Genomic DNA, 72,089 nt, shown 5'->3' with positions numbered 1-72,089 from the left:
TACCTCCTCATTAGCTATGTGATCTACCCATCTAACCTTCAGCATTCTTCTGTAGCACCATATTTCGAAAGCTTCTATTCTCTTCTTGTCCAAACTACTTATCGTCCATGTTTCACTTCCATACATGGCTACACTCCATACAAATACTTTCAGAAACGACTTCCTGACACCTAAATCTATACTCGATGTTAACAAATATCTCTTCTTCAGAAACGCTTTCCTTGGCATTGCCGGTCTACATTTTATATCCTCCCTCCTTCGACCATCATCAGTTATTTTGCTCCCCAAATAGTAAAACTCATATACTACTTTAAGCATCTCATTTCCTCATCTAATTCCCGCAGCACCACCCGATTTAATTAGACTACATTCCATTATTCTCGTTTTGCTTTTGTTGATGTACATCTTATATCATCCTGTCAAGACACTGTCCATTCTGTTCAGCTGCTCTTCCAGGTCCTTTGCTGTCTCTGACAGAATTACAAAGTCATCGGTGAACCTCAAAGTTTTTATTTCTTCTCCATGGATTTTAATTCCAACTCCGAATTTTTCTTTTGTTTCCTTTACTGCTTGCTCAATATACAGATTGAATAACATCAGGGATATGCTACAACCCTGTCTCACTCCCTTCCCAACCACTGCTTCCCTTTCATGCCTCTTGACTCTTATAAGCGCCATCTGGTTTATGTACAAATTGTAAACAGCCTTTCGCTCCCTGTATTTTACCCCTGCCACCTTCAGAATTTGAAAGAGAGTATTCCAGATTCCAGTCAACGTTGTCAGAAGCTTTCTGTAAGTCTACAAATGCTATAAACGTAGGGTTGCCTTTCCTTAACCTATCTTCTACGATAGGTCGTAGGGACATTATTGCCACGCATAGTCCAACATTTCTACAGAATCCAAACTGATCTTCCCATAGATCAGCTTCTACCAGTTTTTCCATTCTTCTGTAAACAATTCGTATTAGTATTTTGCAGCTGTGGCTTATTAAACTGATAGTTCGGTAATTTTCTCATATGTCAACACCTGCTTTCTTTGGGATCGGAATTATTATATTTTTCTTGAAGTCTGATGGTATTTCGCCTGTCTCATACATCTTGTTCACCAGATGGTAGGGTTTTGTCAGGGCTGGCTCTCCCAAGGCTATCGGTAGTTCTAATGGAATGATGTCTACTCCTGGGGCCTTGTTTCGGCTTATGTCTATCAGTACTCTGTCAAACTCTTCACGCAGTATCATATCTTCCATTTCATCTTCATCTACATCCTCTTCCATTTTCATAATATTGTCCTCAACTACATCACCCTTGTACAAACTCTCTATATACTCCTTACACCTTTCTGCTTTCCCTTCTTTGCTTGGAACTGGGTTTCCATCTTAGCCCTTGATATTCATACAAGTGGTTCTCTTTTCTCCAAAGGTCTCTTTAATTTTCCTGTAGGCAGTATATATCTTACCCCTAATAAGATATGCCTCTACATTCTTACATTTGTCCTCTAGCCATCCCTGCTTACACATTTTACACTTCCCGTCAATCTCATTTTTGAGATGTTTTTACTCCTTTTTGCCTGCTTCATTTATACCTCATAAATTGGTAAGAGATGGAACTGATCCCCCGTGGTACACAAAACAGGTCCGAACGCTGTTGCGTTCAGAAGAACGCGAAATCCCGAAGATTGGCTAAAATTTACAAACGCGCGAAATTTGGCACTGACTTCAATGTGAGATGCCTTTAATAGGTTCCACAACGAAACATTGTCTCGAAATTTGGTAGAAAATCCGAAGAAATTCTGGTCGTATGTAAAGTACACAAGCGGCAAGACGCAGTCAATACCTTCGCTGCGCAGTGCCGATGGTACTATTACCGACGATTGTGCCGCTAAGGCGGAGTTATTGAACGCAGTTTTCCGAAATTCCTTCACCAGGGAAGACGACTAGAATATTCCAGAATTTGAAACACGAACAGCTGTTAGCATGACTTTCTTAGAAGTAGATACCTTAGGGGTTGCGAAGCAACTCAAATCGCTTGATATGGGCAAGTCTTCAGGTCCAGATTGTATACCGATTAGGTTCCTTTCAGATTACGCTGATACAATAGCTCCCTACTTAGCAATCATATACAACCGCTCGCTCACCAATAGATCTGTACCTACAGATTGGAAAATTGCGCAGGTTGCACCAGTGTTTAAGAAGGGTGGTAGGAGTAATCCATCGAACTACAGACCTATATCATTGACGTCGCTTTGCGGTAGGGTTTTGGAGCATATACTGTATTCAAACATAATGAATCACCTCGAGGGGAACGATCTATTGATACGTAATCAGCATGGTTTAAGGAAACATCGTTCTTGTGCAACGCAGCTAGCTCTTTATTCGCACGAAGTAATGGCCGTTATCGACAGGGGATCTCAAGTTGATTCCGTATTTCTAGATTTCCGGAAAGCTTTTGACACCGTTCCTCACAAGCGACTTCTAATCAAGCTGTGGGTCTATGGGGTATCGTCTCAGTTGTGCGACTGGATTCGTGATTTCCTGTCAGGAAGGTCGCAGTTCGTAGTAATAGATGGCAAATCATCGAGTAAAACTGAAGTGATATCAGTTGTTCCCCAGGGAAGCGTCCTGGGACCTCTGCTGTTCCTGATCTATATAAATGACCGGGGTGACAATCTGAGCAGTTCTCTTAGGTTGTTCGCAGATGATGCTGTAATTTACCGTCTAGTAAGGTCATCCAAATACCAGTATCAGTTACAAAGCGATTTAGAAAAGATTGCTGTATGGTGTGGCAGGTAGCAGTTGACGCTAAATAACGATAAGTGTGAGGTGATCCACATGAGTTCCAAAAGAAATCCGTTGGAATTCGGTTACTCGATAAATAGTACAATTCTCAAGGCTGTCAATTCAACTAAGTACCTGGGTGTTACCCAGCTTACGAACAACTTCAGCTGGAAAGATCATATAGATAATATTGTGGGGAAGGCGAACCAAAGGTTGCGTTTCAATGGCAGACACTTAGAAGATGCAACAAGTCCACTAAAGAGACAGCTTACACTACACTCGTTCGTCCTCTGTTAGAATATTGCTGCGCGGTGTGGGATCCTTACCAGGTGGGATTGACGGAGGACATCGAAAGGGTGCAAAAAAGGGCAGCTCGTTTTGTATTATCAATTAATAGGGGAGAGAGTGTGGCAGATATGATACGCGAGTTGGGAAGGAAGCCATTAAAGCAAAGACGTTTTTCGTCGTGGCAAGATCTATTTACGTAATTTCAGTCACCAACTTTCTCTTCCGAATGCGAAATTATTTTCTTGAGCCCAACCTACATAGATAGGAATGATCATCAAAATAAAATAAGAGAAATCAGAGCTCGAACAGAAAGGTTTAGGTGTTCGTTTTTCCCACGCTCTGTTCGTGAGTGGAATGGTAGGGAGATAGTATGATTGTGGTTCGATGCACCCTCTGCCAAGCACTTAAATGTGAATTGCAGAGTAATCATGTAGATGTAGATGTAGATGTAGATGTACTGCATTTTTATATGTTCTCCTTTCATCAATTAAATTTAATGTATCTTCTGTTACCCAAGGATTTCTACTAGCCCTTGCATAGACAAATGGGATAAATTGAAACCACCGCTATTAAAAGTGCGAGGGTCAAACGGAGGAAAACTATGTAACTATGGAGAAGCTGATGTAGAAATAATTCTTGGCCAAGGCCAGGATGAAGGTGAAAATAAAGATAAAGATAAATACACAGTAAGGGTGTAAGTAGTTTCAAATAACAAAACGCGTTACAACAGTGTACTTGGATTTGATCTCCTGTCTACTAACAGGCAGAGATATTTGTCACAGAAAGAAAGACCAGACTAGGTCGTAGCAACTACAACCTAGGAAATCATTCTTCAGATCATACTTAAAGGAGCAGCAATACTGATGTCGTGGGAATGGACCGCCTAAACGATGCATCAGTTCAAACTGTCTGAGTCGATGTTCTGATTGATCAGCATCAGCAAATTCCAAAGGGAGCAGGAAAGACAATCTATGTTTAAGTTAAATCACCCTGATGCGAGGAATGATCTTTTTTATTAATTGAGCGATCCGGGATAAAATGCATTGTTATCTTGCTAGAAGTGTAGGTGTCGCTACAAAGATGAGACAGAATGTCGCAAAAGTCCTGGTTACAATAACCAATAAGAGCAATGAGGATGTTGGTTTGCCATGAGGAACGAAAGTTGCGGAAGTGTCGAGCATAAGTAAAAAAGACGTGGTACAGATTCCAGATGAAGTAACATACGCTGTAATTATAAACACGTATTTGGTAACAGTACCGAAAAACGAGGAGACGAAGTAAATAATGAACTGAAGCGCAAGATTTGTTAGAAGATAGAACAGCTGATGAACCTGTTTTGTTGGAATATGCAGCTTTATTCCTAGAACGTTCAAATTTACCTATCACTCCTTTACTCCTTTAGTTCAGCATCGTATTCATACAGGGAATGCAGCCTCAATAACACAGAAGAGTTGGTAGAAGACACAGTTAAAGAACAATTAGAAGCCAGAATTGTAACACCAAGAGATCCTTCAGACCCACTGTAGTGTTCGCCTGTTGTAATTGTTAAGAAGAAATCAATTTATGGAGAACCACAGTTCCATTTTTGTGTTGATTACCAATCTTTGAATGTTGTGACGACACCCGACAATTATCCCATTCCAAATTTAGTGGAATTTTTTCAGTATGTGATTTAACAAGTGGTTATCACCATTTAACAGTATATCCAGATGATCAAGCAAAAACTTCATTTGTAACTGCAACAGGAGTATACAGTGTAACAGCAACAGGAGTATACAAGTATCTTCGTGTGCCATTTGGACTTTGTAATGCTCCAGCTACATTTCAACACCTGATGGATTCAGTTTTACGAGGGCTCACCCCAACACAAGCATTGTTTACCTTGATGACATAATAATTTTTGGTGAAAACATGAAGCAGCATACTGAGAGACTACAAGCTGTTTTTGAGCATATAAGAAATGCAAACCTGTCTTTGTCAATAGATAAATGTCATTCTGCACAAAGTAAGGTTAACTACCTTAGTCATGTTACAACCAGTGAAGGTGTCCGACCTGATTCAAAATTAATTGAAGATGTAAAGAATTTTCCAGAACTACAGAATTTGAAAGAACTACAACCATTCTGGGGATTGTTAAATTTCTACAGATGATTTATAGCTGGTTATGCGAATATAGCACATCTAATAACACAGCTACTGAAGAAAGGAGCCACATTTAATTGGTCATGAGAATGCAAAGAGGCAATGGAAGAACTTAAAGCAGCTCTAACCATAGCCCCAGTGTTAGGGTCTCCAGATTTCTGTAAACCTATTACTCTTTCAACAGATGCATTCAGTTTTGTCATACGTGCAATCTTGTCTCAAGAAGTTGATGGTCATGAACATTCAACCTCATTTGCTTCCAGAGAATTAAACAAAGCAGAATGTAATTATACTACTACTGAGAAGGAGCTTTGTGCTTTGGTTTTTGGTATAACACACAACAGACGTTGCTTAACTGGAAGAGAATTTACAGTTATCACACATCATGCAGCACTTAAATGGTTATTGACCTTAAAGGATCCAAGTACTAGATTACCAAGATCGGCATTAAGACTGAGTGAATATCAGTTGAAGATTATTCACCGACCTGGTAAACAACATGGGAATGCTGATCCAGAGAGTGGAAAAGTCAATGTTTGTGTTACAATAAGTCGAGAAGAAGAGTTAAATGCAGCTCAAGAAGAAGATCCACAATGCAAATTATGGAAAAATGATCAATGTTTTGTCGAAATAGATGGATTTTGTACAAAATCGCTTGTAAAGGAAACCGCTTACTAATTCCAGAAGGCATGAAAGACCAAATCATGAGAGAACAGCACGATTCTTTATTATCAGGACCTTGTGGTAAAAAAGCAACAAACAACAAAATAGCTCAAATGATTTGATGGCCGAGGCGCAAAGCTGACGTTTTCGAGTTTATTTGACAACGTGATTCCTGTAAGAGACGGAATAATGTAGGAAAAAATAGAGCACCACTGGAAGAACTGCCACGGACGAGTGAACCACTTGAAAGATTACGACTAGATGTTGTAGGACCGTTGCCTAAGACTAAAGATGGAAACAGATACATATTGACAATGTTAGATCATTTCTCTAGATACCTTCTCATGATACCAATACCTGATCAGAGTTCTGAGACTAAAGGTTTTGTAGAAGAATGGATTCTTAAGTATGGATCACCATCAAGTATAATTAGTGATCAAGGAACCAATTTTATGAGTGGATTACTTAAATAGACTTGTAAGCTGATGCAAGTAACTCAGTTAAGGACTATACCACCACACCCTGAAGGAAATGGAAGAGTCGAGCGAGTCCACAGAACAATTATTAACATGGTTAGCCTTTATGTGGGCAGCAAGCACGACAATTGGGATGTCTGTTTACCGTACTTGGTAAGTTCTTACGACGCCAAAATGCACAGCTCAACTGGCCTAAGTCCACATGAGATCGTGTATGGAAGAAGAATGCATTCACCCTTGGACTTTACACGATCGACTTCTAGAATCAGCAATGAACACATAAGGGATCTAGCATGCAAACTAAAGGAAGCATGGAGGGGAGTGAAACAGAGAAATTCTCAATCCTTTCTTCAGCAAGCAAGACAAAACGATCGCCAAGCAGCAGTGCCACAGTGTCGAGTTGGAGATCTTGTGTATCTAAGCAACGTGGTGTCAAAGAAGAGTCAAGTCAAAAAGTTTAAGAAGTTTTGGAAAGGACCATATCCAATGTTGGAAGTGTTGTCACCAGTCACTCTTATGCTCCAACGGCCTTTTCGTTCGATTGTCGTTCATGTCAGTCGTGTAAAGCCAATTCTGGGTAGATTTCCTGTAGCATGGCAGGACAATGAAGACCGACCGAGAGGCAGACCTGCTGTTCTCAAACCCAGGAAGCGAGAATAGCGAGGTCACAGTCCAAACTTCGTGGCCGAGGCATCGCCACGTTCCGAGCGATCCTGTTTCAGACACTCCCACAATCTGTGTAAACTTGTATAGTGTGTGAGAGTACAATGATGTGTTTATTTCAGCCATGTGCTTATATGAATGTGTTGTGAAAATTTAGTACTGAAGGTATTACATGAGTGCACAAGTGGAGCTAAACCTTTTATTCCACAGGTTAGCACAAGTAATTCATTTATTTTATGTTCCTTGTTAGCACTAGTATTTAGAACTAATTAACCATGTTCATTTTTATTCTAATGTTTGCTATAATAGCATATTCTACTACTGCTGTAGTAATAGTACTACAGAGTACAGGCGTTTTGTTTTGAACCACGAGTAGTTTCAACAAGTAACGCAAAACTTGTAAAGTAAAGAAGCAAACGGATCTAATTCGTTCAGTTAAGGGTAATGATACAATTTTGGAATTGGGTACATCTTGGTATAATAACTGGATCACAGCCAAAATGCAGGTAGAGTCTACACATGCTAATTATGAACAAGAGATTTACTGTTTTTTTAATCTTTTGCCACACAAAACTTCAATTAGACATAAACGTGCCTGGTTTGATTTTAGTTCGAGTATCCTTTGTACTGTATCTGCTACTTTAACTAGTCAAGATCTATTGGAAGTTAATTCCAAGGATTAAAAGCTGCGAGTGCACATTTAGATTTAAACACTCTTTTGTTAAGGATTACTAATAGTTTATCAAATGCTAAAATTGATGCCCTTAACTTAAAAACAGTCTTAGAAAGTTGTTCAAATGATTGTTTGAGCAGTGTACTACTACATCCAGAACAATTTTTTCAGATCCTACTATCAATTGAACGAAAGCTAGATGCAACATATACTATGATTTACCCTGTTAACTCTTACAATTTATATGCTTACTACTAGTTAACCACCACAAACTCTTTAATGGTCGAAGATGAATTAACTGTTATTGTTTCTATACCCACTGCTAGATCAAAAAAAATTGAAATGTATAAGATTGATACTTACCCTGTGAAATGGAGACAAGCAGGTATTCATGTAAATATATAAAATCTACTCATCAGCAAGGATCGAATATATTTGCATCCCTAAATGAAAACGATTTTCATATGTGTAAACGTACTCAAAAGTTAATTTGCAATAAATCGGCAGTATGCTTAGATCCCAGAGTGTACAGCTGTGAGAAAGAATTGTTCATGAATCATCCCCCAAGAGATGATTGCCCTAGAAGTTTAATGCATCTTTATCAGCTATTTCTTAAACCATGTTCTGAAGGTACAATTTTCTCATTTAACTCTACCCTTGATGTCACATTTACATGTAGAAATAATAATACACCTGAGCTACACTTTACACTTAGATTGAATAGTAATGAATTAATCTTGAGTGCCACACATTGTGATTTACCATGTGAACTATTTGATATGCCTAAAGCATTGCCAAGTACATTTGATGCAACTGGACATTTGCCATTAAAGAGAATGTTATCTGTTTATTACAATGATCCATACATATTAACATAATGAAAGCATTCCTTATCAAGTTTTTTGAAGATAATGATTTAATGTAAGATATTCATTAAAATGTAATTCCTTCCAATAATGAGTTAAACTTCATTGAAGCAGAAAATAGAATTAAGTCCTTCGATCCATCCAGTAATGTTAATCCATACTTGATTGTAAGTGTTGTGTTCTAATTGCTTTTAATAATTTGTCTTTTGTCAACACCATGTATAAAATTGTCATCTTGTAGGGACGCTTCTCTATACCAAACGATACTATGTCTGCAAATGAAATACATGTTGCAATGCCTTCTGATGGCATGAATGGCGAAATAAGTTCATAACGCCCAGGAGGTCGTTTTGAGCCACCTATGGTTGCTCTTTTTCGCTGGGGAGAGTGAAGCAAGGGTCTACAGGTTTGCACATAGCCGTACAGTACATAACCCGCGCTCTCCAGCCGACCTATTTTGGAATGCAGACAGTTTGCTTGGTCAGGAGATGTACGTCCGGCCGCAGCACGCCACAGGGGAGTAACACACTGCCCTCCGTCTGCAGCCCACCATGTAACTAGTGGGGCCTCGGGCGCGAGTATGTCTCTTTTCTTAACTCACCATGGGGCCTTTCGATACAACTGTAATTAGCTGGTGTTAGGATGTCAGACACAGTGATGATGGGTGCGCGTAGCATGCGTTAGTAAACTGTTTAAGCTTACTTCTCAGTGTCCGCGTATTCTGTACCTCAGGAACCAACTGCTTACAAATCCTGACAAATATTTCAAGTAATTATCATCCAGGGTAAAAACACATACAACCTCCTTATATAACATTATTTTCCTTCTTTGTGGTTATAAAATTAAATAGCTTTGCCATATAATTATCAATTAATTTTTTGTTAGATTTTCCATCATGAGATCAATACCATCAGCTCCAATAATACTGAAGATCATGTACAACTGAGAACAATGAGGATGAAGCAATCTATTTCTTCTATATATGGTAATATCTGTTTCCTTATTAGAAATATTTAGATTAGTTTTTGATTTCTCACTCACAGGGAATGATTAGAACTGATACCTCTATATTTTGTTCATTATTTGTTATGGATAAAAGAGTATTAATCCATTTCTAAGATAACTGTTACAGTAACACAACTGAAGTCAATCAAATTATCATTACATTTATTTCTAATTCTTGTACAGTGTCAAAAACTGCAATATTAACAGGATAATGTGGTTCACGAATTATTGATCCTCCAAATTCGTCATTAGACTTGACTAAAGGAATAATCTTAGTTTCTCAATTAGAGTGATCAGTACGCTTCACAAATATTTCATCAGCTAGATTTGGATTTATATTGATTAATGCAAATGGAAAAATTAAGTAACATCACTGACAACAGTTTTTTGTCAGCTTCAATAACTTGGTTACTAAATCCAAGCACAATTCCTGTACTATCTTTTATATCCATATCTTATTTAACATCACTCAATAATTCTATTTAAAATTCCATCTTCTTAACCCTTTAACTGCTCTGGACGTGTTAACACGCATTTGTACCTGTGTGTTCTGAAAGTGTTTAATCGTGCCACCAGTCCTTCTACCTGGTTCAGAGCACACAGGGATAGGTGCAAAGGCGCGCTTGTTAACACAACCAGAGCAGTTAAAGGGTTAATGAATACCTGCATTTTTTTGGATGAATAAATTTTTAAACTATATTAGCCAACAGGAAATTAAATCGTTTCTCCATCACAATATAAATATTATTTTTTTGTATTATTTGGAGTTAGAAATGTACGTAAACCAACTAGTGCAGCATTATTAAAACGTTCCCTTACAGGCACAGTCAATCTTTATTGAGAAGAGATTACTTACTACTCAACTGAAACTGATGACTTATTTAATATTAACAAAATTTTATTTACTTAAATGACAGCAATTTAAAAACCAAAACTTAGAATTCCAGGGGAAATATTAACATGATAAGCTTTTATCTAACTCTGTTCAATGTGCTATTATACCACTGAGTGGTTGTGACAAAACAACATTCTTGATTAACAATTATATTCTAGCTCCAGGATGGTTAATTAGAATAAGATCTACCGAAATATCAAGAATTTACGTAGATGTGTAAAGAAGATGATGTTAAAATTATAATTGAGAACAACATTCAAATTATACCACTAGATCAATGCCAAGATTATTCAACTGTAGTGTTCGATGATTTCATTCCTGAAAATCAAGATCTAGCTAGAGAATATTTTACTAGAGGAAGACATAAAGGAATAGATGGTTTTTATTTAGATCAAACATATTCAAAAATCCCAAACAATTAGTAAAGGATAGTGTAAAATTTTAACCACGTAACGATTTTTAACAATAGTTATGACTAGGAAACCTAATAGAATACACATATTGTATAAAAGATTTCCTTATTAAATTAGTCTTTAAAAGATGATATTGCATATCAGTTAGACAATAATGAAATTGTTTTATTTAAACATATTACTAAATTTAAAGAAGTTCTTGATTATGTGAAAAAATATGAAAGTTACTTTGAACCAGATACTTGTGATAGCTATTTTTTTGATATGTGTAAAAGCAGAATGCATTGTCTCATTAACTTCTATTAATCCATACAGAAAAGATAAGTTTCAATAATGTTTTTTATCCTTATTAAATGCATTCGATATATGACACACTGATTGCTAAAGAAGCTGAACGAAATAGAAAAGAAAATTGAAGAATTTGAAAAATTTCAAGTTCTGGAAAAAAACATCCAAGGACATAATGTGAAAAAATCAACCTGTTATTGATGCAATCGAAAACGTTAAAGAAAGAATTGAAGGATTAGGCAATAATGTGCTAAACGCTATAGAAGGAAGTAGAGAAATTGAAAAACACATTTTCCTTATGCTCATCATCATCATCATCATCATCATCATCAAGAAGAAGAATTTTGAATATACCCTATATTAAACTATATGATTGTTCTTGATGTGACTATATGCTAAGTGAATAAGAAGTACACGATTGATTAATAAAATATGATGAAGAGGTAAAATCTATAAAAAAGATAGCTGAAGATGTGGGTGCTGTCAAAAAATTAACTGGGGTGATGGTAGGAAAATAAATGTTAGCAAAAGAATATTAAAGTACATCAACCACATTGAAGAGACAGTTTCTGTATTATGACTTCTCAGTAAATTTAAATATATTGGTTAATTAACAGTAAAATTTTGTGGAGGTAAATTAACAGTTGATAATAAGACATAAAAAGTACAGCAGGACTAATGAATCTGTTAGCTAAAAAATACATTACTATATACAATATTTGTTAAAAAATTGATGGAGTTAATTTACCAAATTATTCAGATATTTTACACCATACTGAGCACTATATTCTGAAAAGAATCCAAATAAAATAAAATCAAGCAAAGGTAGTAAGTGTAATGAATTAACAAAAGAAATTGTTGATTACCACTTCCCAAAAATAAGATGATGACAATAAAAAGGGATCATTCAGAAAGAGATGAGAAGCTAGGTGAAGGCTTAATAAAGAAAAACCAATTGATGTTTGCATGAATGATGTTAGAGATTAAATCGATAGATTAGCAGTTATTAATGGAGAAGAACTAACTTGAAATAATAATTATCGTAATGTGAAAGTCAGAATAATACAAACTGTATTAAATAGGTTTAGTTATTTTATTATCAACAATCCAAAAGAAATTTCATATATGATTCGATTTAATAATTACTTGCCACACACATTTTGGAAAAGTGAAAAGCATGGGAAAGGATTAGTAAACAGGGCTTTTAACTATTTACCAATGCCAGAGATGCATCTACAAGGCTCTGCATAATGTAGAACTTCTGCTAAACTTCAAGAAAGATTGCCTTGTAAACGGCATGATATAGCCTACAGGGACCAGAAGCATTTAGAATCTAGACATCAAGTCAATAAAGAACTTTAGTTAGCTGCAAAAAAGAGAAAGAATATTTCTGATACTTCAATTGGAGAAAAATTACAAGCAATGGCCATTCGAGGGACAATGTATGCAAAGAGAAAATTAGGTATCAGTTTAGCTGTTGATGATAATGGTTGAGTACTCCTCAGGAAAAGTTTTATCTATATAAATGAATAACTACAGCATTGATTATTTTTTTCCTACCAGGTGCCAAAACTAAACCAAAATCAATTAAAATTAAACTCATTAATGGTCAGTTACATAGTACAGATAATTTTTTAGTTGATGCACAAAAAACAAAGAGAAAAAATTATCAAATACAAAAAAGAAAAGAAAAAAGCTCTGGACTAACAAAACACAAAGGAGCATGCCTTCCATTGCTTTTGGCAGCATTAGCATATTCAACTGCTGCCAGAGCAGTTGTCAGTAAAGTAGCAAACACAGTAATAAACTAAAAAACCGAAAAGACAAGGAATTAAAGAAACAAAAAAGAAATAATTTAGCAATGGAAAAGAAAGCTGATGCTGGTATAAGGAATTGCAAAAAATAATTAATATGTACCCTAATGCATTAAGCAATTTTGATATAGAAAAACCTGCTTAACAATTAGAAATCAAGTACTTTTGTGGTTGTTTGGAGATTATTTAAACATCCTAGGAATATGAATTAGGGATAGATAATTTAGATACATCTGATCGTGCTGGTTAACATTGGATTAGTTATTATAAGGGTAAAGATAAAAATTGTGTTTAATTCATTTGGAGGAAACACTCCTAAAGAAGTGGCTAAGTATTTTGCTTCAAGTGAAGTGTAATACAATAGACAATGAATACAAAATTAAATAATTTTAATTTGCAGCTGTGTATATTTGTTTAAAATATATTTATAAATTTTATGAAATTATGAATATATTAAATGGAAATTTTTGGAAATAAGATAAATAAAAAGAGCATTGACAACCTAAACCCAAAATTCAAAATAAAACCGGAAGAATAAGAACATTTTTGAACACTAATGGAAAGTGAAAATAATGAATTAGGTAACATTGATCCAAAAATAGACAATTTAACTAAACAATTTCAAAAATATTTGAGTAAGATTTTTAAGGCAACTAAACATTACATTGCTTTTAAAGGTAGATTAGTAGACATAAGAGATACAACTAATGGTTATGATGCAGTTATTAAACAATACTTAGAAAAGGAATATAGAAGTGTTCTAACACAATTTAATAACTACATCACTGCAACACATCTTAATGAAAAATTAATGAGTTTCATAGGGGTAACTATAACTCTATAACAAATTACTTTACAAAAAAGAAAATAAAAAGGTTCTTCACAGATTATTTCTGAAAGTCAGATTTAACACCAAACACATAGAAATTTATTTAACTAGTTATAAGTCTACAATTTGTTCTTGTAAATTTTCAATTGTTGCTTATAGTTTATATTGACTATGTTTTCTAATGGATGGTGATATTTCGTCCTAAACCCAACAATGAAACTGTTCAGCTTATCTCATTTTTGCCTTCATAATTAATGAATATAAGGCTGGTTGATTAATAAATGTAGTGTGTGGCTGCATGTTTGAAGTGGGTAGCAAATCGCTACTCCCCACGTCTTTAAATTTTTTCTATGTTTTTCACTCACATGATTTAAAATTTCTTCCCTTTTGTTCTTGAATTCTAAAATTTCAGCCTTAGCCTTAAACCAAGGTCTATTATCTCTATCAGTTATCACAAGCCCTTCTTTATAGTTATAAACAATAGTGTTAAATATAGTACTTCACTCTGTGACGGGTGAAGAAAATGGACTTGGAATTGGCTCCATTTAATAAAAAACTATTTTTATTAAGTTTTTTATTGATATTAGTAAAATTTCTTGTATACAAATGTATCAAGCAGCACGAATAAGAAAATTGACAGTTTCATGTTTTCTGTCTGTTTGTCTGTCATTCTGACGATGATGTATCTGCAGTCATAGATCAATTCATTGATTAGAATGTTAATTTTTTATGCAGTATAAATAGAGAAGTAATGTATATTGTTTATGCATATTTAGAAACAGAACTAAAATTTGTATTCTACTTTATTCTGAGATATTCCTTTAGTAAAATTATATGTCTATTTATTTCAGTATAGTCAAGATTGTTATTATTTAAAGAATCTAGTAAACGTCCTTTAATTTTCTACAGTTTTACGATCTCTAGGTCGCCAAAGGTTGAAATAACATACTGGATAAAACAAAAAATATCATTATTGATAAATACATTTGTTCACAAATAAGAATTTGCCAGTTTTGTGTTTTTCTAAAAAAAATATTGCTTTTCAATGAACAGCGTAACAGTAAGTGAATTAAATCTAGAGAAAAACAATTCTGCATGCTGAATGAAGACTGCCTCTAATATAAATGAACTAAAAGCTAAAGTGCAAGAACTAGAAATTAAAGGATATTCTAAATCAGAAAGGAAAAATGTTATAACATTGAGCACTAATAATTTTGAAAATTTTTGTTTTGAGGAACTCAGTAACAACTGAGACATCTAGAAATAAAACTGTTGATTATATTAAAAGGAATAATATCTATAATAATATAGCATGGAATTACATATCAGGACATTACGCATTGACTGAAGGTTTTGTGAGAAAATTTGAAGATAAATTAGATTGAGCATTTGAATTAATATTACACCAAAATTTATCTGAGGATTTTGTGAGAGAATTTCAAGACAAATTAGATTGGTATATAATATCATATCGAAATTTAATTAAATATTTTCATCAGTAAATTAAAAAAAATTGGGTTGTCTTATCTATCAAGGGGTCAAATATTATGTTAAAAAATTTATAAGTGAATATCACAAGAAAGTAGACTGGGTAATCCATCAACATATCAAGAATTTTCCGTACATTATGTGTGAATTTCTAGATCTGTTATACTGGGAGAACTTATTAAAAAAATGGCTCAAATGGCTTTGAGCACTATGGGACTTAACATCTGTGGTCATCAGTCCCCTAGAACTTAGAACTACTTAAACCTAACTAACCTAAGGACAGCACACAACACCCAGCCATCACGAGGCAGAGAAAATCCCTGACCCCGCCGGGAATCGAACCCGGGAACCCGGGCGTGGGAAGCGAGAACGCTACCGCACGACCACGAGATGCGGGCTGAGAGCTTATTAGTTGATCAATAATTATGTGAAGACTTCATGTGAGAATTTCAAGATTAATTAGACTCAGATAAAATGGCATATAATCAAACAATATCTGAAGATTTTATGAGAGAATTTCAGGATAAATTAAACTGTGATGATATGCACAAGAACACAAAAGTTATCCTAATATTTTGTAATAGAATTTAAAGATGCAGCTGACTCGAAAATATTTTAAAGTATCAAAAATTATCTGAATCATTAATACAGAATATAATACAACATTATGGAGTATTATCTACTACTGAAGAAGATGGCTCTATATCCTTGATTAACCAAGATTATCAGTTCGTAAAAACTAAATGTAATCTTTTTTTATAAAGAATGTATTAATGAATTGTTAGCAGATTCAGTTCATTCTACTTCTACAATGTGTAGAAACGTTATTAAAAGATTTATAACTTATGAAAAGAGAATATGTCATTTATCATTTGAAAGGCTTATTACAATTGTGGTACAAGTCCATTTTTGTTCATATTGAGATACAGAATCCTAAAGTTAATGAGTGCTGAAAAATCTGAAGTTGAGATACCAGAAATATTCAAGCATATGGCTTCTTGCTAGAGATGAAACTTTCTTTCTGTTTGTTTGGCTCATTAATTTCAGAACCATTATAGACAGAAATGTGGAGTTAATGGATTTGTACCACTATTGAAATAAGCCCTTCAATTGTTCTTCTGTATCAGAGTTGGGCCAATCGATTGTTTTGGAGTAACCATTATGACAATTACAGTACTTTTTTTATAACCGTTATTTTTAACAGTTATAAATAACTGTCAGTTTTTTTTCACGACAGAATCCTCCAGATGGGGCTAAATAACAAAGTAGGTGGAATCCATCAGTTTAGATATCGATATAATTATAACTGCGAGTAGTCCAAAGTGGCAGCAATGTCATATGAATCGTGCCATAACCTTAGCTAACCAACATTGCAGTTTATGTTTGGGTGGTTATTGATGTTTACTATTATTTGTATTTAGGTAATCGGTTGCTATTAGAAATATTATCCTCACAGCTGAGTCAGAAAGTACATGGAACTTCGCCATAGCATTGATTAAGTGATGTGTTAAAAATGTGCTTTTTTAAAGTATGAATTGAGATGTAAACTGAATCCTGTACATAACATTCAAAGCTTAATTTCTTGTGCTATTGACTTGAACAGAATAAGTGTACAGCCTTGTAATACAACACAAAAATCTATGTAACATGATAGATGAGTTTACTTTTGCATGAGACATTGTGAGTACACATATGCAAATTTTATGTGAGATATGGAAAATTGGTTGATTTCTTCAACTACCTTGAGGGTTTTAATTTTTGGTGGGAGAATGACTAAACTGCTTTTCTCCAAGCCTTAAGTTTGTTGTGTATCTCTTACAGTAGCCATTATTGTATGCAGAATTCCAATGGGTGATTGGTATGTTGCCTCATAAGGGTAACAGATGTAAGCACATCCGAAGTCTTTATGATACCTTTTTTACTATGTTGATCCATTATTCCTTGGGTATACGGACTGTGAGAGTCTGAATTAATAGTATTGATGCTGGGAGTACGAATTTGCATTAATTTTTCAGAACTTTCCCAATAACGAAATTTCCTGTTCTGAGGAATACTGTACCTGTTGATTGCATGTTTTGCTTTTTCCCCCCTCTGTCATACATATGAGGCAATAATAAACACTTCATCTGTCAGTGGCACCTGCTTGCTTTGACTTTTTCCTTTTTACAATTTAACACCATGAATGAGACACATGATCAATCAAAATGCATATAACAGAACCTCAACTTAGCAATGAGTGAACCTGAAAAAGTATTTTAGTGTTGCTTAACATAATAGAAAACGCACTGACTTGAGCTCTTTGAAAACAAAGAACCACATATTATTCAAAAACGTTCATGTAGTATGCACAAGTACTAGTAGACCCTAACATAAGTAAATCTATACTTTTATTTAGTTACCACTGACATAGTATCTGACGAGAGTATTGTTGTAAGCATACCTGTACTCACTGCATATATGCCACCATCAAATGGTTAATTTGTCATCCATGTATCTGAAGTGTAAATATTCCATTGTACAATTTTACAGTATAAAACTGATGTGTCCAATACTATGTAGAAAATGTTTCAAAGTCAATGCCCAAAAAAATTTAATAGGAAAAGCCCATTTGCGATTGATGTGCAAATATTGAGAAAACTCATTTTTTTCTTAGTAAAGCCACAAAGCTATATTTCACCAATCTGCAGAAATTTTTTTGTACTCAGGTTGATAGATACACTCTAATGAGATTGATCTAATGCAGCACCAGCACTTTTTCATCATAATGATGCCACTAGGCATTAAGGATGTGGTATACTTTGGGAAGATATTCATTTGTTTTGCAGTTTTAGATCCCTATAATACTCAAATATTTCAGTAAGCGTAAAACTCCTGAAAAATATTAACACATTGCATGCTCTTTACGATATTTCAGAGTTTTCCGTGTATATGGCTATTGCTAGTATTACTAGCCTAGTGTCAACACCACAGAGAAAAACAAGAACATGAAGCAAAAGTCAATACTCTGTAATGCAACAAAGGTAAGAAGTTTTGTCAACTCGGCTATTTCTGTAGCATTACGAAAATATTTTGTTGATTCCGTTAACTATCCTCTCCGGAATTATCACGATTCAGGAGCACAGTTAACAACTTCCAGGTTACCTGTAGTGATAGCAGGTTAACTGTCAGAAAATAAAAACTGTGAGTGAATATGGTAACTACGAGGGAAAGATACCGGCTTTTGACAGTTATTTCCATAGTCGCTCGAATTCCTTATGATAACTATTTGTATTACACGCCCCAACTAAATTGACAAACCGAGCGATGACTCAAGGGAACGACCACACATGTGCAATGCCTTTACAGCTGCTCACATTAACAAACACTCTGACATTAACTTTATTTAATTGTTTTTGCTGAAAGTAGTGAGAAAGTAAGAAATCTATCAACAGATGGGGTGCAGTCTTACAGTTATTTCCATGCAAAACACCTTCCAGATGGTCTATCCCTCTCCACTGTAGCCAGATCTCCAATGAATTGTTACGAAAGTGTAGTACCATCTTTGGGAAACATATGGCATGAGGCACTGTTGGAACTTATTGAAATAACTGCTAGTCTAAGTTGAGCGGTTATCGCAGCAACCACTACTTCTCAATAACCAGTTATTTCTATCACTTACGGTTTTTGGCCACCTATATTGCGTACAGTTACCAAAATATTAAAATAATTATGTCAACAAATGGCACTTAAAAGTTTTTCCACTCTTGTTATGAATTTACTGAACTAGGATTATAATTAAATCTTAACATTTATCTACAATTTGGATGTCTGTTTTCAATTCTATGCAATTGCCTTAGTAAATTTCATTGTGCTCTAATGATAAGATAATTATATCTGAATTTTTTATCAAATAATTTTAAAAGTTTTTAAAAGTTCTAGGGGACTCATGACCACAGCAGTTGAGTCCCATAGTGCTCAGAGCCATTTTTGAACCAGTTGCTGGTTCCACACAGAGTTTCATCATATTGTAATTACACCTTCCTACATCGCCCCAGCGACCACACAGGACGTGACGCACTCTTCGCCAACCGAGGTTGGCGACTCCGCACGCACAGCCACACAATCGGCTACGCACGCCAGCATTAAACCACACACCAAACCAACCGCGCCCGGTACCGGGGCATCCGCCCGGCGGACAGATGACTCCGCGGCTTCTACCAACAGCAACAGGGCTCTGTCATCAATCTGCTGGTACCATGCAACATTCGGTGATAAAGCCGCGAAGTGCCACGCGCCCTGCAGTGCTTTAAACTCCGCGGACGGAGCGGTTTAGGCGCGCCACTCTGTCCTAATGAACCTCTGCGACTACAATCATGCTCTAATTTTGTGAGCCTTCCGATGCCACCTGCGCCCCCATACATATATGATCATACGTTACACTCTTCATTCTTAATCGATGCAGGCGCAGAAATGAGTATATTACCAGCCTCTATGATCCCTGCCACTGACTCTGCTCCACCTGTTGAGCTTTTTGCGACTAACCACACACGCATTCCTGCCACTCCTGTCACCAGCACAGCTCCCGTCCAGCTCGATTTCAATACTGGTACTACATTCCCATGGTCTTTCTGCATAGCTTCAGTTGATAAACCCGTCATTGGTATAGACTTCTCCGTCACTACAAGCTATCAGTGGACATCGACGATTCTTCTTTACTCTCAAAATCAGACATTCGCATTCTATTCTCGACACGCACCACTGACACCTCATCTTCTATCATCGAGGAACGTCGCCGTTGAGGGGCACTCTCCGTCGATTTGACTACAACCACGTCGTCTCTCATCCGCCTCCAACGTGAATCCTCAGCCTTCATCATTGAAAACAGCGCTCTTTGGCGCCGTCTTTGTGAATTACAGGCTGAAATCGACTCCTGCGACCTCACAATCGCGCCTCTTACTCCGCCCCACAACGTTGTTTTGCCGCCGGACCGCTCCTTTCTGGTCACCACGTTCAACACGACTCCGGGGCTACCGATGCCACAGACGCAGCGCCCGTGGCTGACACCTCGCCGACCCAGCATGACGTCCCGGTGCCAAGGGTTACCGAGTGGCGCCCGGTTGCCTCCCAGACCCCACCACACCACCACAACGCCGGGCATGCCTTACGCATGCCCTCGTCACCTGTAGCTGTCAGCACGACGCCTCCACCACTGACCTACGAGGCGCCGATTGCAGTTACGACGCCCGTTCCGAGCTCTGCCGCCAAACCTGCCGCCGCCGCCACCACATCCACACCGACGCCCTCGGGGCGTCACATACAGGTCAGTCCAGCGTCTTCCTGTGTTGCCCCGCTAGGACAGTCAGGTCGACGACTCCACACGTCAGTGTGCGCAGTAACAATGGGTACTGTACATCATATTCTCACGACACCGGGACCGCCGATCAGACACAAACCCCGCAGGCTTAATCCGGAAAAACTCCTGAGTGCACTTGCCATCATATCTGAACTCTTAGATGCCAACATCATCAGACGCTCTAGTAGCAGTTGGTCGTCTCCTATTCATTTAGTAGATAAACCCGATGGCACGTACAGACTTTGCAGCGACTACCGCACTTTGAATTCCAGAACAATCATGGATAACTATCCGGTGCCACATATTCAGGAATTCATACAGTGGTTACATGGTTCTCAGGTTTTGTCGGTGATAGACTGTAAAAAAGCGTACCACCAGATACGGATGGCACCAGACGATATCGAAAAGACGGTAATTATCACACCCATCGGGCTCTTTGAATACTTATACATGCCTTTCGGGTTAAAAAACGCTGCACAAACCTGGCAGAGATTTATTGACGAGGTGTTACGACCTTTCCCTTTTTCATATGCATATTTAGATGACATTTTAATCTTCTCACGCTCTAGAGAGGATCATCAAGCCCATCTACGTGCTGTCACAGACGCTTTGTCAAGCGCAGGTGTTGAAATCAACCAGGACAAATCGCAACTTACGCTTTCACAAGTAACTTCCCTCGGACACGTGGTTTCCGCTGCAGGTATCGCTCCATCACCCCCCTCGCGTGGAGGTAATTGCCAACATCCCACGACCGAATGACTTTCAAGGGTTACGACGGTTCCTCGGCATGGCTAATTTTTATAGAAGACACATTCCCCATGCCGCGGCATTACAGCTTCCGCTTATCGATGCGCTTCGCGGGAAGAATACTTCAGGCACGCGCAAAGTTCAATGGACAGATGAAATGACGACAGCTTTCGACAAACTCAAAACGGCCATTCAGACAGCAGTGACTTTTTCACACCCTATGCCGGACGCACAGCTTTCGCTTACGACAGATGCAAGTGATTCAGCAGTCGGCTCCGTGCTCCACCAACATTTAGGTAGTTCTGTCGAACCGCTACACTTCTTTTCGCAAAAACTGTCACCTGCTCAGACTAAATGGTCAGCTTTTCATAGAGAACTTTTCGCGGTTTACGCTGCCATTCGCCACTTTCAGGATGACCTCGACGGACGTGTCTTTGTCATTTACACCGACCACAAACCCCTTGCGGAGGCGATCCGCAATCCGAGCGCCAACGCACCCCCTCGCAGACTTCGCCATTTGGAATACATTTCACAGTTTTCAACCGACGCACGACATGTTCGCGGTTCCGATAATGTGGTCGCTTATTTTTGGTCGAGGATCGCAGTGGTCTCAGCTGACATATCCCTCACCGAACTTGCAAGCTGCCAGCGGACTGAACATGAAACTCATACTGAGTTTGATAGCTCAACCTCAACTCTTCGATTTGAAGACCACCCGCTCCCGGACTCAGACCTTACACTAAGGTGTGACATTTCAACCGGACGACGTCGACCATGTGTCCCGCCGTCCATGCGACAACCCATTTTCCGTGCACTCCATGATTTAGCACACCCGGGCGTCTGGGCCACGATCCGCCTTGTGACTGAACGTTTTGTGTGGCCTGGCGTACGTCAGGACAGCAAACGGTGGGCACAAGCGTGTGTGGCGTGCCAACGTAGCAAGGTTTCCTGTCATACCCACCCTCCTCTCGCCCCCTTTGATGTACGTACCTGACGTTTTCGCCACGTCCGCATTGACATCGTGGGACCCCTACCCCCTGCGGGCCCATTTAACTACTTATTCACAATGATAGACAGAGCGACCCGCTGAGTCGAGGCGACGCCCATCACCGCCGCTTCCACCACAACGATAGTCCGCACCGTTATCGAGTCGTGGATCTCACGTTTTGACTGTCCCTCCTCTATAACAACGGACCAGGGGCGCCAGATTGAAGCGAACCTCTTCGCACGGCTCTGTCAACTGTGCGGTGTAGACAGATTCCGTACGACAACTTACCACCCTCAGAGCAACAGTCTGGTGGAGAGGTTCCACCGCACCTTAAAAGCAGCAATCATGGCATATGGTGGCCAGTGGACAGACGCCCTCCCGTGGGTTTTACTGGACTTGCGAACCGCAGTCAAGAAGGATCTAAATGCTTCACTCGCAGAGGTGTTGTACGGGAAACCACTCGTCCTCCTCGCCGAATACGTCGACGACTCACCTCCGTTGCCAACTGTTGACTTACCCCCTTTATTGGAGCGAGTACGATCTACAGGTGCGTGTAAGGGTACTATTGGGGGATCTATGTGAAAGAAAACCATACCTCTGGAAACCGGGTTGAAGAGCTTTTTACGTACGATCTTTCATCAAGTCGATACTTTTGATCGATACCGTCAGTACGTATGATCTCTGGTGTGCATATGTATACTCGAGTGTTTTTTTTTTGCGCGCGGATGTTTTGTTTACTTGATACTTGTGGTTAAACATGGGGACAGATAGCAGGCGAATTCAGGGTCCAGAAAATTCGACGTCATATTTATTGCACGTCGAAAAACCAGATCTGACTTACGCAGAGTATATAAAAAGTATATGTCCAAGCAATGGTGTCAGAGCCTGTGGGAGGCATATGGACGAACAACGTAAAGTTTGTATGTAACTTGGTTGCTTGGTTGACGCTGTGGATTTTGAATGTAGAATTAGCACCGATGTAATTTGTCATCTGATTTTTGTAATTTTTTTTTAGACATGAAAACTGGTGTGGTGAGTCAGGCTAAAGGTTCAGCTTATTTGGAACAGGGAAGAACGAAAGTTGTCTGTTCAGTCTTCGATCCCCGAGAAATTCCAAGGAAGTCTGAATACAGCATAAACGGCGAATTGTATTGTGAATTCAAATATGCTCCATTTTCGTGCAAAAAAAGAAGAGGCCATCAACAGGATTCAGAAGAGAAACAATACAGCTTGATGTTACGTAGAGCCTTAGAACCAGCAGTTTGTCGTGTGAGAATTATAAGTTTGTAGTTTTCGGAAGACCTTTTCTTTGCTATATTATTGAAGTATGTCCACAATAATGTATAACGTAACAGTCTCATTTTTATTGTGCTGAGATGCCACTACTTTTTGTGGCCCATGTTTCAAACTTACACGCGTTATTCAAAATAATTAAACTTCCCGACCGATTTAAATAATATGTGGACCGGCGGTCGAACTTGGAGCAACAGTTTTTACGAACACTCCCCCCCCCCATACAGCTGAGCATACACAGTGTGATCCACCAAAGGGTTCATTTTTCCGATACTTATCTTCTGCTTTCCAGCCTCCTGCAGGTCCTTGAATAGTTCCGTCCTGGGAGGGAGGATACAGCAGAAAACGGGTTAGTCATAACAATAAAATGATTATGTTTGTAGGATGAATTGTTCTGCCCTCCCACCTGCAATGAAATTCAGTGCTCTAGTAGCCTATTGAATTTCCTTATGGTAAAACAGTTTGAGGGCTGGAACTTGACCCTCAACCCATTGTTTGGAAATTAAGGGGGAGGTCTTGAATACTGAAGTATTGAACCAATCTGTGTGTGAAGAGCTCAGCTGGTTAGTGCCTAGCCCCTAATACTGTAGAAAGAGCTCTGTTTCGAGTCTATATCAGACATTTGCCTTTAATCTTTTAGGAAGTGTTAAAATATTTACTTTTATTCTTTGTTCTGTCTGTTTTTTTTTTTATGGGGGCTTATAATTGATGCACTGACCTCAGTAATATCCAAATAACAAATGAAACCAAGCCTTAATATTTTGTGTTGCTGATCATTGATTAATGGATGTCATTATAAAAAAATTCCTGGAGGAAAGGTAGGCAGTAACTGTAACTAAAAGTTTGTATTTCATTTCTGGATATGTTAACTTGTTGCATTCTGGCTAATGGAAGTTAATGTGATGAAATTAGCATTAAATGTTAGATAATTATTAGACCACAGTGTGCTGATCCTTCTGCTGTAATCTTGAAAATTGTGCTATTTACTGATTGTCCTTATTGGTTTTCGTTCATTAATCTGTCATGATAGCGTGCCAGGGGGAAACTCATGTTGAGGTGGATCAAGGTGCAAATCTCTTTGGGCTATCTTGATGTAGGGCTTTCATTATTTCACTAAAACTCTTCAGGTGAATGCTACTATATTATCTTTTAAGAACGAAAACCAGTTCTGTTCCCTTCATTTGTCTGTCTCCATCTCAAATGATTCCATTCTTGGCTAGATGTTAATCACTTGCCTCTCTTAGGTCTTTCATGTTATAATTGAGGTTGGCCTCTAATGATAACATTTTAAGAGATAGAAGTGTAATGAAGTAGTTTCAACTTATTCATCATTGCAATGATTAATTATGCTCATAGGCAAGGTATACGGGAATGAAATAATGTTGTTACGGTTAGGTAACTCAGGCCAAGAGTGAGAGGGGTACATTTATTGTGAAGACCAATAATGAGCTAAAGGAACTTTCACAGAGTATTAGAATCTGTTTAAATGTAATGACAAATCTCTATTATCAGACTCAGAAAGTGTGTGGGTTACATATTGGACAAGGGTTCCATTGTGATGAGACTCCATTAAGATAAAGCGATCGTCAACCTGAAAGTTGGCTTGAACACCACAGTGCTTTACTAGGCATGGTCTTGTTAGAGGTGGTGTGCCATTGCCTTCCTTTTACGTTTAAACTCTTCTGCCCAGCAATTTATAGGGAGACCTACAGTTTAATGTGGATTTTGAATCATGTTGCTGCTCGGCATTTTTCACTTTAAAAAACATTGCAGAGATAAAAGAACTGGAAAAACGACCCACACAAATTCTAGGACTAGCTGGAAATTGAATCCAAGACCTTTTTGTCCATAGTCTGACACTGAGCCACATTCACTGTTTGACAAAGAATGAAATTGTTTATGTAGTGATAGGTCATCGTAGAAGATGGTCTGAATGGCAGGCAGATATGCACAAGGGGACACCAACTATATGCCCCCCCCCCTCCCTCTCTCTCTCTCTCTCTCTCTCTCTCTCTCTCTCTCTCTCTCTCATGGCTCAGTTGCTTCTCCTGTCTGAAAGGTGTCCTCTAATGAGATCTATTTATAGATAGTTACTAGAGAATATTTTTCTGTTGGCATTTCTACCAACCAGTAACTTTACCTTCTGATTATTATTTTGTGGAGATGTTTAGCTGTTAACAAAGGACTTTTATTCTGTATTGTATCTTCCTGTTAACATACAATCAAATTTTAATTCAGACAACTGTTAAAAAACACCTCTTAAATCCTCTGAAAGCAGTCATTGTCAATTTTGCAACAGTACTTGTCTGAGAAGTGAACTTACCAACTCTAGAAATAGTTGTGATTTTGACTCCTCCTAAGGCCAAAGAAGTGTTTCATACACGGATAGTTAACATATTGCTTTCTGTGTAAAGAAAACTAGTTGAGTGAAATTAGCATTAATTGGAAGAGAATTATTAGAACACAATGTGCTGACACTTCTGTAGTGTAATGTCATTTATATTTGTTGGAAAGGAAGAACCGTAGTTCATGTTTACTTGCTAACACACTTGGATTTTACAATCCAAGAAGCCTCAATATGAGGAGATATCATATGACTATGAACCTACAAGACTGACAGCATTAAGCACATGCTACATAGTCAGTACATTGTAGATGTTTTTGGTGATATGGGAAAAAAAGTAGTAGTAGTAGTTGCAGGAGACATAATGTTCTTGAATGACTCTCTGGAAGTTACTTAGTAATATCTGCAGTCTCTTACATCATTCAGCATGTAACATTGCTCCTATTATACAGTCATTGCTTTCTGTGTCGTAGATCTCATCTTTTACTCTGGTGCGAAAGTAGGAGATGGTACGAGTCAGGAAACTGAATTTGCCTTACACAAAGTTTTGTGTTAATAATAAAGGTTTATTGGTACTCTAAGCTTCCTACCGAGCGAGGTGGCGCAGTGGTTAGCACACTGGACTCGCATTCGGGAGGACGACGGTTCAATCCCGTCTCCGGCCATCCTGATTTAGGTTTTCCGTGATTTCCCTAAATTGCTTCAGGCAAATGCCGGGATGGTTCCTTTGAAAGGGCACGGCCGATTTCCTTCCCCATCCTTCCCTCACCCGAGCTTGCGCTCCGTCTCTAATGACCTCGTTGTCGACGGGACGTTAAACACTAATCTCCTCCTCCTCCTCTAAGCTTCTTCCAGAATAATTAATGTTTCAGAGAACTGTACATTGCAGTCTTAAATGACCTATCTGCTCAGTAATTTTATTAATTCTTGAACCATTTTGGATCAGAAGCTTCCTTATCATCCACGGGCAAATCATCTCAAAGTCTTATTCTTGCAACCATTTTGTGTAATCATTTATTACATCAGCTTGCCAATGACTACCTAACGACAGCTACTGCAGTGTGATGCACAAGCCAGAACACAGCCATTGGTGTGGCTAGCTATGTGGTTTTACATATTCTAACAACTCATTGACACTTTTTCTCACTAGGCTCATATGGATTTATGTCATGGCATTTCATTCAGATGGCACGTTGTAGTAACTTCAAATGTAACTGGGATACTTTGAAAATGGAACAATTTAGTATGAGCTATGAGAACAGTAATCTTAACAAGCACTTTGTGACTTCCCAATTATCAGATCAGACAGTGGAAAATCCAGAATGCACTGTAACAATATTATGAAAAAAATAGTTGCTACTCACCATACAGTGGAGATACTGAGTTGCAGATAGGCACTACAAAAGTCTGTCACAAAACGAGCTGGCTTCAACTGCCAGAGACTGCGGTCATGTGTTTGTGTGTGTTGTGTTTGCATGAGTGTGAGTGCATGTCTGTTCGTTTATGGACAAAGCCCTTGGTGGCCAATAGCTCATTTTGTGACAGTCTTTTTGTTGTGCCTATCTGTGACTTGGCATCTCCGCTATATGGTGAGTAGCAACTATGCTTTTCATAATATTGTTACAATTATCAGATTAGCTTTATACGGTTAGATGAGTTTAAACAACATATTTTACGAGAGTATTTTAAGATGTGGTTCCTATACCAGTATTCCATACTCACCGGCAACAAAATCGCTGCATGTAAAGTACTGGAGAATAATTACCTTGAACAGAAATTCAGATAAACTTTGAAGTTAAAAGCAGTTTTATTGTTGCAATATTAAGCTAACAATAGGAGTTGAATAGCAGCTGTTTTAATATGAAAGAGGAAGCAGCATTTTTGAAAGTTTCAGGGTTAGGTTTAACCGGCATAAGCATGAATATCATTCAGTTCGTATAGCGATAGTTTGTTGTTTACAGCATACGGGGTAATTTTCTACAATTTGCTTGTCTTTTGTTAATATGTACTTTAACTTGTTTCACAGTGCTGAAGGTAATGGCCAAGTTAGGTGGTCAGTGGTGAGACACAGGAGTCGTATTTGGGATGACAGTGGTTCTGATCCCTGGGACCATCTGGATTCAGGTTGTCTGTGATTTCTGTAAATTGCTTGAGGTGAATACTAGGCTGGTTCATTTGCAGTAGGTTGACCCAATTTCATTGACATCCTTCCACAATCAGAGATTGTGCTCTTTTTCTAATGACTTTGTCATTAAGGTGATGTGAACCTTAGTCTTCATTCTTGAAAGTTGTTGTTCTTGAGGGGATTTGTGAACATAATAAATGAATCAGTCTGTCCAGTGATTGGTTGTCCCCACTCATTAAATTTTTGGTACTCCAAACAGGATTTTCCATTATTTTTGTAAGTTACAGTGCCTTTGTGAAAGAGACGAGGGTGGTTTTTGGATGACCAAGTGATGCCTTGTCATGCACATTTGCTTACAGCTCTTGAAATTTAATGGCACATTTTACTAACTTTAAATGATGACGGGGAACTGGGATACTTAAAAAATCAGACAATGTTTAGTCTAGTGCGTATCCTTCAAATCAAGTATTCCAAACTGTTCTGAGCTGCATCATCATCTTCTCCTGTGACCTTTGCAACTGAGACATGGGCTTCTAAGAAGCCAAGTCCCCAACAGAAGTAATGTTGTGTTCTTTACTCTTCCTGAATAAGCAGCTGCCCTGTTGAAATATTCTGCAGTTTCGATGGCAGCATTTTTGTTGGTTAGTTAAGTAGTTACATGTTCCATAGATCATTTGAACAATTTTATTGGAATGTGGAATGAGTCAGTTTATAGGATATGTATGTGTGATTAGTGTTAACATTAATGAACACACTTATCATTTTATTGACAATATTATGAAAAGGATAATTATAGGCATAACAAAAAGACTGCCAAACAAAGTTTCTGGCCAAACATACCTTCATCAGAATCACACACACACACACACACACACACACACACACACACACACACACACACACACACACACACACACGCGCAAATTGCGTACATACACATGACCACAGTCTCTGGCTCTCCACTATATGATTAATAGCAATTAACCTTTTCATAATAATGTATTATTCCATCCAGAATTTTCCATTGTTATCATTTTATTCCTACTCATGCAACAACACTTTATTAAAGGTCATTTTTGTATGGGCTACCACTTTTTAAATATAAATTTTTCAGTGTAATAGGAGGAGTTGTCTAGGGTAGATTTAAAATGTGCTTCATTATCTGTCAGAAATGCAATTGTGCAAATGATCAACAAATTTTATTGCTGCATGTTGAACTCCTCTGCCACTGACAGCTTTACCAATGGGTAATAAGGGTCATTTTTCCTCTGTTGTTGTAGGTATGTACATCACTGTTCTTCCCAAGTTGTAGTGGATTATTATTTATAACAAAATTCGTTAGTGAAAATGTGTATTGCGATGGTGCAGTTAAAATGTGTAGCTCCTTAAAAAGATGCCTAAATTATGTCTGTGGGTGAACACACATTATTCTTACAGCATGCTTTTACACAATCAGTACTTTCTTTCTGAGTGGTGAGTTGCCCCTGAAAATTATTCTGTACAGCTTTATTGAGTGGAAATATGCTAAATTTGTCAGGAGGATGATACGTTTAATTCCAAAATTAGCAATTATATGAAGAACAAAAGTAGCTGAACTTAATTTTTTGAGAAGCTCAGTAATGTGCTTTTTCCAGTTTAAGTTTTTGTCAAATATGTACACCCAGAAATTTGGAGCATTCTACCCTACTTACTTACTGACTGCTGTTCGTATGCTACTTCAGTTACTGGTAGGACTCTATTTGCTGTACAGAACTGAATGTAGTATGTCTTTTTTTTTTTTTTTTTCAAAATTTAGGGAGAATACATTTTCAGAGAACCACTTAAGAATTCGTTGGAAACTGTCACGTACTAACTCTTGTGTTGCCTTCCCTCTAGTGGGATTTATTATAACATTATTATCATCATCTGTAAGAAATGCCAAGTTTGCTTCTTGAATGTTAAGTGGAAGGTCGTTCACATATAAAAGGAATAGGAGTGGACCCAAATTTGAACACCTTTGGACTGCCTATGGGATTTTTACCCGTCACTAGAGTTTTTTTATCTTTCCTACATTGTCTGAATTATCCAGCACAATTTTTTGTATTCTGTTTGTCAAGTGTGTCACGCCATCAATTCCATGACAGTTGAGTTTTTGTAAGACAGTGTCATGATCTACACAATCAAGGCCTTGGAGAGATCACAAAAAATACCAACAGGTGATGGATTATTATTTAAGCCTTTTGTAATATTTGATGAGTGAATGTATAAATAGCATTCTCAATCAAGCAACATTTGTGGAATCCAAACTGTGACATTATGCCCAGGAATCTTTTAAGTAAAACTATTAGCTGATGTGAAGAGTAATTTTAGATGTTCAGGAAATAAACAGTTTGTACTGTGAACAATGTGAAATGTAGGTTACCATTATGTAATCCACAGTTGTATACTTTGTTTGAGGTTTTAACTAAAGAGAGAACAGTGCAAGTAACCTAAGGTTTCCAGAATGAGATTTTCACTCTGCAGTGGAGTGTGCGCTGATATGAAACTTCCTGGCAGATTAAAACTGTGCGCCCGACCGAGACTCGAACTCGGGACCTTTGCCTTTCGCGGGCAAGTGCTCTACCTTGTTTGGAAGGTAGGAGACGAGGTACAGGCAGAAGTAAAGCTGTGAGTACTGGGCGTGAGTCGTGCTGCGGTAGCTCAGATGGTAAAGCACTTGCCCGCGAAAGGCAAAAGTCCCGAGTTCGAGTCTCGGTCGGGCACACAGTTTTAATCTGCCAGGAAGTTTCAACCTAAGGTTTAATACATTGATATTTTCCAAGAAGAAAGCTAATGATAGGCTAATGAAAACTACATCTGTACTCACCAAGGCACTTATCAATTGTGGCAGGGGCTCCTTCAGGCACCACTATCATTTTCTCTCTTCACTGTTATGTTCATGATTGGTGTGTGAGGTGCAGCCTGTGCATTAGCTCTAACACACTGATTCTCTCTTCATTGCCATACTGCAAGATACATGTGGAAGGAAGCAATATTTTTTGGAATATATTCTCTCTGAATTTTGATAGTAACCCTTTCTGGTAAGCACTATGTCTACCATGTAGCATCTGCTACTGAAGTTACTGAGCATCCCCACGACACTCGAGTGCTTACTTAATAAGTCTGTAATGAAATGTGCTGTCCTTTGAATCTATTGTATCTTCTGCAGACTGATGAACAGTAATCAAGAACTGATTGAACATGAGTTTTGTAAGCTTCCTTCCCTAGAATTCTTCCAATGAATCAATCTGCCATCTGTTTCTCTTGTAACTTGTTTCATGTGGTTGTTGTTCTTCAGCTGCCTCCAGATACATACTCCTCAATATTTTTCTGTCCTTAACATTTACATTGATCAGTGGTCAATAATGTAGTTGGACAATAATTAGTCTTACCCTCTATTTAAACTGTTGGTTCCTGCACCAAATGTCGGTCCTATGCTGATCTTCCTTCAATTCACAGCAATTTTCTGGCATTCTGACTTGGCTGTATATAAAAGGATCATCTATGAACAGCCTTATGGAACTTAAGAAAGTTATCAGTAGATCATTCATATATCATGTAAACAGTGATGATCCTACATCATGTTTCGTTAAACAAAATGCTACTTTTTTATCTCATGATTTTGCATCATTGAGTGTGATGTGTTGAGTTCTGTCTGCTGAGACAATCCTGAGTCCAGTCACAAGTTTGGTTCACTGTTCTGTAATCTCATATTTTGTTCTCTAGGCAACAGTGCAGAACTGTATCAAATTCTGTCTGGAAGTCAAGGAACAATACATAAATCTGGTTGCCATTATATACTGCCTTTCTGGATCTGGTTGGATTAAAAGGCGGAACTGTGTTACAGTCTTGTACGTGTTACAGTCTTGTACGTGTTACAGTCTTGTACGAAGCAACCACTTACATTATTTTGTTTGTTTACTGGTGGTATTACACTATTATATTTCTTTTATCAAAGTTGAGATGTCAGATATTTATGTCAAAGAAATTTGATAGTGTAATAGGGAACTTATCAAATCCTGCCTTTCAGCAGAGAAATACGATGCCATAGATTTGATAGTGAAAGTCATTCGTCTTCTGTTCACTACAGTGTGAAATGTAACTGCTTGGAGCACTGGCATCGTTACTACTATTTGACGTCTGTGTAGTGTGTTTGTAAACATGGCTTCAGAGTTTAGTTGGTGTGTTCCTTGGACTCTTTTTAATAACCTTGCCTTAATTTGGAGGGGGGAGTGAGCAAGGGGCACAATGCATGCTATTAATTGTTTACTGATGGGCAGGTGGGATATGCTGCAGGCAACTTCAGCTCCACATCCCCGGCCATCCTTCTGTACATCTGAAACATCCAGGCAGCTTTTCAGCAAGCCAGAATGAATGAGCTGGTCACACTATCAAAGAAAATTTTTTTCTTAGCTTTCTATTCTACATTGTCTCTTTTTGAACTATGGATACAACAAGTTAAAAAGTGCTACATCTGTTATTAATTTTATAGTTGTTGGAAGACTAAATCTGTTAATTAAATTATTCAGAAATAAAAGTAGTTTTTACTGCTCATACAGCATACTAAACATTTATTTACCTTCAGATATTCCTCCTCGAGTACTTTATAAATTGCTTCACAAATTTCTGAAATCATTTTGGTTAATGTGCATTGTGGTATTAGAGTGCTTTATTGTAAACTACAGTAGCTGTCTCCTGTATCAAGAAATCACTGTGTTATGGTGACTCTGTCTTCTGCATATATGGCATTTCTCAAGTGAATATCCTGTTTTGTAGTATGAGAAGCCACTTTACTGAGCAAATACTGAAATGCACTCTCATCCATTTGTAAGTAGTTTATATATGACTTGAGGTCCTCCACTTGCAGCTCTCTTAACAAATTTTGCTGAATGCTTTTATCATCTTGACATAAAACACAAGGCTGCACCCAGTGTGTTTCCTTTTTTGCTGCCACTTCTATTCCAAATGCACAGACAGTGCAATTACGGTGCAAGCAACTGCAGCGCATAATAATTTTTTTGACTGCACCACCTTGAGCTTTGATGAAAAATATGACGACAGTACAGGGTGGTTCAAAAAGAATACCACAACTTTAAAAATGTGTATTTAATGAAAGAAACATAATATAACCTTCTGTTATACATCATTACAAAGAGTATTTAAAAAAGTTTTTTTTCACTCAAAAACAAGTTCAGAGATGTTCAATATGGCCCCCTCCAGACACTCGAGCAATATCAACCCGATACTCCAACTCGTTCCACACTCTCTGTAGCATATCAGGCGTAACAGTTTGGATAGCTGCTGTTATTTCTCGTTTCAAATCATCAATGGTGGCTGGGAGAGGTGGCCGAAACACCATATCCTTAACATACCCCCATAAGAAAAAATCGCAGGGGGTAAGATCAGGGCTTCTTGGAGGCCAGTGATGAAGTGCTCTGTCACGGGCTACCTGGCGGTCGATCCATCGCCTCGGCTAGTTGACATTCAGGTAGTTACGGACAGATAAGTGCCAATGTGGTGGCGCTCCATCCTGCTGAAATATGAATTGTTGTGCTTCTTGTTCGAGCTGAAGGAACAGCCAATTCTCTAACATCTCCAGATACTGTAGTCCAGTTACAGTAGCACCTTCGAAGAAAAAGGGACCAAAAACTTTATTGGCTGAAATGGCACAGAAAACGTTCACCTTAGGCGAGTCACGTTCATACTGAGTTGTTTCCCGCAGATTCACGTCGATTCACTTCTGCCGTACTCAATAACACAAAAAGCTTTCTGTTGAGCGGTCGCCATCTTAGCATCAACTGACGCTGACGCCTAGTCAACAGCGCCTCAAGCGAACAAATGTACAACTAAATGAAACTTTATAGCTCCCTTAATTCGCCGACAGATAGTGCTTAGCTCTGCCTTTTGTCGTTGCAGAGTTTTAAATTTCTAAAGTTGTGGTATTCTTTTTGAATCACCCTGTATAATATCATTTCCTAGTGCCATGTCTAAAGTCTTTGTCAAAGAAGTTTGACAAATGTTTGATCATATTTCTTTGTCAAAGAAATATGATAATGTAACACCGGCCTAAGACCAAAATGTACAATACTTTTGAATGTGCTACTTCACACTTCTTAGTGTCTGTTGGTCAGTGTTTGATGTGGATTGCTCAGACAATTTTTAATTGGTTCCTTATCATAATTACTCAGTAAAATTTTTTCCAGACAATTACTAAATTCTTTTTAATACTTTAATTATTCATACAGTAACAGCTATATATTCACTGATTCATTGCTCTGCAGGATGGTCCATGCGCATGGAGCCACCATTCTAAAACCAAAAAAGATGACTAAACATATTGTCAGTCAAGTAGAATGAGAATGGAGATGGGGGCAAAGTCTGTGAAGTTATGTTGCCAACATTGTGGTCAATTTGGGAGCTGCCATCAGCTAGACAGAAAATCACGCGAGAAAAATAATTGTGACTTTCATTTGAGCAAAGCTTTATATTCACTCTTGAGTTTTGTTGCATTTTCCACAGAACATAGCAAGTGTAGGAGATAACACACAGCAGTTATAGGATATGTTCAACATGTTATCCATCACATTGTAAGTTGGTTGTTATCCACTGGACTTATTCTTCATAGACTTAAACCAACATTTGTACTAGAATGCAAGCACAAGCATCAATAGTCCACTCCCTGAGATGTGCAGGGTTTACTGATGTATGGCTGACCCTGGTTTCATGCAAAATGTGTTGAGTGCTGCACTCTTGTCTTTTGCTGAATGATACCATAGTAGTAGTTCGTCTTCTTTCATAGTAGTTCGTCTTCTTTCATCTGTAGCCATTGTTGATCATCCAGGTTTTAGTTTGTTTAACACATGGCCAGTTTCACAGAATTTTGTGAATTGTTTCACCACCACGCTGTGGGTAATGGTTGGCCTGTCTAGGTGGCATTTCTTGAAATCTTCTGTGACAACACTGGTGTTCTTCTCTTCTGATATCAGCATAATCTCACTTTGACTTATGTAATGCCATCAGGTTTCCTGTCACATGCAAGGAAGTAACATCACTCATTTCTCGAGAATGAATAAAGTTGTGCTTAAATGAAAAGCACCACTGATTTCTGATGCAATTCTGTATCTGTTTGATATGTCACATGACCCTCTTTCCATTTGCAAATCGTGTGTTGCATTGAATATAGTGGGCTTCCAAAGTGGTTGCCGTGTTGGTAACATAGCCTCAGATTTTGCCTCCTCTCCCATTTTTTTCTACTTGACTTTATGTTTATTGTTTTTGCCTTGGAAAGTTGGCTCCACATCTTTGTACCTCCTTGACAGTAACTGAATTGAAACATTCAGGCCTGGAATAGATTGAAAAATCAGCCAACCAGTTGCAAATAAAGGTTTATTATCCCTTGACCATGGCTTCGACATTTGTAAAAATATATTCTTCAGAAGTATTGGCCTTATAACATTACATGATGCAATAGGCGTCACAAGATAAAATATTTGTGTTAAGTCACATATACCTTATGTCTGAGACTAAGGCCAACTGCTATCCTGTGAATGTGTCTCGGTCTTTCATAAGTTTTGCTTCCATTATTGAGTGCAACATCAAAGCTTCCTTTCCAGTGCCTGTATATTTCCTAAAGCCAAACTGATCGTCATATAACTGATAGGATCCTTTCTTCCTGGAGTGCTAGTTCTGTGAGGTTTCCAGAAAAGCTTCTGTTTGGTTTAGAAGGTAGGAGATGAGGTACTGGCAGAATTAAATATGTGAGGACGGGTCGTGAGTTGTGCTTGGGTAGTTCAGTCGGCAGAGCACTTGCCTGTGAAAGTTCGAGTCTCGGTCCTGCATACAGTTTTAATCTGCCAATAAGTTTCATATCAGCACACACTCCACTGCAGATTGAAAATGTCATTCTTGTCTACTGAAATCAAGCAATGGAAAATCCAGGATGGAATGTAACAATATTGAGAAGGAAAGTTGCTACTCACCATATAGCGGAGATGTTGAGTCGCAGATAGGCACAACGAAAAGATTTTCACACTCAGCATATCCCCTATATGGTGAGTAGAAACTAATATTGTCTACTGACAGTTTGACAACACCTTCACCTTCCAGTAATCTTATTCCAGTTGTTGGAGCTTCCTGCAGTACCCTTCCCAGTCATCAGCAGTTACTGACAGAAGGAATTCATTCGCAATCTTAAACAGATTGTCTTTTGACATGTCCACTGAAATGTTGCACTTCCTAAACAATCTTTTACTTTTGCCTATGGCTGTTCCACAACACTCATATCACAATTATAGGGTGGCAGGCAGACAAGCATGTGGGCTTTCTCATTTGCCATTTCATCAATCATGTATGTTTTTTTAGCAAGCCTATGTTTTTGAATTAAAGTAAACAGAGCCTGCTTCCTCATGCTAACATTGCAGGCAACACTCCTCTTTTGCAGCCATTTCATTAACTTCACTTTTGGTATCATTCCATGTTGGTGTTGTGGTCACTTATCTTCCATTTTGGTAGGAGCATTGTCCGTCACAATAGCTGTCTTTGGAGGAAGATTTGGGAGAAATATATTTGCAAACCACCTTTAAAAGTTTCCAGAATTTATTTTACCATGATAATCCCCATTTGTGGATTTAGCCCAGAATTTTAGTTTGACTTCATTGATGAACCCGTTCCTCGATCCAATGCTTCCAGTAATAAGTGTTTTACCACCCCTTAATGCTGACATCATCCTTCTGCCAACATTTACATGCCGTCATATTACCATCTGTCAAAGTTTCATCCACGCAGAATATTTCAGTCACTGCTACCCTATGATATTTTATTTCTTCAATGAAATCAGACTGCCAATCAATAATGCTTCCATGCTTTAGCAGTGGAGACCTCTTATTCTGCATTTTTTACACTTGAATGCCATAGACAACAAAATATTCTGCTGAGATTTAATACTCCAAGTCCAGCCTATCTTTTCTTCGAGTATTGGTCGAGGTTTCCACAGTGAAGAAGTGAAAGAGAAAATAAATGTTAGAAAGTAGGTCTGTATTGTGTGCAGAACATGTTGTTACAAGTAACAAAGTGAGTCCCCCAAGGGAAGTATCAACTTGTTGAAACCACTTGTCTAGGTATTACACTGTGCAGCTACAATTAATTGAATAAAAATAATGATGATATAAGAAAAGTCAGTGCTGCAAAATACTAACAAGAATCCTTTATAGATTATTGGAAAAAGTGGTAGAAGCTAATCTGGGGGAAGATTAGTTAGGATTCCGGAGAAATGTAGGAGCACACGAGGCAATTCTGACCCTACAACTTCTCATAGAAGATAGATTAAGGAAAGGCAAACCTACATTTATAGCATTTGTAGACTTAAAGGAAGGTTTTGGCAATGTTGACTGGAATTCTCTCAAAGAGGTAAAAAAAGGGGGGGGGGGGGGGAGCGAAAGACTTTACAATTTGTACAGAAACCAGATGGCAGTTATAAGAGTCTAGATGCATGATAGGGAAGCAATGGTTAAGATGGGAGTGAGACAGGGTTGTAGCTTATCTCCGATGTTATTCAGTCTGTGCATTGAGCAAGCAGCAAAGGAAATGAAAGAAAAATTTGGAGTAGAAATTAAAGGTCAGGGAGATAAAATAAAAACTTTGAGATTTGTCGATGACATTGTAATTCTGCCAGAGACAGCATAGAACTTGGTAGGACAGTTGAATGGAATGGACAGTGGTTTGAAAGGAGGATATAAGATGAATAAGGATAATGGAATGTAGTTGGAATAAATCAGGTGATGCAGAGGGAATTAGATTAGGAAATGAGACACGTAAAGTAGTAAATGAGTTTTGCTGTTTGGGAAACAAAGTAACTGACGATGGTTGAAGTAAGGAGGATATAAAATGTAGACTGGCAATGTGTGTAGGTACATGGTGAACCCCCCCCCCCCCCTCCGATATGGCGAAGTCAAAATTTATGAAAAACAAAAAATGAAACAGCGATCGACCATAAGCGTCAGCAAAGAAAGACATTAATTATGAATGCACGGTAAGCTGCGGGCAAATAAAAAAAATGGGTCATCATTCATTTTTCTTTGTACATGATTTTGTTTCTCACTCTCTTATATGTAGAAGTTCTGTTAAGATGTGCTGATTGGAGTATGATGGACTAAGAGTGTTTTGTATTATATATGTTTCGAAATAAGAGAAGACTTGAAATCAGTATTAAGTATTTTTATTGAAGTGAAGTTGAACCATGTAAAGAGGATTTTATTCATTTATTTGACATGCACTGGTGTCCTTGAAGTCGGCTGCCTGCATCTACAATTGAAATGCAAGAGAGGAAGTCCGATTAGCCCAAATTTGTACATGCAGAACATTTCTAATAATGCAAATGTAATATACTTTAAATTAAGTTTCTTTCCATTCACATATTTCTCTTTTTTTTATTATTATGACCCAAATGACAAAAGTGTTTCTGAAGAAGAGAAATTTATTAACATCGAGTATTGTTTTAAGTTTCAAGAAGTCCATCTGAAAGTATTTGTATGGAGTGTAGCCATGTATGGAAGTGAAACATAGACAATAAACGGTTTAGACAAAAAGAGAGTAGTAGCTTTTGAAATTCGGTGCTACAGAAGAGTGCTGAAGATTAGATGGGTAGATCACGTAATTAATGAGGAGGTACTGAATAGAACTGGGGGAAAGAGAAATTCGTGGTTCAAGCTGACTAATAGAAGGGAGACATCAAGGGACCACCAATTTAGCACTGGAGGGAAGCGGTGGGGGTAAAAATCATAGAGGGAGACACAGAGATGAATACAGTAAGCAGATTCAGAGCGATGTAGGTTGCAGTAGTTACTCAGAGATGAAGAAGCTTGCACATGATAGAGTAGCATAGAGAGCTGCATCAAACAAGTCTTTGGACTGAAGACAACAACAACAAGAAAGTCAGTATGTCACAAGACTCAAGCCAACTATCTTTGGGGTACCAGCTAAGTATCTTTACCACAGTGTTTAATGGGAGTTTCTAAAAAATTGACTCTTTTATTGCAACTGTAGCCACCTAGCAGATGACAATAAACTCTTCTACACACACACACACAAGATGACATCTTTAAAGTAACTCAGATGAGGGGGAAGGCAGTTTCACTGTCAAACTGAAAAATTTGAACTTAAAATTACCTCTTTTTGCCACCAGTTTCCTATGACTTCACAGGATTTTATTTACAAAATCTGAATTCTCACAGATCTGAAGCTTGCCCCCTATGTATGTCACTGTTCATGTGGAGGTGCAATGGTTATTTCTGCTCTCTTGCTTGCAACATTCAGTGAAATTATTATTTATTTTTCTTGCTCTAGTCCTTAATGTACTATCCTTTGCTCTCCTCTGAGGAGTGGAAGGAGTGTCTGGTGTTGCCCATGATGGGCCAGCAACTACTTTGTCCCTCAGAGAGAGATGTATTACTTTACTACAAATCATAAAAGTTACCTAACAGTGGCTTCATATGCAAGGTTCTGTATTATATCGCTGAGGTCAGCAGCAGCTGGATGCGAGCATGAGAAGACTCGATTCAGAACTAGAGTGCCCCCATTCTTTTCTTTGTGTACAAACTGTGTTCCTTTCAGCAGCTGACGTTGGAAAATCATGTGTTGTTGTAGCCTTCATAAATGATAAGGGACTGTGGTGGAGGGCACTCTGATGGCTGTCTTCCATAATGTTTGAAATGGAATCTTGTATCGTCGCACAGATCTACATGGTATGCAGTGTATGGATGCAAAGAGATGGCAGAAAACTAGAACACAATATATCTTTAAATATCATGTGTTTACAGTTTATGTTCCTACACCTGTGCAATTTTCATTAGTTTAGATGTGTCCACCACATTAATTTGTACCACTTTGTGTGTGTTAAGTTACAGTGCAATATTTATATGATAGTAGCCCATTAGCTTCTAAAAGAAACAAATGATAGACCTAGATTACATTATGAACCTTACAGTTTCTGTGAAACAAGTGTCGCGGGAAAAGACTTAAGTCTCCTAAAACAAAATTCTTCAGCTCTCTAGGACATTATCTCTGAAGTAATTTCTTCTTCTTCAAAAGTGGAAAAGAAATTTCTGTTTGGAAATGTTGGTGATGGGATAAAGAACTGGCAACAGTATAATATTTGTATTTGTATGGCTTGACAAAAAAGTCATGGATAACATGTAAAGCCTTGAAAAAGACTCGGTGAAGATAAATTGGAGCCATAAGAAACTTTTAATTTATGTCATTCTAAGTTACCATGTACTTACACGGTTTGCAGTAGTAGTAGCAGCAGCAGCAGCAGTAATAGTGGTACATTTATAGTTTAAATCTGATGAGATAGAAACTGAATGTGGTTTGACACTAAAACTAATTACTTATATTTAAGTAACATGAGTGTCTTATTTCTTTCATAGCATGAGTTTCCAAATTTCCAAGTGGATGTCTACGTTCTCGTTCTTGAAAATGATGGATGTGCACTAGCAGCTGCTATCAACTCGGCCGCTCTCGCATTAGCTGATGCGAGTGTCCCCATGTATGACTTGGTGTGTGCAGCAACTCTGGTATGTTACTTATAGATGTAGATAAGATGTTCATGTGATCTCACGTCATCTTTCTGAATATTTGCAGATGCTATCTGTTTGTGTTAATAATGATTTTTTTTTTCATGTCCCTATTGTCATTCCCTCCCACCTCCCCCTCCCCCCCCCCCCTATCTTTCCTCATCTGTGCATATATTTGATACTATATTCTATAAATCGTAGAGGGAGACCAAGAGATGAATACACTAAGCAGATTCAGAAGGATGTAGGCTGCAGTAGGTACTGGGAGATGAAGAAGCTTGCACAGGATAGAGTAGCAAGGAGAGCTGCATCCAACCAGTCTCAGGACTGAAGAGCACAACAACAACAATTCTTGTTTATTTTCTGGGTTTTCTGAAGCATGTATCATGAATAAATTCATTAGTCATCCTTTTAATCTGCCTCTTTTCTAGGCAATTTTAGGTGGCACCGTTCTAACATGTGTATACATAGGGTGCACCAGAAACACCTGATGGTTTTGAAACTAAATCAACAAATCAAGTGAAAATGTAAATATTTACTTTTTAATAAAAATAATTCTCTTTTTTATGGAGAATTAGTGTGTGTTGTTATTTCTTGAAAATAACATTTGGTAAGTGTCCACCATGCTGAATAACACATTCATGTGGTCTCTCTGGAAGAGGTAACATAAATCGCCTCAACATGTTTGGAATCTCACAAATTCAGTCTTTCAGCTTGTTGACAATGATTGGACATTACTAATAAACTTTCTGTTTAGGATAATCCCACAAAAAATAATCGTGTACAATCAGGTTGGATGAATGAGTAGGCTGGGTTGATGTCCTAAAAGTGAGAAATGACTCTTTTTCAGGAATCCCATGTGCAATATGGGCTGTCGGTCCATCTTGCTGGAACCATAGGTCGCTATGGGGATCAACTTCATGATGCAGAGATGTTTACAATTTTGTGGCGGCGTTCATAGCGACCAACACTTCGCTGTAGAAACGGCTTACGAAATCACCGCCACACTTTTAATAGAGGGCCGACCGGTCCGCTGGAACAGTGAACAGAAAGATGAAAACCCAAACACTCTGATTAAATAAAAGTCAGTACTTATCTTTATTAACGAAGATACAGAAACACAGTAGTGAACTCCGTGTCTACAGAAATCTGTCTAGTTCGAGTCGGAGCGGCTAGGTCAGCGTCGGCTGACGACAAACAACAACTCTGCTGCGATGAACACACAACTGACTAGCAAGTACACAAATCGGTGGCGAGTATACAACTGAGCGGCGAATACAGAACTGTCCTAGTGCTCGCGACTCCAGCGCTTAAGAAGCCAGAAGCCAGCGGTGGCGCGCGCAGACTTGCGGCGATTTCCTGTATCGCTGGCGCTGCTTATGCGGACGGCGTCCGGACTTTGATGCTGCCACCCTTTTGGCAGCGGGCTCGGTTGGCATTACTGGCTAGGATATAACATACAACATGGCTGTGTACTGCTCAGAATTTACTGTTACAGTATGGCCCCCTCATTGGCCAAAAAAAAAAAAAAAAAAACCAGATAGGAATAACAGCAATGCGAGGAAAGATTGATTGCTAGTTACTGTAAAGATAACACAGTAAGTTGCAGACAGGCACAATTAAGACACTTACACACAAGCTTGCACTCGGGGAAAATGGCACACCATACTGTCGCTTTTGCACTACGTCTAGGGAGCTCCAGGAGTTTTTTTGCACTGGGTGTCTGCAGCCCATAACCGTCAGCTGTGTTTGTTGATGTAACCAGACAAGTGGAAATGAGCCTCATCTGTCATCTTGTCCCTTTCAGTAATCTTATGGACATTTTGGATGTTACACATGCCTGTGAAGTTCTTTTTGCAGAATACAGCAAACACTGGCATCTGCCAACCCAAGTGCGGTAGCTTGTCACCAAGCTGACTGTTGAGGACTACGCAAGATTGTGTCCCAAACACGATTAACATTTTGTGGTGTACATACCAAACGAGGATGTCCTGCAGGTTTACTGACCATCTTAATGCCATGTCAGTAACCATAGCAACAGAGTATTGTGACTAGAGGCACGACTTTGAACGAACCGGCATTGAAAGTTGCCATGCAACTGTGCTAGACTCTGTCTTTATAAACTACCCTACAGCTACAATGTAATGTTCCATAGACCAGCACTCCCATCTCAGCTAAACTGTAGAAAACATTGCCCAATTCGGTGTGTAGCACTACTGCACCATATGGTGGGTGTCCTGCAAATGAAAGTTTAAAAAAGTCAGAAGCCAATTATATGCTATGTTTACATGTTCTGGTTTAAAGTATTTCTGTCTGTTACCATAAAAGGATAAGTAAAACATCACTATGAATTCAGGATGTTGAGTAGTGTCTACAGTGAATTAGAAGTATTATCTCAACAGCCTGTCCAGTCAGATATGCTAAATGGAAGCAGCATGCCTCTAATAGCTATGAAAAAGAACTAATTGAAAAATTCTTGTAGAAAAATATTACAAAAACCTATTGAAGGTAAAAAAGCATTAGGCCCATAGTTGCAGGATAAAAGTACCTGTACTATGCTTTGATATTGAGATTTTGAATTTTCCTTAGGTTCCGTGATGATAAAGTTTTCCGATAAGATGGCTGTCAAATCTGCTGTGGCTTGTAGTAATTTACATGTTAATACTGTTTCTCTGATAATGTGTGGTGGTTTGGAAAGAGTAGTTGAGTGGGCAATAAATTATGGAGGTAAACAAATATTTTTTTGAAAATTGAAGAATTTATAAACTACCTGCCTCAGTAGCTATAATTGCGGACCACACCAACTACAACTTTTAGGAATCTGCTTTTAAATTTCCTAATTGTGGTACAGTAATAAGCCAAGATTTCAACTTACGTGTTATAGATTGAAAGATGCAAGGAGTTAGAATAGATTGCAGGGGCATGGAATTTTGTGCTATTGCACTAAACACTTTATTTGAAAGTTTGATAGGGGATTAAGTTGCAGAAACAGGATGTGAGAGTAACTTCTTTCACACCCTGGTGATAGAGCTAGACAGGGAGTCTCATTGTTTGACTGCATGCGAGGGCTGCCAAGTTGCTAGCTGCGTGTTCTGAGGCACCTTGTCATGGTTCGTGTGGCTCCCCCCGTCAGAGGTTCGAGTCCTCCTTCAGGGATGTTGTCCATAGTGTGTAAGTTAGCTTAAGTAGTGTGTAGGCTTAGGGACCATTGACCTAAGTAGTTTGGTCCCATAAGACCTTACCACAAATTTCCAAGTTGTTCATTTGTTGAGATGGAAGCTCCACATCTGGTGTTGGAAGTAAGAGCTAAAAACAGAAAACATTTAAAGCCATGGAAAAACAAGATTCAGAATCAGTTAGTCCCTGTTTTAACCATAGTATGTCATTGATCTCCTGGACAATGAAACTGTGCCCAGTGATTGTATGAGAACACAGGTTTTACAAAAAGGGTAGCAGATGTGATCCACAATGTGATTGATATTCATCTACTGTAGAATCCTAGAATATAATCTGATCTCAAACATAATCAGGTCCTTCACGACAAGCCTAATGCATTCTGTAAACATCAGTTGCATAAAACCCATCTCATGCTTTCATCACGACATATGAAAGTCCTAGTTAGAGCAAATTGGGTAGATGCAGTACTCATGACATTCAAAGCCCATTTCACTCATACCATCATATGAGGTGTCAAACACAATTTGTGCCTGGGTAAAAGATTTCTTGGTGGGGGATGGCACAGCAGAAGTAACGCCAGGTGTGCCCAAGGGAACCAGTTTGGACTCTTACGGTTCATATTGTCCATGAATGACCTAGCAATGAACATTAATACTAACCTAGACTTTGTTGCAGATCACAGCAATCTATAATTAACTACAATCTGGAAAAAACTGCACATATGTTTAGTCAGATATTTACAACGTTTGAAAGTCGAGCAAAGATTGGCAACTTACGAGCGCAGCGTACGGCTTGGTGACCCAGGGATTCCTGACCTGGGGTGTGGTAAATGCCACCGTCTCCTGTCACTGTAAGCTCTGGACGTGCTTTAGTGACCACCATGTGGTGCAGCGGTGGAACATTGAGTGTCACAGGGAACGGCAATTGTGGCTTGATGGTCTGGGTTATGAGGATGGTACGAACTTACCACACCTTACCCAGGCATACAGGGCTCTGTCTAGGTGGACTTTAATTCCCCTGGCTGTGACTGATTGATCCTTTGAAAGAGTGAAAAGAAAAAAGGGTAGTTTCGAGAAGGTTTTGCTCTTCCGTATCCAAAAGGGTTTAGAGGGAACACTGTTAGTGGAAACATCAAATTCCCAGCAAGCAGCTAACCTCCATAAAGCTAGATGCCTCAGGAGGTATGCAATAGAAACTGAACTGCACAACACCTTGAGCTACAGCAAAGGCGTTGTAACTTGCAGGAATCTGGTTGATATTCCCAAGGAGGAATTGCAAGGTGAGTGGGCTTCAGAAGTTATAGTCGACGTGCAAGACGTAATGAAAATAGTGGATGAGGATCTTGTCAAATTCGACTCCTTTATCCTGACATCCATTTGCACGAAACTTCCTGAGCAAGTTAAGGGAAATTTCCATTGTCTAAGCATGTGCCCTTATGTCCCCAACCCACTGTGTGTTTCAATTGCCAGCACCTTGGGCATACTACTCTGGGGTGTAAGGGAGAAATCCCTTCTGGCAAATGTTTATGGTAAGGGCATCCACAAAAGTGTCACTTGTTCATCTCCTTTGAAGTGTGTGAATTGGTCTGGGGCTCACCCTGCCTGGAGTCAGGACTGCAGTGTGTATCTTTGAGAACTAAAGATACAAAAGCTTACGACTGAGAAATGCATCCCATATAACCAGGCCAAAAAGACGTATAAAGCCATGCTGCCCCTAACATTTGCTACCTCCTTTACTTCAGTTCTTACACAGCCAGTGTACTGCAGAGTGTTTTATGTCTTTGTGTTGCTCTTTTATGGCACATTTGTCGACACTTCCCAATAATAAATTGCGGGACGTGAAAGCTCTTCCCTGTGCTTGGACCTCATCCTCCCGAACTCCTCGTCGAGAGGAGGTAATTTTAACTAGACTCCAAATAGGGCACTGTCTTTTTATACATCGACATCTCTTAAGCGGCGATCCTCCCCCACTCTGTCCCCACTGCTCTCAACTGTGGACGGTGAGACACCTTTTACTTGAGTGCCCCTATTTTACTCTGTTACAAGCCCGTCTACAGCTGTCGCCTGATATATCTTCCATTTTAGCAGATGACATGCGCTCAGCCGATCGCGTTCTCGAGTTTATTAGTGCCAGTGAGAAGACGTCAGTCATTTGAAGCTCTTTTTGGGGACAAACAACCCCCCTTCTATAGTGGTTTTTTAAGCTTTCCTTCTGTTTTTAGTTTCCCCAATTTTCGAGTTTTGCTCCCATTGCTGCTGGTTTTCAGTTTCGTTTTTTTACCTTTTCCTAAGTCACAGACCAGGCGCTAATGACCGTAGCAGTTTTGCGCCCTAAAACCATAAAAAAACAGCCAGTGTAGAAAGCTGATGCTGCTACACAAATGGAGGTTGCTTGTGACATCACTAGTACCTGCATTTGTCAATGCACATTTGCTGCTGAAGTCATTTTGAAGTGAGTTTACCCAACAATCCCAAACTGCCATGTAGCTCTTGACGGTTTAAGTACTAGCCAACAGAGGACAACCTCACAGCCTTTCGAGTTGCAAGAGTCGAGGCTCGATACGTCAGTAATGAGAGCAAGAGGAGGTCATGGCAAGTGTTCTTGGACTCCATCAACTATTCCACTTCTACAAAAGTATGGGAAGCCATCAGGAGGATTTCCAGTAAACACAGTTGTTTACCAATAGCAGCAATACTGAAACAGAGGTATCTCCAGACAGCATCCAGAGACATTGCTCAGATGGTAGCAGACATTTTGTAGCGACTACTGACAATGCCAGCCAGGATCCAGCATTTTGCCACTACCTAGCAACTGCAGAGAGGGGCAAATTGGACTTCAGAGCTGATAATTCTGAGTCTTACAACTGCCTTTCTCCATGTGGGAGCTGGAATTGGCGGTCTGAGACTCGTGATACTGCACCAGGCCATGACCTAATCAAGTACTGTATGCTTCGACATTTGCCAACAGCATTAAAGGAAATCTTCCTCATATGTTTTAATTTGATATGGCAGACAGGGCAGTTCCTAACTCGTGGAGAGAGGCAATTCTGAAACCTCTCCTGAAACCAGAAAGGGCTGCATACATCCCAGTAGTTACCAGAGCTTGGCATTAACGAGCTGTGTAGGAATGACCCTGGAGTGTATGGTTAACCATCATCATCTGGTTGTTAGAGAACAGGCATCTCTTCAGCTGCTCTCAGTGTGGATTCTGGAGATTTCAGTCCATTGTCCCTAGAAGGTTTTCCTGCGTAAACATCATGCTCTAGGTATATTCTTTGATATCAGTAAGATGTACAACACTACTTGGAGACACAGTATTCTCGTGAAAGTCCGTCAATGGGACTTTGGTGACCACCTCATCATCTTCATATGGTTTCTCCTGTCTAAGTGCTTTTTTAGGTCCTGAGTTGGTGACTTGCCCTCGGATTGTTTTGAGCAGGAGAATGGTGTTCTTCCCGCCAGTGTTTTAAGTGTTACCTTCTTTGCGATAGCCATAAACAGTATCATGTGTGTGGTAAGGAGTCATATACAGTGCTCCTTATTTGTGAACCATTTTGCTATTTTCTGTTCCTCCTCCAGAATCGCATCAAGGACACATCAGTTGCAAATTACAATGTAGATGTTGGAGGAGCAAGCTGCAAAGACAGGTTTTCAGTTTTGTGAAGATAAGTGTGTGTGTGCATTTTAATCATTTTTGTTGTATTTTTAATTTACCCGCCTGGCATATGAGGGACACCATTCTACATTTTAGAGACTCAGTGAGGTTTCTGGGCCTCACTTTTGATTTGAAACTGTTGTGGGTACCGCACCCAAGAGACCAGAAAGCCAGAACCCAACAGCAGTGAATGTCATAAATTGCCTTAACCACAGGTGTTGGGGAGAAGACGGGGCAAGTCGCTCCATTTTTGTAGGGCTTTTGTGCATTCACGGCTAGATGATGGATGCGCAGATTATTGATGCTATCTACCTTGAGGGGGTTAGGCTGGCCACAGGTGCTGGCAGGACCAGCCCCACACCCAGTCTCTGTGCTGAGGCTGCAGAACTGTCACTCACCACCCGGCAGCAGCTCCTCATGATGTGTCGGGCATGTAAGTACCACATAGCTCCAAATTCACTATCATATCATATCGTTGTTCGACCACATCTGGGAGGCCTTTTCTCCGATTGTTCACAAGCAACAAGGCCATTTGGGATCTGTGTTCGGTATGTGCTGGAGTCACTTTGTGTGGAGCAAGTACAACCCCAAATCCAGAGTTTTAACTGTCTGCCATCCTGGTTAATGCAGAGGGGCAGAGTAATTTTAGATTTTGTGCAGTACGGGAAAGTTTTCACTCCTGATTTTGTTTTAAATACAATATTTTCTGACATTTTAACTGAGCAGCCATATTCTGCAGTTGTCTTTATGGATGGGTCAAAACGGGAACTCCCTTGGTTGCTATGTTCATTTTCCCTGATCTTGTCCTCAAGGTCAGACTGCCTCGAGACTTCACTGTCTTTGACGTGGAGTTATATACAATCTTGCAGGCACAGAAGAAGATGAGATATGCTTCAGGTGCTAAATTTCTTGTCTGTTCTGATTCTCTGAGTGCCCTTCACTCTTACAACATTTCTACCCAGCAGATAAAGTAATCTGGAACATCCAGGAGACCCTCCTCCAACTACAATGGTTGGGGAAGGAGGTGTCTTTCTGCTGGGTACCAGGGCACATGAGTATTGCGGGGAACGAAATGGCAGAAGTAGCAGCCAAGGAGGTAAGTCGTGATCCTCAGTTATGTCAGTGTGCCACCTTTCTGCATGCTATCTCCTCGCGGCTGAGGTACAGAGTCATGCATCGATGGGAAGATGAGTGTCTGAAGTGACAGATTAAAAGCTCCATCTAGTAAAGTCCACTACGCGGTCATGGCATACCTCCGTTCAGCTATGAAGGCAGGATGAGGTCGTCCTCACTCAGCTTGACATAGGCCACAGTTCGATGACCTATGGCTTCTTGCTCTGGTGCAACAGTCCTCCATTGTGTGGTGTCTGTAGTATACAGATCAAATTTTACTAGCTCTTGTTTTATTTTCGGAACAGAGAGCAGAGGCAGAGGCAGATGTGCCAGCAGACCTGCCCTCTATTTTAAGCGACGTTGAAATGAATGTGCCGAGACTTTTATGGTTTTGTGATTTGTCAAACTTGTTTCCAAAAAAATTTAAGGACACATTCGTAATGTGTTAACAGGGTGACTTGCTCACCCATGTCAAGTGGTCAGCCATTCATGTACACTTGTTCGTTGTTTTAGCTCCTCCGTCATTTTACTTCTGTTTTAATCCCTGGTGTAGCCTCTGTAACACTTTATCCATTGCTTTAAGATATGTGAGGTAGAATGACTGGGTGAGTGAGTGAGTGAGAGATAGAGGTGGGAATGAGTGCACGAAACTATAACTTGTGAACCTCACAAAATGCAAAAGCATTGTAAGCTAAAACAACAATATCAGTGTCTCACATTTCGAACTAGTGAACTCATACAAATACTTAGTTGTAACAATTTATGTAGATTTCAAATGGAGTGACAACATAGGCTGAATTATAGGTAAAACAAGTGGCAGACTTCAGTTTGTTGGTAGGAAAGTGGGAAAATGCAGTCAGTCTTCAAAGGATTTACCTACAAGACACTTGTGTGTCCCCATCTTACATATATTAAAAAAAAAGTTTTGCATCACCTTGGTTCCCAGAACTCCTGAAGATAGACATTTACTTTTGATATTGTATCACAGACACAGTCTCTTTGACTGTCCAAAGATGTAAACAACCATGCATGAGCAGCACCTATTAGACTGATGGGTCAGTTCCAGTCATTCCAACAGGAAGGAGGTACACTGCTCATGTTGTCTGTAGTTCAACATGCCTAGACAGTCAATACCGTGGTTCAGTCGCGTCTGAATTGTTACTTTGTGCCCGGAAGGGCTCTTGACAAGGGAAGTGTCCAGGCGTCTTGGAGTGAACCAAAGCGATGTTGTTCAGTCATGGATGAGATACAGAGAGTGAGAGAGAGAGAGAGAGAGAGAGAGAGAGAGGAACTGTTGATGATGCCTCGCTCAGGCCACCCAAGGGCTACTACTCCAGTGAATGACCACTACATATGGATTATGGCTCGGAAGAACCCTGATAGCAATGCCACCATGTTGAATAATGCTTTTCATGCAGCCACAGGACGTCATATTATGACTCAAACTGTGTGCAATAGCCTGCATGATGTGCAGCTTCACTCCCGATGTCCATGGCGAGGTCCATTTTTTGCAGCCATGACACCATGTAGCCCGATACAGATGGGCCCAACAACACGCCGAATGGATCCCTCAGGATTGGCATCACATTCTCTTCACCGATGAGTGTCATATATGCCTTCTACCAGACAATCATCGAGGCTGAATGCCTTAGGCAGACTGTCCAGCAAGTGCAGCAAGGTGGAGGTTCCCTGATGTTTTGGTGTGACATTATGTGGGGCCGACATACACCACTGGTGGTCATGGAAGGTGCCGTAACAGCTGTATGATACGTGAATACCATCATCCGACTTATAGTGCAACCATATCGGCAGCATATTGGCGAGACATTCGTCTTCATGGACGATAGTTCGCAACCCCATCGTGCACATATTGTGGATGACTTCCTTCAGGATAACAACATTGCTCGACTAGAGTGGCCAGCATGTTCTCCAGACATGAACCCTATCGAACATACTTGGGATAGACTAAAAAGGGCTGTTTATGGATGACATGACCCACCAACCACTCTGAGGGATCTGGGCCAAATCGCCATTGAGGAATGGGACAGTCTGAGCCAACAGTGCCTTGATAAACTTGTGGATAATATGCCACGACGAATAAAGGCATGCATCAGTGCTAGAGGATGTGCTACTGGGTATTAGAGGTACTGGTGTGTACAGAAATCTGGACCACCACCTCTGAAGTTCTCGCTGCATGGTGGTACAACATGCAGTGTGTGGTTTTCATGAACAATAAAAATGGCAGAAATGATGTTTATATTGATCTCTCTTCCAATTATCTGTACGGGTTCCGGAACTCTCGGAACCGAGCTGATGCAAAACTTTTTTTGATGTGTGTAGAATGTTGTTAAAAGTGTGTGTGACCTGCACCAAATAGGACTGCGAGAGGGATATTGAATGTATACACAGAAGGGCAATACAAATGCTCACAGATTTGTTTGACTTTCAGGAGAGTATGATGGAAATGCTGAATAATCTGAACTGACAGATTCTCGAAGAGAGATGCTGATGTTCTGCAAGAGACTACTTACATACTTTCAAGAACCAGTAGTACATAAAGAATCTGGGTGTATACCCGGCCCATTATTTAATCACTCGGTAATGTTTGTGCTGTTATACTATCATTGCTCATTGTGTGGTAGATCTCTCCCTTATCTTTTGTACTGAACCAAGATGCGGTACAAACCGTGAAATTGATTTAATTGTGTGACACAAGGTTTATGGTTGATAATAACTTTTTATTGTTACTGTTATTTTTCTCCACTATGACCAAACTACACTGAATACTACATGCTACTGCTGTTAAATGAACCATATGTTTAGCAGTGTAACTAAACCTTGAACAATTCTGTGCAACCAGCTTTCGTATCATCCAAAGGCAAATTACTTCAAAGTCAAATTTTTGCAACCAACCTGTATAATCATCTATTATGACTGCTCACCAGCAACTCTGCCAAATGTCTCTTACTGCCCACAGTGATAAACTAGGGCACATACCAATATTCAGATGAGCTGCGAGAACAGCAACTTCACAGCTTGTGTAGGGACCGTGGAAACTATTACAGCATGCATAGAGACATTTAAGTAGTCATTCTTCATGTGCTACATACACAAATAGAGGCCAAGAGAATGTAATATGTGATACAACAGGAAGTACCCTCTGGCATATGCCTCACAGGAATTTACAGTGGACAGTTATAGGTGTACATGCAGTTCTTTTGAACCACATTCTGGCACCTGTAGAAAGCGAACTGCCTACTCTGGTACTATTGAGACCCCCCATTCTAAATTACAATACTATTGTCTCTGTAGATGACGGCTGGCGAACTCTCCTCAAGGAACTCCACTGCCTGCATTTACACACACTGGTAGGGACAGGAAAAGATAGTTTTATTTTATGGTCAAGTTTGGTGTTACCTTTTGCCAGATTCGTTGCTATTTTTTCAAATTAGTTAATATTTTTTCTAAATTTGGCATCATTTTCTGCCAAAGCCAGTTTTGTTTTTGCCAAAGAAAAAGCTTTTTTGCACAATTTTTTGACATTATTTCCAAATATTCAGAGATTTTTTATCCAGCATGGTGTTATCTTTTTGCAATCTTCAGTGTCGCTTTCTTTCCTTCAGAATTTGACGATGTTTGTTTCACCAAATTCAGCATTTATTTTGCCAAATTTTGTAGTATTTTTGCTAGTTTTGGTGCTATTTTCATTGTCACATCAAAGTTTATTACATGGAAATGAACTGTCACCTGAAGATTCCTCCCAGGGGAAGTGCCACTCTTTGGCGAATTTTTGCTTGGCTACCACAGGGCTCCAGCCTTTGCAGAATCTTTTCCCTATACTCTTGCTATTCCTTTTCCCCTCCCTTGGGGAACATGCATGGGATTTTTTTGGAATTTGTTCTGCATTTTCAGTAGCCTGATATCAGAACAATCTCTCCACAGCTTTTCGTTCCTTTTTTCTTTCTTCGTTCCCCTTCTCCTATCTTTCCTCCGCTTTGGTATTTGAGGTTTCTCTTTTTTTACTTCCTCCCTATGTGCTCCTGAAGTCTGGCTCGTGTGTCTGATGCATAACAGGTGACTGGGTAACGCCTAATTCCTAGCCCCAGATCGAGAGGTAGGGTTCGCACCTACCCCCCTGGTACAGGCCAGGCCCAGGGAGAGATAATTGCCTGAGCTGTTACTTACTCAAATTGTCAGTTGGTCCCTCTGCCAGGTGTTCGGGAGGTGTGACCTGAGTCATATATACCCCCCATTCTGAAGAAGCCCCCCAGTTGGAAAGAGCGCACTATCGGAGACACTGGCAATCATGTGGGATTTTTTTGCAAAGAGCTAATCATCTTCTTCACAGTCTACATTTCCTAAATCTACCCGGAATGTGGCTAACAATTCAAAGACCCTCCCAGCTCTACCACAGTTCCTTGTGGTTTCACATGCTGAAGATGGTCAGTCCTTTGCTGCAGTAAATCCGTTTATTATTCAGATAGGTGTTGATGCATTTGCTGTCCTGTGAAAGTCTGCTCTCGTTTACGCAATGGCACTTTACTTTTGGAGGCCACTTCTGATTCTCAAGCACAGCAACTGCTTGCAGCTTCACTCCACCATTGCTAACATATTTGTGTCGATGCCCATCGAACACTGAATTCTTTGCGTGGTGTTATTTACACTAGGCTGCTTGATGGTCTGGCCAAGGCAGGTATCCAAACATACCTCTCTGATCAGGGCGTCATTGCAGTGCATAGAGTGATAAAAAAGATAGATGCATCCTTAGTGCCCTCATGCACTCTTTTTCTCATGTTTGATAGAGTAGTGCTTCCAATAGAGATCAAAGCAGACTGTAAAATTATCACATTCTGAACCCGATGCACTGCTGCCAGTGTCATTGTTACGATGACTCTCGAATGTCCTGTAGAGACCAGGCCAAATGTGTAATGTGTGGTAGGGATGCTCATGAGGGTGATTGTCCCCATCCTCCTCCTCTCTGCTGTATCAATTGAATTGGCGACCGTGCACCCTCCTCCCAAGATTGTCCCGTGTATCTCGATGAGCGGGTCATCCAGGAAATCCAAGTCAAGGAAGAACTACCTTACCCTGTCACTTGCAACTTATGGGCTAGTCGGGAAACCTGCATTTTACCATCCGGCACTTATAGTACTGTGTTTGCTACATCACGCTCCATGAAGGACATGGCCACACTGACATGCAACCTCAAATTCAGCATCACAGTTGTAAAATCGCCCAGTGGCCTCTTAGTATTCCTGTCTCCTTCTCCTCCAGCTCTGCAACAAGCCAGCAACTTTCATCTCATGGGGTGAAGTTACTTGCTACACAACCGACCAGCTGGAAAGGACAGAAGGAGTACTCTACTGCTTTTTATGTCCCTTCAGCCAACAAACATCTGAATTGCCATCTGCTACCCACAAAGGCTGCAAGAAATCAAACAAAGGCAACTGGTCTTCTCCTTTGCCAACTCAGAATCCTCTTCAATCATGTCACCACGTGATACCCTCACCTGGCCGGCCTCTGTGTTGCTGGTGTGCACTCCCAACCGTTTGTCTGCCCTGGACTCTGCATATCGACAGAGGGAGAGTGCGGATGTCTCTTTAGATCTGATGGAGCTGGACCCTCCAGCATCTGCGTCCTGTAGCAGTGAGTCTTCGAAGGCTGACACTCAGCATCTGCCAAAGTGACACCCCCTTCTTTTTTTTTCCCTCCTCCCCTTTCCTCGTCAGACTCTCCTCCAGTGGAACATTCACAGCCATAGATCCAACAAAGAGAAATTATGGCTGCTCTTGGAATTGCAGCATCCAGTTGTTCTCGGCCTCAAGGAAACATAATTGCATCCTCGTGACCGCTTTGATCTCTCACATTTCTTTCTGGTCCACTTTGACATTCCCCCTTCCCCTCCTGATGGGAGAGTCATGCTGCTCACCTGGGATGACATTCATAGTCAGACCATCTCTGTGGCACCCTGCTGCAAGCTGTTGCAGTCCGCATTTTCCTCCTCAGTTCACCTTTTCCCCTTGTACCGTTTACATCCCTCTATCCTTCGTTGTCATCAGGGCAGACCTACTGCAGCTTGTTGTTTTGTAGGGTGGGCAACCACAGCCAAACTTAGACATTTTTTTCAAAGAAAATTCCGCACTGGCAGTATGAATGATTTTTATTAAATCTGCGACCGGTTTCACACCACTTATCGGTGCATCCTCAGGAAATCTGTACAAAAAATAATAAGAGCTCATATAAACTATTCGATCCCCCAATTCTGAGGTGTAAATTAAACTTTTAAATAGCCAGTTTTTTTTTTTTAATGAAACAAGAAAGTACTCACATACGCTATTTATAACATAGTAACGTTGGACATTGCCCTGTAGCCACTCCCCACCATTCATGTCCAGTATACTGTCATCTGGTGAAAGCGGTAGTTAAAATTTAAAAACTTTTTTAAATGATGGGAGCGACAATGACCTAGAAAATAAAAATAAAATACAATGCTTATGAAACTCCCCTAAACACAAGCAGCAAAGAGCGGAACATTAGCATGAACTAACAGCGGAATTAGGGCCATGTAAACATCTCAGAACATACTGTGCAAGTTGAGAGGAGCAGCGCGGCAGCGGGCACGGGCTGACTGACTGGCCGAAACCCGGAAAGCGCTCACGCAGTGGTGCAAGAATTGCCAGAGGCCGGATGACGTGTACAAGGTGTGAAGAGTGGGGGGCTGTTGAACATTTGATAAACAATTCCTTATGTCTATTTTTTGAAAGAAAGTGTAACACCATACTAGGTGGCCAATATAAAAAAATGGGCAGTTATGTAAACCCATAAGAATAATAAATGTGGTGGTTCTGAATGCGTAAGGCCTGGAGTACACACAAAAATATATTGGACAGAACCTACTACAAGTAAGCTATAGGGGTAAGGTTACCTGTCTAAGTAATCAAAATTTTCTTTGTGCCTCAGATCAGTCCAGGCATTAAGTGAGGAGCAAGAGGATTTCTTCAGAACTCTGAAGATTTCAACCTCTTCCAAAACATTAAGGGTGTTGCTCTTACTTTCCAAGTGTAACACCAGCATTGGTGATATGGTGACCAGTTTCCCACAAATACGCACCTACGGCCGATTTTGAGCCTGGGTCGCTGATGTACTCCTTAAAGCAGGTCTCAAAACTTCTTCCTGTGTGGCCTATGTACTCCGCATCACAGTCATCTCAGGAGATAGATACTACATATCCCAAACGACTTGAAACTATTCCGTGTTGCAGCCTCCTTGTGCCTTAACTTCTGTCCATTGTTTTTAGGAATATAAAAAGCCGAATTTATTCCCTTAGAACTTAAGCATTTGCCAATTCTGATGGAAATGTTACCATAGAAAGGTATCCTGTGAAGTTTACGCCCAATAGCTAATCTGCTGTTTGCTGGTTGTAGGGAAGTGAATGTTCCGGGTGTGAGCAGTGTTATGTTTCATGTTTATCTTCCGTAATACACCCCTGTTAATCTTACCAACAAAATCCGCGTCGTATCCATTCGAAAAGGCAATAAACTGTATTACTTCAAATTCACGATCCCTGGCTTCTTGAGATAATGGGACCGTATGCATCCTGTGTAGTAAAGCCCTGAATGTGGCCTTTTTGAATTGCAAAGGATGATTAGACGATCTGTGTATCGCGATGTCAGAAGTGCTGGGCTTTCTGAAAAAATCAAAATTAACCGAATTCCCATTGATTTTGACCAATAGATCTAATAAGAGAAGGGTGCCATTAATGCTCTGTTCCATAGTAAATTGGATCCTCTTCTGTATTTTGTATAGTTCACCTAGGACAGCATTACAATCCTGGAAAGAACTGTTATACAGCAAAATTATGTCGTCCACATATCTAGCCCAAAAAATTATCCTTTCAGAGTACCTGCTTAAGTCGACCATCATATTATGCTCAAAAAAGTCATAAAAATGTTGGCAAGGCAATAAGACAGTGGATATCCCATTGCCAAGCCCTGTTTCTGGATGGATGTACTATCCCCAAGTTTAAAATAGTTATAACCTAATACCAATTTGAGAAGCTGCAATACCTCTTCTAATGGTCTGCCACTATTTTTCTTTAAATTTTCACTAATTATTTCATGGAGCTGATCGGTTGGGATGCTTGCATACATATTTTTTACATCAAATGAAACCAGGGAAGTACCCTTTGGGACTGTCAAGGCTAAAAGTTTGCTAATCAATTCCTCTCCATTTGAGATACTGAAGTTTACTGGATGCTTGAGGTTTCTTAAGTTGAACACCTGGGCCATTCCTGCAGTTAATAGAGGGTCAGATAGGCAAACCTTCCTTATGGAGCTTTATTACACCACAAAGTCTAGGAGCCGATGGGTTCATCGGAATAATTGATCTCTTATTAAAAAAGTCTGAGAAAGATACTTGTATTCCTAGTCAGCTTTTTAATACTCGCTACATATTTAGCAGTTAGGTCATAACTTTTCTCGACGTGGTTGGTGTCAATAAAATGCTTGACCTTTTCAACGTACTGTACCTCCGAAATAACTATGACCAATTTAGACTCATCCGCTTGCACTATAATCGAACCATTATCCTGGAGCTTTTCATTGATCGTACGTGCTGTAATATTCTTCTCAGACCCTATAAGAGAACTACCACTAGGATGACCGAGGCTGTTAGAGTAAATCTCTACTATTTTGTTTACCCCCATAGCCACTTCAGTACGCTGAGCCATCGTCATCAGTTTTCTGTCCAAAGCAGAAACAGTGTGGGAGACCAACCGATCCAGTTGCTGCTGTGATATTTTGTGTGATGCATTATAGGATAAACCCTTATCCAATAACCGTTTCTCTTTCCAATCGAAGACAATGTCAGTTAAGTTACAAATCTTTGGAAAAAAATTTAAAATCGCATTCAGTGACTTGAGGATTAGGACCCCGTTGCTTCAAATTTTGAAGCTTCTGCAACTTTTTATCCTGATTTTCAGTGAGACTTTGCTTAAATGAATCCAGGTACGCGGTGATGTGAGCAGAAACCCATTGGAATTACTGTCCCTTTAACATGCCAGCTAAAAACAGATGAGCCATATATAGCTCCTTATTTACACAGGCTTTTTTAATATACAAGGAACGAATCTCATTGCGCAGGCAAAATAACACAATATTTCCTAAGTATTTTCCAGTGCCATGAGCATTTTTACGAAACAAACACCAGGCATAATTTGGAATGACCTTTGCTGCTAAACACTGTCTATTAAATTGGATATTGGCACATATCCTAACTATACACTTCCTTAAATTAAAAAATCTATAAGAGGCTCGCTTAGCTGTGCTAGGCCATCTGTAACCTGTTACAGACTGCCTAGCCCAGCTAAGCGGGCCTTTTATAGATTTTTGGACAACTTTATTCAGGAAAACAGTATGCTTCAGTGTTCCATCCTGAGTGTCGTCCTCTTTGCTATTGCCATTAACCTTGTTATGGCCCGTCTCGTAGCAGGCATCTCCAGCTCCCTTTTCGTTGACGATTTTGCCATCTATTGCAGCTCTCCTTGGACTTGTTTCCTTGAGTGGTGTCTCCAGCATTGTCTCGATCGTCTTTAATCGTGGAGCATTGACAATAGCTTTTGCTTTTCCATTGACAAAACCATTTGTATGACTTTCCGATGGTGCAGTGGATTTCTTCCGCCATCTTTACATTGTGGGCCTGTTGATCTTCTGTTCGTTGAAACTGCGAAATTTCTGGGGCTCATGCTCAATAGGAAACTTGCTTGGTCCTCCCACATGTCTTACCTGGCCACCTGCTGTACGCAGTACCTTGATGTTACGTGTGCCCAGCAGTACTTCGTGGGGAGCTGATCAGAGCACCCAATCGCATTTGTGCCAGTCCATTGCCCGTTCGAAACTAGGGTATTAGTGTTTCGTTTACGCATTTGCAATTTCGTACATCTTATACCGCCTCAATACAGTCCACCATCATGGCATCATGAGCAGGTGGTGTCACTTTAGCATCACCACTGCTTGTACCTTCATGGGAACAAGCTCCAGAGAATTAAACCTCGCCCAACTGCTTGGCCGACCACCTCTTCGCCCTCTCCTTGCGATGAGATCATTTTAACCAGGTTGCATACTGGGCAATGTTTTTTTAACCAGCACTATTTGTTAAGTGGTAATCCCCCATTACTTTGTGCCCATTGTCCTGAACCTTTGATGGATCACCATTTTTACAGAAAAATTATATATTTCACAGTATTTGGTAAAAATCATTGATTCAGATTATTTCAATAAAAACCTCTAGTTTCATGTCATTTTCACATTAACGTTTTTGCAAAATTTTCCTGTCCTTATGCATTAGTAAAATATTCCTATCACCAGGTGTGCGACAACCTACTCTTCAGGCCATTTCCATAGCCTTGTTGTCAGTCTGCTCTGTTTATCTTTACAAAATGATTTCACCTTCAGCAGCTGCAATTGCTATCCTAATTACATTCTAATTGTAGCTTATCCAGTGGTTCAAATCTCTCTCTCTGATTTTTCCAGTCTGATAAGTGTAATGCTGAAGACTTTTAACCTTGTCTGACACATCCTCCACCCATGCAACTACTTATTGTCAATCTACCGATGTAGCTGCCAATACCTTGTGTAACACTTGGTGCACTCTTGTGCAACTATTTTATAGCAGTTTTCTGGCTGTGTTTTAGATCTGGTGATACAGAGACCTGAACTATTTATTTTGGTTATATTATATGCCATACCAGACAATAAATATTTAAAGGCATTGAAAGACACACTTATGAGCAGAACCTTCTAGGTAACGGATCAGGCCATGTTTCAAAAGCAGTTTTCTTGTATTATTAACACATTGACCACTCCCACCAAAATGAGCAACTTCACCCAAAACCATACTTGATGGTTCATGCAGTTCAATTCGCTATTTCATTTGTAGTCTCTCTTGTGTCATCTAAACTACTATTTTTTTAAGTTAGTTAGTGAAAATGCATTGTGCCATCACATTGTGAATCTGGAAGTATCAAAGAACTCTCACATGCCTTGCTCCACATACTCATTCGTTATATAGGACAAGCTGATAACCTTAATAGAGTAAGTGGGATACAGTTTAGCGACAAGGTGAGATATTCCTAGTTTTATTCAGCTAAGAAATTCTCCAGCCTTGTAAATTTAAAGAAACTTTAATTAAGCAGTATCTGTTGGTTTGGAACTATTGCTGATGATGATGATGTCCCATACTTCTTAGTCATGAAATATATTCCCAGTAGTCCTCCCACTACACTTTGCTTCAAGTAAATAGCGGCAAGTACAATTGACATATTTCTTAGCTGCTTAAGTGCTTGATGTTTGGACCCAGATCATTACTCTCTGCTGTTTATTGTGCAAACAAAATTTCTCATGTGCTTCAAGAAAAGTATAATGATAATTTGCTGCTGTAAACTAGATTGTTTTAAAAGTTTACACACTTTACTGTGATGTAAAACTTTTATAGCATAGCTTTTACACATTGATAAAGCATCATTTACTGATTATGGATTTCTTTTCAGGGGATTCATGGCGATATGAAGTTCACTGATCCTACGGCTGAAGAGGAAGATTTATGCAACACAACTCCTCAAGATGGGACCAACTTAAACCATGGTACAGTTACAGCTACTCTGTTACCAACACATCAGCAGATATCAGAATACACCCAAAGTGGAATAATGGACATTGGTAGTGTGACTGATGCTATTAATATTCTGATGAAACTGTGTGAAGCTGTGTATCCTCTTTCAAAACAATGTTTAGTTAAACATGTTGCAAGGATGTCAAAGAAGAAAATGGACATTTTGTTAAATACGAGTGCTGACAGAATAGTTTGTTGAATGAAAAAGGGAGATCACTGTTGCTTCTTCTTTAATTCATTTCTGCCTTGATGTCATTAAACATGAACATTTGTAGAAGCAGAGCAGATAATTAGTGATTGTAACTATGTGGAAAGGAAGGCAAAACTATGATTGGAACTCGTTATATTTGTGCAAGAGTGGATAGTTTTTGGTTGCAACTACTGTAATTTTATTCAAATTTTGTAAGTGTACAATGCACTGCTATATTTTTATTGGCATACATAGAGTGTGGTGTACATTTTGTAATAATTTTTCTTATAATTTGTAACTATGATAAGAGTAAAGACTTAACAGTATTGAGTAATAAAACTGCTGTAGTTATGTCCTAATCATAAAATTATACTTAAGTTTCAGTAAATAGTTTTGAAACAGTTATATATCTTTTACTGATGCTTAATGTTTCCCTTCTCTCTTTATTTTTATATTTTCCCCTGCTCAAGACTTTTTCATCTACATCTATACTCTGCAAACCACTGTGAGATAAGAGTCTGATGATGATGTTTGGTTTGTGGGGCACTCAACTGCGTGGTTATCAGTGCCCGTACAATTTCCCAACCTTTGCTCAGTCCAATTTTGCCACTTTCCTGGATGATGATGAGGACAACACAAACACTCAGTCATCTCGAGGCAGGTGAAAATCCCTGACCCCGCCGGGAATCGAACCCGGGACCCCGTGCTCGGGAAGCGAGAACGCTACCGCGAGACCACGAGCGGCGGACAATGAGATAAGAGTCTGTTCCTGCTCCAGTCATGTATGGAGCACAGGAAGAACAATTTGTTTGAATGCCTCTATGCATGCAGTAACTATTCTAATCTTATCCTCACTACTCCTATGCAAGCAATACATAAGGATTGTAGTATATTCCCAGTCATTAATTAAAGCCTGTTTTTGAAACTTTAACACACTTCCTTGGGGTAGTTTACATCTATATTCAAGTGTCTTCCAGTTCAGTCCCTTCAGAATCACTGTGACACTCCCACAGATCAAGCAAACCAGTAACCATTTGCACTGCCCTTCAATACCTCATGTTAGTCCCATCTGGTACGGGTCCCACACACTTGAGCAGTATTCTAGGACGGGTCACACAAGTCATTTTTAAGCAATCTCTTCTTTAGACTGATTGCATTTTTCCAGTGTTCTTCCAATAAACTGAAGTCTTACTGCCTGATTTACCCATAACTGGGCTAATGTGATCATTCCACTTCACATCCGTACAAAGTGTTGTACCCATGTATTTGTATGAATTCACCGATTCCAACAGTGATTCATTGATTTTATGGTTGTAGATATTACATTTTTTTTTTCGTTTTGTGAAGTGCACAATTTTACATTTCTGAACATTTAATGCAAGTTGCCAATCTTTGCACCAGTTTGAAATCTTTTCAAGATCTGACAGAATATTTATGCGGCTTCTTTCAGTCTCTAAGGTTAGTTGTTTGTCCTCATGCAGTTTAATCTTTCTACCCAGGAATTTTCACTGTCATCTTCATTAGTCCAATCAGTGAAGGAAAATTAGGGGAAAAAATCGTATAGCTGCAATTTTTTGCTCAGTGCTAGGAGCAAGTGTCCTGAACAACAAACTGAAACTCTTAACCACCAGGATTAATAAGGCCGAGTCCACTGGCAGAGGGTGCCACCCTCTGCTAACGCAGCTGCCCATCTTTTCCTGATCTTCCGCTTTTTCGGTCCTTCCCCCCCCCCCCCCCCCCCCCCAACCTCCTTGCCCTATTACCTCCTGACACTGTGCCTGTTGGCATTCTAGTCCCTGCACACACCACCAGACAGCCTTTCTCTCACCCCAAATCTGTACACTGCTATCTGTCCACCTTCCCCATCCCCTCCAGATTGCTGCTTCCATCCCATGTTGTAGTTGGAGTTTGGTCCGAGATACTGAAGTTGGGGGTCATGTGCCCCGTGCATGAGGTGTACTTACTTGTGTGTATGAATGGTGTGTGTTTCTCTCTTGCTGGTAAAGGCTGTGGCTGAAAGCTTTGTGCAAGTGCCTTTTATTTGTGCCTATCTGCAACTTAATGTCTCTTCTTTATGGTACATAGCAATTTATCTTTTCCTACATTGTTCATGTTCCTACCTGGGATTTCCATTGCTAGATTATTAAAAATATTGTTTTAATGGTATACAATTAATGTTCATTTATAGATAAAGTGTGCTGAAAACAGATATTAAATATGTGTACCAAGTCTAAGTGTCATATAGCCTTATTAAAGGATGAATTGTGTTCCAGGGGGCAACAGGGTGAAGGGGCCGATGAGTGGGATAGAAGTGTGAGGGATTGTGTTAGTGCCCTTTTTCTCCTTCATAGGTCTGCAAACTGAAGATCGAGCAGACGATTCCTTACTTTATACCAGAAGCAATTGCAGGGAGTCTTAAAAAGTTATGCCTACCCTCCACAGCACACCTTATGAATCACTGGTGATGCAGTGTGCAGGGACATGCCCAGGGGTGTTTATTTCCCACAAAATATGTTAACACTACATAGAATGCATTCTGTTACATGAATAGACAATATAACTTCCGTGGGCTCGTGTTTATATGGTGGAGTTACTTCAGTTTATTATTAGTACTTATTGTAGCTGTTAAGTAAGCTTTTATGTAAAATACTTTCATGTGAACAATGGCCGACGTGTGTATTAATTTGTAAGTGTGATGTTGTAAGTGACCTGTTTAGCATAGTTGGGAGAGGGATTGGACTGGTAAATGTGACACCTTGCTGATGTCTATTGTTGGCAACGTATTGTAATGCCATGTAATGGTGTTATAGTCATTCCTCCTCACTCACCATTAATGGTGTAGGCTGGACAAATCTTTTCCGTCCAGGAATTGCTGACACTTGTAGAGTGCACTGCAATGAGTGGAGCCACTTGCCACACGTAAACAGTGTATCTTCCAAGATAGGTGTGAATATGTCTGATGGAATGGGACTGATCATGTTCAGTTATCTGTTCTAATGTATTGTTTTCCTTATGATGAAATATTTGAAGTTCCGTAACACCTAGCTGATCTTCTGTTGTGGAGAAATGCAGTTTAAGTCTCAGAGTCTCTCTAGATGTTGGGAGAGCTGGGGCCAGGGTGCATTGGATACACATCATGCTGTGAACAATATTCCAGACAGTAATAGTAGGGACAATGAAATCGACAGCATGCTACACTATGGACAGGTTTTTCAGTGTTGTACACATTTGGCAGCTCCAACTGTTGAGCTGTTTCACACAATATCTAACTTAACAGCTGTGAATAAATACTCTGACATGTGCGAAAGAACAGATACCATCTTAGTGTGTGTATATATATATCCGCATGTACACAGACACAAGCAGACAGAAAATGTCTGCTTGTGTCTGTGTACATGCGGATGGATATGTGTGTGTGTGCGCGCGAGTGTATACCTGTCCTTTTTTCCCCCTAAGGTAAGTCTTTCCGCTCCCGGGATTGGAATGACTCCTTACCCTCTCCCTTAAAACCCACATCCTTTTGTCTTTCCCTCTCCTTCCCTCTTTCCTGACGAGGCAGCCGTTGGTTGCGAAAGCTAGAATTTTGTGTGTATGTTTGTGTATCTATCGACCTGCCAACGCTTTTGTTTGGTAAGTCTCATCATCTTTCTTTATACCTAAAAACAAAGATGATGTGACTTACCAAATGAAAGTGCTGGCAGGTCGACAGACACACAAACGAACACAAACATACACACAAAATTCAAGCTTTCACAACAAACTGTTGCCTCATCAGGAAAGAGGGAAGGAGAGGGAAAGACGAAAGGATGTGGGTTTTAAGGGAGAGGGTAAGGAGTCATTCCAGTCCCGGGAGCGGAAAGACTTACCTTAGGGGGAAAAAAGGACAGGTATACACTCGCACACACACACAAATCCATCCACACATATACAGACACAAGCAGACATATTTAAAGACAAAGAGTTTGGGCAGAGATGTCAGTCGAGCCAGAAGTGCAGAGGCAAAGATGTTGTTGAATGACAGGTGAGGTATGAGTGGCGGCAACTTGAAATTAGCGGAGATTGAGGCCTGGTGGATAACGGGAAGAGAGGATATATTGAAGAGCAAGTTCCCATCTCCGGAGTTCGGATAGGCTGGTGTTAGTGGGAAGTATCCAGATAACTCGGACGGTGTAACACTGCGCCAAGATGTGCTGGCCGTGCACCAAGGCATGTTTAGCCACAGGGTGATCCTCATTACCAACAAACACTGTCTGCCTGTGTCCATTCATGCGAATGGACAGTTTGTTGCTGGTCATTCCCACATAGAATGCATCACAGTGTAGGCAGGTCAGTTGGTAGATCACGTGGGTGCTTTCAAACGTGGCTCTGCCTTTGATTGTGTACACCTTCCGGGTTACAGGACTGGAGTAGGTGGTGGTGGGAGGGTGCATGGGACAGGTTTTACACCGGGGGCGGTTACAAGGGTAGGAGACAGAGGGTAGGGAAGGTGGTTTGGGGATTTCATAGGGATGAACTAAGAGGTTACGAAGGTTAGGTGGACGGCGGAAAGACACTCTTGGTGGAGTGGGGAGGATTTCATGAAGGATGGATCTCATTTCAGGGCAGGATTTGAGGAAGTCGTATCCCTGCTGGAGAGCCACATTCAGAATCTGATCCAGTCCCGGAAAGTATCCTGTCACAAGTGGGGCACTTTTGTGGTTCTTCTGTGGGAGGTTCTGGGTTTGAGAGGATGAGGAAGTGGCTCTGGTTATTTGCTTCTGTACCAGGTCAGGAGGGTAGTTGCGGGATGCGAAAGCTGTTGTCAGGTTGTTGGTGTAATGCTTCAGGGATTCCGGACTGGAGCAGATTCGTTTGCCACGAAGACCTAGGCCGTAGGGAAGGGACCATTTGATGTGGAATGGGTGGCAGCTGTCGTAATGGAGGTACTGTTGCTTGTTGGTGGGTTTGATGTGGACGGACGTGTGAAGCTGGCCATTGGACAGGTGAAGGTCAACATCAAGGAAAGTGGCATGGGATTTGGAGTAGGACCAGGTGAATCTGATGGAACCAAAGGAGTTGAGGTTGGAGAGGAAATTCTGGAGTTCTTCTTCACTGTGAGTCCAGATCATGAAGATGTCATCAATAAATCTGTACCAAACTTTGGGTTGGCAAGCCTAGGTAACCAAGAAGGCTTCCTCTAAGCGACCCATGAATAGGTTGGCTTACGAGGGGGCCATCCTGGTACCCATGGCTGTTCCCTTTAATTGTTGGTATGTCTGGTCTTCAAAAGTGAAGAAGTTGTGGGTCAGGATGAAGCTGGCTAAGGTAATGAGGAAAGAGGTTTTAGGTAGGGTGGCAGGTGATCGGCGTGAAAGGAAGTGCTCCATCGCAGTGAGGCCCTGGACGTGCGGGATATTTGTGTACAAGGAAGTGGCATCAATGGTTACAAGGATGGTTTCTGGGGGTAACGGACTGGGTATGGATTCGAGGCGTTCGAGAAAGTGGTTGGTGTCTTTGATGAAGGATGGGAGACTGCATGTAATGGGTTGAAGGTGTTGATCTACGTAGGCAGAGATACATTCTGTGGGGGCTTGGTAACCAGCTACAATGGGGCGGCCGGGATGATTGGGTTTGTGAATTTTAGGAAGAAGGTAGAAGGTAGGGGTGCGGGGTGTCGGTGGGGTCAGGAGGTTGGTGGAGTCGGGTGAAAGGTTTTGTAGGGGGCGTAAGGTTCTGAGGATTCCTTGAAGCTCTGCCTGGACATCAGGAATGGGATTACCTTGGCAAACTTTGTATGTGGTGTTGTCTGAAAGCTGAATTAAAACAGACCTCAACAACTAATTCATTAAACATTTAACTAAAATACAGATCCTTGTGAGACATATAACACGCTAATGTTATATATATAATTCCTCAACATTAGCGTGTTGGATGTCTCACAAGGATATGTATAATATTATACATAATCAAGATGTAAAATTTTACGGAATGCCAGAAGATAACCTGGCACCGCATTAGTTATTAATTTATGGCAATCACTGTTTTTACATAATACTATATTTTACACTTTACACCAAATTTTTAGTTAAATGTCTCTGTATGCTTCTAGACTGAACATCTAAAATTGGTGCCTAGGCACTTTACAGTCAAATATGAAAAAGGTGCACTATATGTTGAATACAACCTACAAAAGATTTTCACAGAAAATATTGAGACATGCATATAGCTGTAACTAAAGTATGAAACAATTTGGAAGAACAAAACCGTACTAACTGTTCCAGGCTGAAGTGCACTTACAGTGACTGTTGTCTCCTGCTGTTGGCTATTCATTCATGGTTCTTGGGTATTAATAATCCACTTCAGCTGTATTTAGTTCCTTGTTTTTAGATCAATAGCTATCATGTCACCCATCATCTCAGATTTTCGTAAAACTTTGCACATATACTCAAACAATGGAAAATCCAGGATGGAATGTAACATTATTATGAAAAGGAAAGTTGCTACTCACCATATAGCGGAGATGCAGAGTCGCAGATAGGCACAACACCCGCTTGGTGCCAATCTATGCTTGGGCCATCTAGAGGAATTCTTCTTAAAAACCCAGAATCTTTAACCCCTCACCTGGTTCAGATTCACTGGTGACATCTTTGCGATCTGGATTGATGATGGGGACACCCTGTCCACATTCCTCCAGAACCTCAACAACTTCTCCTCCATTCGCTTCACCTGGTCCTCCCTAACCCTACAAGCCGTCTTCCTAGATGTTCACCTCCACCTCAGTGCCTCCGCCCATATGAAACCTACTAACCACCAGCAATACCTCCACTTCAACAGCTGCCAACCATTTCATACCAAGAAGTCTCGTCTGTACAGCCTAGTTACCCGCGGTCATCACATCTGCAGTGTCGAGTGCTCCCTCCCAAAATATACCGGAGGTCTCACTGAAGCCTTCACAGACCGTAATTGTCCTCCCGACCTTTCCAGTCTCCCACCACCTCCCAAAGTCCCACCGTCTAGCCACAGAGGAGCATTCCCCTCGTAACTCAGTACCACCCAGGACTGGAGCAACTGAATTACATTCTATGCCATGGTTTCGACAACCTCTCGCCATGCCCTGAAATGAGAAATGTCCTGCCCACTATCCTTCCAACCCCTCTGCCGTCCTCCAAACCTACACAATATACTCGTCCATCCTTACTCAACCCCTGCTTCCAACCCCTTACCTCAGGGCTCATATCCCTGCAATAGACCAAGATGCAAGACCTGTCCCACACATCATCCCACCACCACCTACACCAGTCCGGTCATGAACATCACCTATCACATCAAAGTCAAGGCTACCTGTGAAACCAGTCATGTGATCTACAAGCTAAGCTGCAACCACTGTGCTGAATTCTATGTGGGCATGACAACCAACAAGCTGTCTGTCCACATGAATGGCCACCGATAAACTGTGGCCAAAAAGAAGTTGTTGCTGAACATGCTGCCAAACATAACGTCCTTCATTGCAATGATTGCTTCACAGCCTTTACCATATGGATCCTTCCCACCCTGCAATACATCCCAAGTTCCCATAACCCTCCTGGCCTCAACCTTCATTGTCCACTGTCCTCACCTATCGAGCCCCTTCCCTGTTCCCATTCCAGCACTACACAGCTGTCATTCCACCATCACACCCAGTCTTTTTATTTCTCTCCTTTTCCACTACTCCCACCCCCCGCCCTCCGTCCAACCTGCAGCACTTCACTGTCCACCAAGCCCACCACACTATCCCTCCCCCTCCTTTCCCGAGCTTTGTTCATACCCCCACCCAGTCGCCACTCCCATCATGTACTGGTTCTGCTGCTTGCAGTGTGGTTTCAGTTGCCTGAGACTGCAGGCCCGTGTGTGTGTGTGCGTGTGTGTGTGTGTGTTTGAGAGAGAGAGAGATCTATTGTTGATGAAGGCCTTAATGGCCGAAAGCTTTCTTTGTGACAGTCTTTTTGTTGTACCTATCTACGACTCAGCGTTTCTGTAATATGGTGAATAGCAACTTTGTACATTTGCTTATACTTATAACTTGTGCAAAATCTTTTTGCTCTCAGGCTGAAACTTTTTTTTATATCGATTTTTAAATGTAGAGATCCTCTGGTAACTGGTCTCTGCAATAATGCCCATGCAAAATGGTACTTATCTACATAAATCCCCATAACTCACGTGTTTATGAAGCTTTTTTGATTTGGAATTTTTTTCACAAGTTAAGAGAAGTGCATACTCAACAGACATGTAATTATTTACAAAGAACAAAACAAAAAAATTTAATGTGTGTCACTTTCCAATTTCCGGAAAAAGTACAGACAGATTGAAAAATGCTTATGCCACATTTCTCTAACCTGGTGGGACTTATAATTGGTCTCAAATAACTCCCGAGACAATGCACATTGGAATAAAATAAAATTATTAATAGGTTTTCTGCGAATGGACACACAAATAAATCAGCAATCACAATACTTTGTGTTGTGGTGAAAAAAACTGTAAGGAAGATCAGCCAAACCTAACACCCACAGCTTCAGATTTGCACAAAGCTTTTTCTACTTGTTAATTTACGCATGGCAATAGTCAATGCAAAATTTCTCCACATATTTCATGTAGTTTGAGGGAGAAAAATGGAAATTTTTTACAAACATAAATGCCGCATTGCATTACTTCAGACAATAATAATAATAATAATAATAATAATAATAAAAGTACAACAAATACTGGAACAAAATAATGTGCAATCAGAAGAAGAAGAAGAAGAAAATACAGTAATGGACTCAAACATCCCAGAGAAAACAAACAAAGAACAAAACGCATCAATTAAACAATCAGAGGAAAACGAAATCTTAAGACAGCCACCAGAACAAGCACAAATAGAACACGAAGTGATGGTGGTGACACACATGTTAGATATAGAAGAGAAATTTCAGCTGACATATATAGAATACAAAGACACAAATACAGACACTAGACTATTCTTGCATAGACCGCCAAATAACCCACAAGTCGAAACAACAATAAAAACTATCAACACAGTCATACACAACAAAATAAATGAAAACACAACGATGGAAGAGTTACAGCTACTGGTTTATATAGGAGCACTCACTACACTAAATATACACACTAGGCAGAGATCAGAACGAACCAACACACAGAAGAAACCCACAAAACCAGCATGGCAACACAGGCTACAGATCAGAATAGAAAAACTGAGAAAAGACATCGGACAGCTAACACAATTTATAAGAAAAGAAATATCAGGCAAATAACGAAAAAGGTTAGCTAAAACCTCACAACAAGAAGCGATAGAGCAATTAGAAGAAAAGAAGCAGAAATTACAAGCATTGGCCAAACGACTAAGAAGATACAAAGAAAAGTGAAAATAGAAGGAAACAAAACCAAACATTCAACACAAACCAAAAGAAATTTTACCAGATAACACACACATTAAAATAAACAATCCACCAAGCATAACAGACATGGAACACTTCTGGAGCAGCATATGGTCAAACCCGATACAACATAACAGGCATGCACAGTGAATACAAGCAGAAACAGATGATACCGCGGATGCCTGAAGTGATAATTTTGCAACATGAAGTCACCCAAGCAATTAATTCTACTCACAATTGGAAAGCCCCTGGAAAAGATAAAATACCAAATTTCTGGCTAAAGAAGTTCACCTCAACACATTCACATCTAACTAAATTATTTAACATATCTAAAAAGAAAGATGATGAGACTTACCAAACAAAAGCGCTGGCAGGTCGATAGACACACAAACATACACACAAAATTCTAGCTTTCGCAACCAACGGTTGCCTCGTCAGGAAAGAGGGAAGGAGAGGGAAAGACGAAAGGATTTGGGTTTTAAGGGAAAGGGTAAGGAGTCATTCCAATCCCGGGAGCGGAAAGACTTACCTTAGGGGGAAAAAAGGACAGGTATACACTCACACACACACACACACATATCCATCCGCATATACACAGACACAAACAGACATTTGTAAAGGCAAAGAGTAAGTCTTTCCGCTCCCGGGATTGGAATGACTCCTTACCCTCTCCCTTAAAACCCAAATCCTTTAGTCTTTCCCTCTCCTTCCCTCTTTCCTGACAAGGCAACCGTTGGTTGCGAAAGCTAGAATTTTGTGTGTATGTTTGTGTTTGGGCCCAAACTCTTTGCCTTTACAAATGTCTGCTTGTGTCTGTGTATATGCAGATGGATATGTGTGTGTGTGCGCGCGAGTGTATACCTGTCCTTTTTTCCCCCTAAGGTAAGTCTTTCCACTCCCGGGATTGGAATGACTCCTTACCCTCTCCCTTAAAACCCAAATCCTTTCGTCTTTCCCTCTCCTTCCCTCTTTCCTGACGAGGCAACCGTTGGTTGCAAAAGCTAGAATTTTGTGTGTATGTTTGTGTTTGGGCCCAAACTCTTTGCCTTCACAAATGTCTGCTTGTGTCTGTGTATATGCGGATGGATATGTGTGTGTGTGTGCGGGCGAGTGTATACCTGTCCTTTTTTCCCCCTAAGGTAAGTCTTTCCGCTCCCGGGATTGGAATGACTCCTTACCCTCTCCTTTAAAACCCAAATCCTTTCGTCTTTCCCTCTCCTTCCCTCTTTCCTGATGAGGCAATCGTTGGTTGCGAAAGCTTGAATTTTGTGTGTATGTTTGTGTGTCTATCGACCTGCCAGCGCTTTTGTTTGGTAAGTCTCATCATCTTTCTTTTTAGATATATTTTTCCCACGTGGAATGTTTCCCTCTATTATATTCATATCATTAATTTGAACCCTAAATTATTTAACAGTTACATTGCAGACCCATACACATTCCCTGATACACTTACACATGGAATAACCTATCTGAAACCTAAAGATCAAGCAGACACAGCAAATACAGCTAAATATTGCCCCATAACATGCCTACTAACAATATAGAAAACATTAACTTCAGTCATTACACAGAAATTAATAACAAATACAACACAGAACAAAATTATAAATGAAGAACAAACAGGCTGTTGCAAAGTAGCACGAGGATGTAAAGAGCAACTGATAATAGATGCAGAGGTGACATTCAAGCTAAAACTAAACAAAGGTCGCTACACTACGCATACATTGATTACCAAAAAGCTTTTGATAGTGTACCCCACTCATGGTTACTACAAATATTGGAAATATACAAAGTAGATCCTAAATTGATACAGTTCCTAAACATAGTAATGAAAAATTGGAAAACCACACTTGATATACAAACAAATTCAAATAATATCACATCACAGCCAATACAGATTAAGCGTGGAATATACCAAGGAGACTCATTAAGTCCTTTCTGCCTACTCTGAAACCACTATCCAACATGCTAAATAATACAAATTATGGATACAATATTACTGGAACATACCCACACAAAATCACACATTTGCTATACATGGATGATCTAAAACTACTGGCATCAACAACTCAACCAATTACTAAAGACAACAGAAGTATTCAGCAATGATATAAATACGGCTTTTGGAACAGGCAAATGTAAGAAAAATAGCATAGTCAAGGGAAAACACACTAAACAAGAAGATTACATATTGGATAATCACA

General features: G+C 39.8%; 1 protein-coding gene across 1 annotated transcript; it reads left to right on the top strand.

Moving 5' to 3' along the window:
• The first annotated feature begins 23,061 nt into the window (after positions 1–23,061).
• Positions 23,062–60,871, top strand: LOC126092213 (exosome complex component MTR3-like). Its single transcript, XM_049907709.1, has 4 exons — positions 23,062–23,263; positions 23,359–23,612; positions 40,546–40,692; positions 60,182–60,871. Exons 1-4 carry the CDS (start codon positions 23,101–23,103, stop codon positions 60,500–60,502), a joined length of 885 nt encoding a protein of 294 aa, XP_049763666.1. The 5' UTR covers positions 23,062–23,100; the 3' UTR covers positions 60,503–60,871.
• The last annotated feature ends 11,218 nt before the right edge of the window (positions 60,872–72,089 follow it).

Source organism: Schistocerca cancellata, chromosome 7, assembly GCF_023864275.1.
Source record: "Schistocerca cancellata isolate TAMUIC-IGC-003103 chromosome 7, iqSchCanc2.1, whole genome shotgun sequence".
Taxonomy (NCBI): Eukaryota; Metazoa; Arthropoda; class Insecta; order Orthoptera; family Acrididae; genus Schistocerca; species Schistocerca cancellata.
The sequence above is the reverse complement of the archived record's forward strand: the minus strand, read 5'-3'. Positions and strand labels throughout refer to the sequence as shown.

What these genes read in the sequence shown, in the direction of transcription:
- LOC126092213 (XM_049907709.1), top strand. Translation starts at nt 23,101, where the DNA reads ATGGGGACAGATAGCAGGCGAATTCAGGGTCCAGAAAATTCGACGTCA. An exon ending in GGACGAACAACGTAAAGTTT is followed by an intron (nt 23,264 to 23,358) that starts GTATGTAACTTG and finishes ATTTTTTTTTAG; the next exon opens with ACATGAAAACTGGTGTGGTG. An exon ending in TAGAACCAGCAGTTTGTCGT is followed by an intron (nt 23,613 to 40,545) that starts GTGAGAATTATA and finishes TTTCTTTCATAG; the next exon opens with CATGAGTTTCCAAATTTCCA.